The sequence below is a fragment of the Chenopodium quinoa genome, unplaced genomic scaffold (assembly GCF_001683475.1).
Source record: "Chenopodium quinoa cultivar QQ74 unplaced genomic scaffold, ASM168347v1, whole genome shotgun sequence".
NCBI lineage: Eukaryota > Viridiplantae > Streptophyta > Magnoliopsida > Caryophyllales > Amaranthaceae > Chenopodium > Chenopodium quinoa.
Window position 1 is genome coordinate 1141810 of NW_018743204.1, and position 64786 is coordinate 1206595.

A 64786-nucleotide genomic window follows, 5' to 3' on the forward strand; every position below is an offset into this window, starting at 1 on the left:
GATTAATGCAGAACAAGTGGTTCAGTCAAATTAGCCCTACAACCACGGGTGGGGGTTTCGAGAGTTTCTTCACTAGAATGGAGAAAGAACGAGATAATAATACAAGGAGTCCTAAATCTAATGGCTCAAAGGGTATGATCTAATTGATCAATTAAAGGTCCTTTTATAACACAAGAAAACCCTAATAAAACCCTAAATTGTTTCCCAAGTATACTCAAATAGCCGTTATAAAAAATATATAATTTTAGAAAATATCTCATAAATTATCCTAGAAGAACTGAACTACCGAGCTATAACTCGGCAGCTAGCTCAAGCCTGCCACAAGTCTTCATTGGGCCGAGCTATAATTCACTCGCATAGAGCTATAGCTCGCATGCTCGTCGCAATTTTTCAACTTTGTCAGGTTTTCGTAAAACGACCATAACTTTCTCGTTTCTTATCGAAATTGGGCATATGACCTAACGTTGGAAAGCTCTTGAAACAAACTATCACCTCCAACTTGAATCACTTCAAAATTAGTTTGAGAGATCTCTTCATTCAAAATCAGCCCTACTAGATTTTGAGTCACACTTTAACATGGTTCATGTCCAAAAAATGGATAAAGATAAAAAAAATAAAAGCTAGGTGTAATACATTTATAACTCCAACGTGCTGCTTGCGTTGATTCCTTTTGGAAGGAAACATGACAGAAATGTACAAATTGCGGCCGTGTAGTAGATTTCATTGAGTCGTATGGCCACCATTTTTACAAAATTTGGCCGTTTTAGGATAACAACGTATCAATTAAGTACATGCATGATGCATGCATGTGCCCCGTCATTACTAAACATCACGCCACTAAAGTCTAATCTGTCAAAGATTTTACATGTTTATGGGTGGTGGAGCCAGAAATTATAATTCGGGATAAATTTTTTAGGGTTTTTATATATAGTAACCCTATTAATTTCACTTTTCTACGTTGTGTCCTAACTTATATCATTTTCTACACTGTAATCCTAATATACATTTTGTTTTCATACGGTAACCTTGCCGTTATCCCGTCGTTAAAAATTTTCGTTAATAGGGCCCACTCTCCATTTATTAATATTTTTTGTCGATTTGCGCGTTGGAAAACCTTCCGTTAAAGGTTTTGGGGGCTATTTTAGTCATTAAGGGTCTAAATTGAGCTTAGATTTCACAAAAAAAAGTAACGTAAATGCCTCTTGTTGCTTATTAAAAAATGCTCACAAAGTTTTCATACAATTCTTTACAAATATTAATGCTCACAGTTTTATAATTTGTATACCACTACACGTATAGAACTATATAGATTATGATTCTTTCCTCAAAAATAAAAAATATAGATTATGATTCTTATGCCATATGATTAATAATAATAAGAATACATTACATGTTTATAAGATGAATTATGACTAACATTTATCTTTGATTCATATGAAAATTATCGATCAATATCAATATCTAAATATTCATGCATTAAATGTTATCGGTATATTTAATTGTATGACTATATGTGTAATAGTTCATGCTTAAAAGATACCGAGAGTAGAATAAAAAATTTGTAATTGGAGGTAAATAAATTGGTTAGTGCGACATAAAACATATACTATTATTAATTAAAAATTATACCTACTTGAACAACTAGTTGTATGAAAAACATAATTTAGATTTTATACTCATTAGATCGCTATTGTGGTTACGGTGAACACTACAAGAAAAATACCTTTTCATAGCAATTATTTTAACATTTCATATCGATTGTAATTGCTACAAAAAAAAAATCCTAACGAATGGTTATTCGATACAATATTCGATACATTTCATATCGTCCTTATTAATCGATACGGAAAACAACATTCAATCATGGTGATTATTGTAACGATTATAATCGCTACAAATGTGGAACTCATTTTCTACAATAAAAAAAAATCCCAACATATGATCTATACAAGATTCGAACATGCAACCTCAAGCTTTAATATTAAATGTTTATCTAAGAAGCTACGACATATTTTATGTTCTCTTTGTCAAACAAAATTTTAAAATCTAGTGTAAAAAAGGCTTTCGTATCGATTTTTGGATTTTAGTGGCGATTGTAAACGATACACTTTTCCATAATTTTATAAATGTGCATAAAAATGGTGAATAATATTATTATGTTTTTTCGTATTGATTTTATATGGGTTTACTATGTCGATTGTAAAATGATACGGATTCCACTACTATTTCTCAAACATATGTGCATATTGTAGCGAATGTAAAATCGCTACGAAAAGACAATTTTCTTGTAGTGGAAATGTTTGAGTATACTACAGTTATATAAAATGTTATTTTTATATATCTATTGAAACTATAAGGTTTTTTTTTTAATTTTTTTTTTTATTTCAAAATTGAAAATTTATTTATAAATGATTTGTAAACAGTGCATGGCACAGACACTAGTTTATGACAAATTGTTGCTCCACTTTCCCTCTTTATATCATTGCCCACATGTATAATGTTTATGAATGTCGATTTGAACTCTCTCTCTCTCTCTCTCTCTCTCTCTCTTCTTTGGGATAATTTGGATTCGAGGCTCAATTCTTGGTGGTTAGGTTCCAGTCCCCTCACAATTGTTGTTGCGAGGGATCGAACGTAGTCCTCCCTATCAAGTGCAGTCTTAATCACCCTGCACCAACAACCAATTGGTCGTCGATTTGAATAGTTGAAATGTTGTTTCAACTGATAAGATTTGGATTAAATAATGCCTATAATATAGTAGTTGTTATGCGGTAATAACAGTGTCAAATTGGGGAAGTCTTAATACATACCTGGTATGTATGAGCATCATACATGTTGATTATTTTATGTGAAAATTATAAATTTCAATTCAAAAGTTTATTTTATGTATCATTAAATCGCTAAAAACATATATAATACATCAGTACCATTGAAATTTACATTAAGATTCTACAAATAGAGTTTTATAGACTTGATTAATATCAATGATACTAATGCGGTATCTAATAGTACCATTAAGACTCCAATGGTCTATATATATTTCTATTGGTACACAAAGTAAGCCATTGAAATTTAAAATTTCACAATAAATGACCAAAACACCCTATGCTATATGATGCTCATACAACACGGATATGTATCCAGAATCCCCAAATTGTCAATGGTAATAAAGCTAGTCATTTTGTCATTTCTTAATTTTAAATGAAGGAAAAAGCTATACGCAGCCCTTAGGGCTGCATATAAGAAGCTAAAAGTGGAATGAAAAGACATTAAATTAGTGAAACGCTAAACATCGCCCGCAATTTACCATATAAAGCCCACAAATATGATTTGGTGTGACCATTATGCCCATTTTCTAAAATTGAAATAATCTCGGTTTAAAAAATGTGGAGCCGTACTGGCTCGCCGGGGGAGACCGGAGGGCAGGCCGGAGATGCGGGGGACGCCGGAGGTACGTCGTCGTCGACGGAAAACGAGGTAAGTCACCGTTAAAATTCACGGTTTACCGTCGGAGTGGCTCCGGCGCCTAGGACTAAATTACATTTATTACACCGATTTACTCGTGAATTGTCGATAAATTTTTAACTCGTGAATTGTCGATAAATTTCTAACTTAATACTAAAAAAAGAAATATATTGAATGCTTATATGCTTATATTAAGGGCTGCATATATGTTAGAGATATGAGATATCGAAAATATATGTGTACAATATTGCATTACCCTTAGCTGAAATTGTTTCAATTTTTACACTTTCAAAGCGCATCTTTAATTGATTATTAATATCTTTAGTTAATAAGTAAATAATTTAATATTTGGATAACATTCTCTATTTTATTTTATGTTCTACGGAATACTAAGTTACTTAGTGTACAATCTAAGAAAATACTTAAGAAATTAAAGTGAATGGGTGTAAGATAAGTAAAATAATGTAATAGAGAGTGTATAGAAATATGAGTGGATTTAAAAAAGAAAAAATTGGTAAAAAGAATCACAAATTTCGTTGATTTGCTCAAAATAATTCCAATTATTTTTAAATAATCCGCACTTTGGGGGTTATTCGCTATAAATGTCCCAATGCAAGTGACTGATAACCTGTGAAAGAGGTAATTTTTTTTGTTTTATATTTATGTGACACATGTCACCACGTTATTGGTTGAAAATTTTAAAAAAATAATTAAAAAAAAAACAGTCGTAAACCCTCACCACCAACCCCGATTTCTGCAGCCACCGCCCACTCACTTCCCAGGCCCGCCGCTCCCACACCCCCCTCCCCGCGTCGGCGCTTTCCCCTCCCCCTAACCCCTGAACCACCAAAACTCTCACCACAAAAACCTCCTCACCTACACCCGAAATCTTTTAAAAAAAACCTAGCCCCACCGCGTGTGGGGAAGGGCCGATTGGGGGTTTGTGCAGTGGGGTTGGTTTTTATTTAAGGGTTTCGGGATGGAGGTATGGTGGTTTTGGACTTATGGGGTCGGAGTTAGGTGATTTAGGGGATAGGGGAGGGGAGCACCGACGTCGGCGTGCCGGAGGGAAGATCTAGCTGCGGCGGTTAAGCGATCTGGCCGCAAGAAAAAGGTCGGTGGGTGGTGGTGGGAAGGGTGGTTGTGGGTAGGGGTGTTCAAAAAAACCTGACCCAGTTGCCACGTCCAGATTACCCGATGACCCGCAAAAAACCCGATGGGAACTTGACAAATTTTCTGTTTTTTTCGGGTCGGATACCCGTCCCGCTAAAATAGCAGTGTCGTGGGCCGGGACATGGGACAAACCTTGCTATTCTCGGGTACCCGAATACCTGTTAAAAAAAAAAACAAAAAAAAAACCTCAAAAAAAGTTACGGATACCCACCAAGACCAAGCCACCCTATCTTCTTCTCTTTCTTTTTCAGCCTCATCCTCCTCTTTCTCTCTCCTCTTCCCCATGTTACTCTCTTTCTCTCTCCTTCTCACGCTATCCTCTTCTTTCCTTCTTTCTTTTTCTATTCTTTCTTTCTCCTTTTCTCCTCTCCTCCCTTCTTTCTCTTTCATATGTTCTTTCTCACGCTTCTCTCTTTCTCCTCTTTTTTTCTCTTTCTTTCGGTTTTCATGGTAAAAAACGAAGGTTTTCGTCACAAAATCGAAATTTGGCCAAAACGAAGATTTTAATGGTTAAATTCGATCTAGAGTTTTCATGGTCGAATTTAACCGTTTTAAACCAAATTCGAGGTGAAATTCAAAGCCATTTTCGGTATAAAAGGTATGCTTTCTTGTTTTTAATTTTCTTTTCTGGTTTTTTTGAATTTTTAATAAATTCTTTTTATATGATATGATTTCTGGTAATTATTGTGCTTGTTTTGGTAAATTTCATTATTTTTGGTTAAATTCTGGTGGTGGTGGTTTCGGTTTGCTATCGGTGGTGTTGGGTTGTCGGTTCGTTGTGGGTTTGGGGTGTCGGTGGTGGATCTGGGTTGGTGGGAGGTTTTGGTGGTGGTGGAGTGAATTTAGGTGGTGGTGGGTGGTGAATTGCGGTGGTGGGGGGGTATTTTTTATGGTGGCTTAGGAGGAGAGGAGGTACGTTTTGGGTTTCTCGATTCACTCCTTTCTTCGATAAATAAAATCCGGGTACCTGTGTCCCGTCTCGGATAATTCGGGTACCCGAATTATCCGAGACGGGACACGGGACGACTTATCAACTACCCGAAGATTCGGGTATCCGTATTTTCTTTGGGTACCCGGATCTGAACACCCCTAGTTGTGGGTAGGGGCTGTGGAATTTAATTTTTTTTTAGTTTTTCTTTTTTAAAAAAACAAAGAAAATGGTCAACCAACCACGTGGTGCCACGTGTCCCCGTAACTTGATATAACAGCATGGGTGACCGATTGGGACCTTTTATAGCGAATAACCCCCAAAATTTGGATTATTTAATAATAAAACTTGGGATTATTTTAAGCGAACAAGCGAAAGTTGGGATATTTTTACCAATTTTTCCTTTTAAAAAAAATTGATACAATAATTGAGTGAACGTGTACAAATTGGATCGTAGTTTTGGAGGAAGAAGTTGTTAACTATTGCGTTTAAAAAAAAATATCTATCTCCGTTTCTTAATATTTGCATGTTTGGAAGGTTGCACGGACTCATATGTAGAATTTGTTTGTGACTATAAAATGGAGAGACAACGATGAAGATGCATGCATGTGAAAAGGATCAAAGAGAGATATAGATAAATAACAAATTAAAAAGAAAGAAAACATTTGCTGCTAATAATATGAAATGGAGGTAATATAAAATTCTGTGTTTTTATTTTAAGTGTTACACTTTGACCAAATGCACATGTCGAGACACGACTTTGACCATTAATTTATCCAATTAAATGTTAGTAAAATTATAAGAAAATTGATATTATGAAAATATATATTTTGTTGAATCCAACAATGTGTTATATAATAATATTTTTATATCAAGTCAAAACCATTATGTGAATAGTGAAAATAAGTCAAAGTATAACACTTAAAATAATAGGGAAATTTTTTATTTTTTTATTTATTTTTTATTTTAGAAAGCCACAAGGGCAAGTGATGAAAATCGATCCAAACATAACCTAGAATCGAGAAGAAAACTTTAACCACTTAAGCTATTCTTCACTCTCACGAAAACACTTGTTTTATTGTTTAATTTGAAAAGAGATATAATGAAGTGTCACTCTCACGGAGACATACTTTCTTTATCACAAAATTAAAGTATGCATGAATCAAATACATGTTTGGGCCTACCTCTCTCTTTACATTCTCACTCAAAAAAGTACATTTGACATATGCGTTAGAGGGGTGAACGTTCTCGTGATTAACCCTACAACACGTGACGTGTTGTAGAGGATAACTTTCAGCTACTCAGTATCCCAAAAATACCTCTTCTACCATTAGTGGATTTATGTTCGGACACAATACCATGCATTTTCACGTTTTATTATTTATATACAAGTACTTCGTATACTTGGTGAGTAACTATTTAGAAGCATATAGTTGCGTCAAAGGATTCTTGTAAAAACATTTTGATAGGTTCGGAGGGAGTCTCATGCAACTAGGTAGGTTCGTATAATAAAAAACAAACATTAGCATACAAACAAAAACATGACTATCAATTTTACTAGTTTCACTAGAAGTTTAGGTAGGAATATTATTATTAATTCTATTTATTTACAACGACAAAAGAGTTGTAGACGGAGTATCATGTATTCCTATTTTATCCATCCACATGAGACAATGCAAGTAGATAGCATTCCAAAATAGCTCCATTCGTTGCTCTCCAAATTCAGATCGGCGCGCAGCTATTATTGTAGATAATTGTCCCAAGTAGACTAATTAAGATCTTGAATGCATCTATATCTACCCTTTCCCCGTTACTTAGCTATTTCATTCCCACCTACCATATGGATGTGCTGGTCTAATACTTCTTCCGTTTCTATTTAGTTGACGCATTTAATTTAGGCACACATATTAAGGAGAGGAGAAAGTGAGAGAGAATGATAAAGCAAGTAGAGTATACCAGTACATGCAAGGGAAATTCTCTATCACTACAAGAAAACAGCTGGATTCCGGCAGAAAAAATCCGTTGGAAACATAGCAAAATTCGTCGGAATAACGCCTTCCGACGGAATTCCGTCAGAATAAGTATGTCGCAGTGGCCCTTGTCGGAAATTCGACCTTTTCCGGCAGAAATTCCGTCGGAAGGCGTTATTCTGACAGATTTTCCGACGGATCTATTTCTGTCGGCGCTGTTTTTGACTTTAATTGAAAGTCCGTCGCAATTTTCCGACGGAAATTTCTGTCGGAGGTGGATAGGTTTCCGACGGAATTTTCCGTCGAAAGTGGAATATTCCGACGGAAAATTTCATCGGAAAAGTCAGTAAAAAAAACAAATAAAAAAAACACAGCCCCCCACCACCACCCACCCACACCTACCCCAGAGCACACCCACCCAGCCCCACACCACCTACCACCACCAACTCGGACCACCACCCACCCCCCCACACAGACCCCCCCAGCAGCCCCCCTACCACCATAACCCGCCTCTCCACCTCCCCACCACCACCCACCCCCACCCAGCCCCACACCACCCACCACCACCAACACGGACCACCACCCACCCCCCTCACACAGACCCCCCAGCAGCCCCCCTACCACCATACCCACCTCCCCGAAACCACCACATCCAAAACCACCTCCCCGAATCCTCCCCGCAACCCAGAAACCACCACCTCCACGAAACCCTGAAACCACCACCTCGAAACCCACCGAAACCACCCAAAAAACAAAAAAAAAATCCATAATTCAACAAGACCATATATTTTAAAAAAAAACAGAAAAATAAACAAGTTAATTAAGAAGAAGAAAAAACAAATACCTTAATTTTGACCAAAAAAAACCCATCAAAATTGGGTTTTCAAGGTCAAATTCGACCATGAAAACTCTAATATAGAGTTTTCATGGTCGAATTTGACATGAAAACCTTGATTTTCATTGAAAGTCTTGAATTTACTTTGAATTGCAACCCCAAAAAACCCAAATCGAAAATGAAAAGAAAGAGGGGAAGAGGAAAGGAAGGAGGTGGTTGTTGCGGTGGTGGCGTTGTAGGCAGTGGTGATGTTGGTGGTTTTGTTGTTGGTGTGAGAAGGAGAAGGAGAAGGAGAAGAGAGGAGAAGTGAGAAGGAGAAGAGGAAAATGGCGAAGGAAGGAGGAAAGAGGAAAGAGGAGAGGAGAGAGAAAGAAGAGGAAAATGGTGGAGGAAAGAGGAAAATGGGGTGTTAGGGTTCCGTTTTTTTTAAAAAAAAAAATCATAATTCCGTCGGAAATAAATAAACTCCATCGGAAATTTACCTTTCCGACGAATATATTTTCCGCCGGAAATTGAATGTTCCAACGGAATATTCCGTCGGAAAGCCCATATATTCCGACGGACTTATATTCCGTCGGAAGATTCCGACGGACTTATGTTCCGTCTGAAGATTCCGACGGATTTCCTATGGAATAAAATTCCGTCGGAATTTCTGACTTTTCCGACGGAAATTCTTATCCGTCAGAATTCGGCTTAATTCTAGTAGTGTATGTTGCTCATCAGTTTTTTAATTTTCTCTTTGGTGAACATCAAAAATTTCAAATTATCTTAGTTTGATACTCATGTATTATTGCTATTGATTCAATGGTGACATTAGTTAATCAATCTAATAAATAACCATGGTTATTTTTTTTATACTTCCCTCGTTTCTTTTTAATTGACACATTTCTTTAGCCACATTTACCAATGCACAAATTAAACCATTAATATCTTTAACTACCGATAAGCAAAAATTATTGTTTTTCTGAAAATATATATCATGACGAATCTAATAATAACTCACATGTCTATACTTTCCATTACGTATAAAGCATAAAATACGGTCAAAAGGAAGTATGTGAATAATGTTAAAGTCAAAACGCGTCAACTAAAAAAACGGAGGTAGTATTTTTTAATAATTAAATAAAGGAATAAAAAAATAAAAAATCCCCTTTCCTCTCCTGCCGGAGCCCCCCTCCCCCGCCAGACTACCGGCGTCCTAGCCACTAGGTTGTTAGCCCATCATCAGCGACCGGTCAGTGCCCTCCCATCGCCGATCTGCATGCACCAACGACGATCTCCGACTGCTTCTGACAATGTACGTCCACCAACGACGATATCCGACCATCTTTTGTCATGTTCTTGTTCTTTTTTATTCATGTTTTATACCTTAATCTAGTCTTTTTGTTTTCCTTTTTTCATGAATTGTTGAGGAAACTACACTTTATTCCTATTTTTGTTGAATTATGGTGTGTAATTGATACTAGTGATGTACGTTTGTCAAGGGTTTGTTTTTCTTTTTCTTTTTTTTTTTTTTAATTTTTTTTTTTATTTCTTTTTTTTGGCAATGACGAATAATGGCTCCATGAATTTACCTTTTTTTTTTCTCCTTTAATGTTGGATGATCTCTTGTTTAAATATACCAATCTTCAATTTTTTGTCATGAATTATACCTTTTTTCATGAATTTACTTTTTGTTTTTGTTTTTTTTTTTTTTTTTTTTTTTTTTTTTTTTTTTTTTTGTTTGGCAATGACGAACAGTGGTCCATGAATTTACCTTTTTTTATTTTTATTTAATGTTGGATGATTTCTTGTTTAAATTTACCGATCTTCAATTTTTTTTCATGAATTATCATACTCCTTTCAAGAAGAAAAGGTAAATTCATGAAGAAACAAGTTTATCATATAATAACAGGTTACTGTTGGAAAAAATTAAAAAAAATTTAAATACTCATAATTTGATTCCCCGGCTTGAACCAAACAGTTACAAAGGGAATCAATGAGCAGTTCATTCCGTTTCCTGGACACAACCAAACTACCTGGCTAAATTAAGGTCAATCCATTCCTTTCTCCTTCATTCCCTTTGTTTATTTCATTCCGATTTCCCTGTGCGAACCAAACGACCCCTTAATCTATAATGAATGGTCAATGCATGTAATGTGTCATCATAAGATCAGCCATTACCCTTATGTCACCTTTAGCAATATAACAAGGATTTTTTTTGTGAAAAACTACCTAATAAAACCCTAATTTTGTGAGAAACTACTAAATAAAAAAAAGTATTACTCTTATAAGAAACTACCTTATACAAGGTAAAATGTTATAAAATACTATCTTTAGCCAAATTTCCATCATTAACCTAATTTTTCAGCGTTGACCCACCTCAAAAAATACCCCAAATTTTATAATGATTATTTTAATACGTTCTCCGATCTGTATCTTTTTAACAATTAAGTCAGCTAGTTTCATTAAAAGGACTCTCAATCACAATTAAATAAAAGTTTATTACTTCGTATATTAGAAGCATCATGGTACGATGGTAGAGCCAACTCCCACCTTCTAGGAACGTAGGAAGAGTTGATACTATAGTAGATAACTAGATACTGCAAGATCTTTTGCTAAGGCCAAACAAAGAAGGTGTCGGACCACACCTTATTTAAAATAATAATTACTACGGCATGTACTCTAGACAAAAAATGCAAAGTATTGTTTAAGAAAGATAATTGTATGTAATTAAGTTAAGAGAGAAAGTGAGATATTAATAAACAACCACCAGGTCCACTACCAACACCCCCGCCACCACCACCCCACCACCAACACCACTCTCATCAGCACCAACCACTGGTACACGCACCACCACAACCCCAACCTAACCACCCGAAACTCACCACTGGCCAACCTGAAACCCCACCACCCCTCTACTCGACCCCAACCACCGCTGCTCTACCACCCTTCTACCCCACCTAAAACACCCGAAAACCACCTCTAATCGTAAACCATAAACACCCAAAACCCACCCCACACCCATCTACCACATACACAGCCATCCAAAATCCACACCCACTCACCCCGAGACACATGAGAAACCCAACCAAGAGCAACCTACTTGTGTCCCGAAACGGCGAAATCATCCCATCTAGCTTGAAACCCACTAGATCTAAAAAAATTCAATTTTTTTTAATTAAAATTAAGACAGAGATCAAGAAAGGGAACTTGAAACCGTTGGTAGATTGAATGAGATTGACGCCAGCCTTCACTTGGTTTTAAGCGGATGAAAAGGCGTGGTGGAGGGTGTTGTAAAAACTGGTGTCTAAAACAATAGTCAACAAAATTAAACAAGAACAAAAGCAAAAGAGGAAATTCGGTGTGGCGTGAAAAATCACTGAAAACGAATTCCGGCGTAAGTGGGGTGCACAATTGTAATCGCCTGATCGTCCCCTAAGGTTACATACCACTCTCACACTAAGGCACTTTAGAGTGAGAGGGGGAGTCTATGAAAACTTATGCCCAAGGAAGAATGTGTTTAGCTTGTGTTTATAATTTTCAGTGTACTAATCAGAAAAATCAGCCTTCAAAATATATAGAAGAATGAAGGAAGATGGAAGATCAAGGAGAAGTCAATGGAGCAAAAATCAGAAATAACCATGGTGATTTAATCACCATAAACCCTCTTAAATGGGGGTTACAAGGAATAAAACAAGAAAAGAATCCAAGAAAGCTATTAGAGTCCAACAGTCGAGTTCGCGCCCGGTCGGGCGAGCACCCAGACAAATTCTGGGTTGCTCTCGCGCTCGATCGGGTGACGGAACTCCAGTTTTTTACGATTCCTCTCGTGCCCAATCAGGCGGTGCTCGCCCGGTCGGGTGACGGAACTCTAGTTTTTTACGATTCCTCTCGAGCCCGGTCGGGCAGTGCTTGCCTGATCGGGTGCCCGGGTCAAACTACTTTGATTTCCTTTCTTTATTCCAACAGAGGGTGGCTCTCGCAATGGCTGAGGCGTGGGCGGAAGATGGGGTTAACATGGTCGGTCGAGGACATGGCTCTCGTTGCAGGTGTTTGAGGCATGGGCGGTAGTTAGGGTTAACAAGTGGGCGGAGGACATGGCCCTTGACGACAGTGGAGGCGGAGGCGTGGCCAGCGGTGGTGGCCGGATGTGGTGGTCGAAGGTGATCTGAAAAGATGAACGAAGAAAGAGGAGATGAGATTTGAGGGATGTTGGGAGGTGTTGATGAATTTAGTGGAGTGAATCAAAAATAGTTTGAGGTTTGGATTAAATTAGGGATAAACAATTAGATTAATTAAGTTGGATTAATTACTTAATGAGTTTTGATTTAAAGAGTTAATTGTACTTGAAATGTTTAAAATAAGGGTACTTTAGTAATTTCATTAAAATTTTTACTAAAAATGAAATTTTTTGGAAAGTTGCACATAATATGTAACGGAGGTAGTATAAGACACTACCAACAATGCAATAAATAAAGCCACTTGATGACTTGATCAAAGAGATGAAAAAAATTACACAAAATAACTTACCTATCTTATGCTACTCGGACATATATGATAATGGTAATGGTAATGGTAAATGATAATGGTTTTATTTTTATCCCCACTTCTTATACGAATTGAAAAAGTGTAAGCTTATTGGTTGAAATTCAAGATCGATTTATATACTCTATTACACCCCCCTCACATGAGAGCGCGTGAATGATATTTGAACTCGTGACCTTTGTGTCACACTAACTCTAATGCCATGTTAAAAAACTAACTCTAGCAAATTTTTAAGTTTATGGTTAGGATTAATTTATATACTCTATCAAAAACATTCAATTAAAAGATATGGAGTACTTTTCTTCACAAAAATTGCATATCGAGCATAACCGCCATCACAATCTATTAACCCTTTCCAAACAATGCAAGAAGATCGATCATGCACCGTCACCTCCAATTACTCTAATCCTTTATAAACCTCCAGTCAAATCAAACCCTTAGTAAACTATAAGCAATAATACATTTAAAATTATAAACTAATCTTACATTGGCATACATAGTCATCAATCTTTATTTTATTATTAAATTATATTGACAATGAGATACACATACAAAGAATCATCCAAAATTAATAAGTTTGAAAAGTCGCCCTCTAGTTGGTATCTTAGTAATGTGTATCATTCATTACTTGTATTTTCCGTGTTTTGACTTCATCTCTCCTTTCAATCCCTATATATATAAACCACAACTTACCATTTCTAAAACCATCAACAAAAACTCTTCTACTTCAAAAACCTTCAAACTCTTCTACTTCAAAAACCTTCAAACTCTTCAAACCAAACGCCCCCACCCCCCCCCCCCCCCCCTAAACAAACAAAAAAAAAAAAAAAAAAAAAAAAAGTCAACCATAAAATTACCCAAAAAAAAAATGGATCACAATGAAGAAATAGATGTTCCACCATTTTTCATTTGTCCAATTTCATTACAAATAATGAAAGATCCAGTTACAGTTTCAACAGGAATTACTTATGATCGTGAAAGTATTGAAAAATGGGTGTTTACTAACAATAATACAACTTGTCCTGTTACTAAACAATCTCTCAATATTGATTCTTCTGAATTTTTTCTTACACCTAATCATACTCTTAGGAGGCTTGCTCAATCTTGGTGTACTCTCAATGCTTCCTATGGTGTTGAACGCTTTCCTACGCCGAAGCCCCCGGTTACGAAAAAACAAGTGTTGAAGCTTATTGATGATGCCTCCAACTCGTCGGCTCACCACCTTGTTAAGAATCTTGAGAAGCTCAAGTCTATTGCTTATGGGAGCAGTGCTAACAAGCGTTGCTTGGAGACTACCCCGGGTGTTGCCGAGTTCTTGGTGCGTCTGATTGTAGTTAGTGAGTCGGATGAAGATAATAAGCATTGTACTTACAATAGTGTGAGCGATGAAGCTTTGAGGATACTATCTCATCTTCAGATATCGGATGAGATGGTGTTAAAGAAAGTGTTGAAGGAGAATGAAGGATTGTTGGTTGATTCATTGGTGAGGATCATGCAGAAGAATAGCTACGAGTCGAGAGCGAATGCTGCAGGGCTAATGAAGCAGCTTGTGCAAGTAGCCGAGCCTACACAGTTAGTTGCATTTAGTCGCGAACATTTTGTAGAAGTAGTCGAAATGATAAAAGATGATGTATCCCCTAAGGCTACCAAGGCCGCGCTTAAAGTGTTGGCCTTGGCGTGTCCCTGGGGGAGGAACAGGATTAGGGTTGTCGAGGCAGGGGCGGTCCCAGTAATGATCGAGCTTCTATTGTTGTGTAATGAGAGGAGGAATATTGAAATGGTACTAGCAGTGTTGGACCAGCTCAGCGGGTGTGCTGAGGGAAGGGCCGAGTTGCTAGGCCATGCCGCGGGTTTGGCTGTGGTGTCAAAGAAAATCCTTAGAGTGTCTCATTTTGCTACGGAGAGGGGGATAAAGATATTGTACGCAATTTCGAAATATTCGGGAAGTCCGAGTGTGGTGCAGGAGATGGTGCAGTTAGGGGTGGTGACGAAATTGTGCTTGGTATTACAAGTTGATTGTGAGGCAAAGACAAAGGAGAAGGCTAGAGAGATCTTGAAGATGCATGCTAAGGCTTGGAAGAACTCTCCTTGTGCTCCTGCTCATGTCTTTGGCTTTGATTAATTAGTTAGCTGCATCAAATTGATGTAGTCCACAATTTCATTTCATTTAGAAAATTGTCATCATTTAATTCATTTTTTGGTGTACATAAAAGGATCCATTATTGAAATTTAAAAAAAAAAAAAAAAAACAGCGCGGCACCCCTAACCTCAAAACTAATTCCGTTAACGAAGTTTGTTTGACAGCCCTAATTGGCACCCCTAACCGGTGCTAACTACATAAATCCCCAGGAGCTAACTACATAAATCCCCATAAACAGCGCGGCCAGGAAGTTTGTTTGTGATAATTCCGTTCCTATTGAGTTTGACTAGGACCTACATACGAGGACGGTTCTAGCGAGGTGTAATAGTGTGGGGGACCTTTATCCTTTCTCTTTGTCTACTGCTGCAAGAGAACATGAACATCTCTCACTTGCTGCTATCTCTCCTTCAATTTGGCATAGTAGACTTGGACATCTGGGAGCACCTGTTTTTAATTTTCTTAGAAACAATGGTTTAATTAATTGTAATAAAGGGAACAATTCCCATTTTTTCTATTCTCGTCCTTTGGGAAAGCATACTAGAGTTCCTTTTTATTTTTCAATGAGTGTTACTTTTTCTCCCTTTGATATCATTCATACGGATTTATGGACATCTTCTATTAAAAGCAAATTGGGTCACAAATATTATTTACTAGCTTCTTGATGATTTTTCTCATTTTCTTTGGGTTTTTCCAATTAAATACAAATCCCAAGTCTACTCCATTTTTCTTCAATTAGAGCATATGTCAACACTTTATTTGAAAAACAAGTTAAAACTTTTCAATCCGATAATGGCCGTGAGTTTGATAACACTCCTTTAAAACCTTTTGTGCGAATACTGGTATGAGTTTCTGTCTCTCTTGCCCTCACATGTCTTCCCAAAATGGTAAGGCCGAGAGAATAATTCGAACCATTAACAACATGGCCCGTACTATGCTATTACATGCCTCTCTTCCACCCTCTTTTTTGTATATGTCGTCCATATGGCTACCTATGTCTTGACCATTCTTCCAACCTCTACTCTTGGGAACAAAACACCAACTGACATTTGTTACCATAGAACTCCTACTTATGATTATCTACGAACCTTCGGTTGTCTTTGTTACCCAAATTTATCCTCAACGGCACCCCATAAGTTGGCACCCCGCACCAATCAACTCCTTCTGTGTTTTTGGGATACCCTAGCAATCATCGAGGTTACCTTTGCTTTGACTTATCCTCAAATAAAATTATTATTTCAAGACATGTCATATTCCAAGAATAATTAATCTTTCCATTCACTAACATCCAAAAGTTTAAGACTTCGGACTATGATTTCTTGAATGATGACTCTCCTAGTATCACTCCCTTCCTTCTAGCTGACCCAGCACACACGACCCAACCTCAACAGGCCCAGCCCCATTCCCAACCGACCTCACTTGCTGCAACTGGGCAGAATAGTTCACAGGCTGATCGTGGGACTATTTAATCTGCCACGGCCAACTTGCAGGCTACCCATGTAGCAGGCCCACCTAACTCGCCCAAATCTTCTTCCCCTAGCCCATTATTCGCCAGCCCATCGAACTCTCCTAGCTCTCCTATGATTCGTTTTGGATCATTCCCTCCAAGCCTAATTCCCACCACACCCTCCTCACCAATACCGCAGTCCAATCTTGTTTCTACACACCGTATGGAAACTAGAGCTCAACATGACCATTTTAAAACTAAGGTCCAATTTAATCTTGCGACCCAGTCCATCTTTCCTCTTCCTAAAGGACCAAAGCCATGTTAGACCCGAATTGGAATCCGGCCATGAATGAGGAATATAATGCTCTTACTAAATAACATACGTAGTATCTAGTTCCTAGACCCTCTAGTGTGAACATTATTCGTTGTATGTGGTTGTTTAAACACAAATACAAGGAAAATCGTGACTTGGAGCGGGATAAAGCTAGACTTGTTGTTAATGGCAATTCACAACAAGTGGGAGTTGACTGTGATGAGACTTTCAGTCCGGTTGTCAGACCGGCTACCATTCGCACTGTTTTGAGCATAGCTGTGGGTCGATTCATCAGTTGGATGTCAAAAATGCTTTCTTGCAAGGTGATCTAAAAGAGACAGTGTACATGCACCAGCCCCCGGGATTTGTCCATCCAAATGCTCCGACACATGTATGTCGTCTTCGCAAGTCTCTTTATGGCTTGAAACAGGCTCCAAGGGCGTGGCATCGGCGTTTTGCTAATTTTCTTTTACAGATTGGTTTCGTGTGTAGCAAGAGTGATAACTCCTTATTTATTTTTCACCGAGGCACTACTACGACATATCTCTTGCTTTATGTTAATGATATTGTTTTGACAGCATCAATGGAAGCTCTGAAATCCGAAATCATCACTTTACTCAAATCAAAATTTGCTATGTTCGACTTGGGGAATTTGAGATATTTTTTGGGTATCTCAGTCACATGAACACCACAAAGTATGTTCCTATGCTTTAGGAAATATGCAGAAGAAATCATTTACAGAGCTAAATGTTAAATTGCAAACCGGTTGCCACGCCGGTTGACACCAAATTGAAGCTAAGTGCTTCGGATGGCTCCTTTGTTGTTGACCCGTCACTATACAAGAGCTTGGTCGGGGCTCTCCAATACCTCACATTCTCTAGACCTGACATCCTCTATGCCGTACAACAGGTTTGCTTGTTCATGCATGCTATGAGAGAACCTCACTATAACACCTTGAAGCGCATTATTCGTTACCTCTAGGGGTCTCTTGATCATGGTCTTCATTTGTATCGCTCTGCACCTTATAGATTGATCTCCTACAAGGACGCCGATTGGGGCGGAAGTCCGGATACTCGCAAGTCTACTTCAGGAAACTGCGTATTTTGGGAGATAATCTTATTTCATGGTATGCCAAACGACAAGCTACCTTGGCAAGATCTAGTGCAGAGGCAGAATGTCGAGGCGTCGCTAATGTAGTAGCCGAAACCTGCTGGCTTCGAAACCTACTTCTAGAGCTACATTGTCCGTTGAGGTGGGCAACCCTAGTCTATTGTGATAATGTGTCAACCGTGCACTTATCTAGGAATCCCGTTTAGCACCAACGCACTAAGCACGTCGAAATGAATATCCATTTCATCCGAGAGTAGGTAGTTATGGGTCATATTCGGGTATTGCATATTCCGTCTTCTTATCAGTATGCGGACATTTTCACTAAGAGTTTACCTCAACAACTTTTCCTTGACTTAAGATCCAGTCTCAGCATATGGCCTCCTCCCGTTTCGACTGCGGGGGTGTGATTGAATTTGAAATATTCTAGGATATTGATAGGTCTTATTTTGCACATGTTTTAGGTGGGTATCTAAGCTTATTTGATTACAAAATTAAAGATCTTTGGTGCATATTTGCATTATTTGCTTAAGTTGTGCTAACTACTCTTCGTTTGTGTGTTTTGATGAATTTCAGGTGATTTATAAGCAAATGGAGTATGGTTGGCTAATCTTGAGTATAATAACCATGGAGTATGAAAACATATTGCTTAAGAATATCAAAACATGTGTTCGAGACGAACTTGAGTGAAAATGAAGCAAAACGTTGATGAAATACTTGACAAATATGACACCTATTCACTATTATGCTCATAACTTTTGATATACAAATGATAATGGAGTGATTAAAATTGCATTGGAAAGTAGACTTGAAGAACTTTCCAACGATATATTACACGCCTCAAACGGAGCTCCGGATATGAAGTTATGACTGATTTAAGATAAGTGATACGCGCAGCAGAGCAGGCACGTCCGTGCCTGGAAGTCAGTAGCCACAGCAGTTTATGCACGCATAGAGGCACGTCTGTGCCTATGGAGAGGCACGTCCGTGCCTCATGGAGTCCTTGTGCGCCAAGAAAAGATGTTTATCTTTTTATCTTCCTAGGCCTATATATACATTAAGTAGTGTTTTATTATTAATTAAGTTTTATTTTATTCTCTAATTCACATTATTAAGAACTAGTTCTCTCTATTTTATTTTCTTTACTTTTGTAATTCAAGATTCAAGATTTATACTTTTCACCTTCAATTTAATTCAAGATTCGGTATTTTCTTTTAATCTCTTGTTTCTTAATTATGTTTTCTTCAATTATTATTATTTTTGTTTATTTAATTATGAGTGAGTAGATTCCCTATTCCAAGATCTAGGGTAGCCCAATTATAATTGATGCAAGAATTAAATCTTTAAATTCTCTAATAACTTTTGCAATTGCTTATGCTAAATTGATTGTGATTATGCCAATGCTAGATTAGACGTAATTTTAGTATTGCGATTATTCCATTGTTTCTATCACAACGAGAGTTGGGTTTAAACGGATTTGAGTAAATCAATTTAGGGTTTGATTCTCAACACGAGAGTAGTTGGGTTTGATAATTGGGAAGTTAGAGTAATGTGTTTAATGTCTCTAATATGCATGATACCATGAGAATAGGCTTGATTGTATGTTAGGGAAGCCATTGATACTCGAGAGAGGTCTTTGGTATTTATTAGGGTTTACTTTTCCCCGTTCAATTGGAATTGTATGTTAGGGGTAGAAATATAATTGCATCATTCGTAATTGTGGTGATACTTGATCTTGGATGTTTTAATTATTTGATTTCTTCATATTCTTTAGTTTAATTTTGATTTTTCCACACATTATTTCCTTAGTTAATCGATCATTATTGATTCTTGCTTAGTAGGAATTTGAGTCTATTTAATTATTTTCGAACCTTAGTCTCTTGGGATTCGACCCTTGCTTGCCAGTCTACATAGTAGTGGTTAGTTAGGTTATATTTTGTTAGGTACGCGACACGCCTACCAGATATTATGTAAATGATGTACTTTGTGCAAATATGTTAATATTATGTTTCTCTTAGAATTAGGGTTGTGTACCTATATATATCAATCTAATGAGAACACTCCAATTAAGGAGATTTACACAATTCTACAATACCCAATATAATATTTCTCCATATTCTCCTTGAAATCTTGCATTCTGTAAAGAGGTGAGTAGAAGATTCTTCCTTGTTGGTACAAAGTCTACAATCAGTCCTTATCTCTATCTTCCATTTTTAAAATTGTCTATTATTGGCGGGGCAATATTGGTGATCTTCCATATGAAGAATTAGTATGTCATTCCCCAACTTAAGATCGTATTAATGCAAAACACATAGGAATAGGGGCATGGAGAAAGTTACAAGAATTTTAGAAGTAATTTATCATATGGATGAAGAGTTTTTCCAAGGCAAGTAATCTATTTTCACATGGAAATTCTTTGGTCCAAGATTGTAACCAATTTAAGTAATTAGCATCATGTTAAATACGGGCTTGGGCCCCACCTGCCATCAGAATAGAGAATCCACTTTACAAGTCGAAGGAGGTTCCATCTCTAAACCATATGATAATAGAAAGTGTAGCAGCCCCTAAGACCTCAACCATGTACTCCGTAAAGTGTTTAAGTCTATTTTTATTATCAATACAAGACACTCACATCAGTCATATGTGTTGTTTGAGAAGACTATAGTTTAACACATTCACATGCCAAAATTACCAAGTATTCTATTTATTTTGTAAGTGGCACACTAGCTTTTGCATGGAGTTTTAAGAGAATTGTATAGGGTGTTTACTGTATCGATAGTGTGGTTTGTTGGTGAACTAAATATTAGGATTTGAGATGTGAAAAATAACAAAAATGTGAGAATGGGGATCATGAGAAGAGATATACGAAGTATAATTCAAAACTAGTTTTTAGGTCCGGACGATGCCCCGAGTTATTGCATTAATTCCATGATTATTTACATTTAATTTTGGTAAATGACATATAATATGGTGATTGTTTAGTGGTTAACACTTTAGTTTTTAAGCTGATGGTCGTGGGTTCAAATCTTGTAGAATCCTTATTTTTAGGAAGACGTCACGTACTCACGTGGTACGTAGGCTTGTTTAGGAAGCCCTTTTAATACATAGTATAGATAGTATTGATGTAGTAATGAGGAGTATTGTGGACCAAGGAAGAAAAAGTTATTATATACACACCGCGATTCATATAAATTTTTTTTTGCTTATTTTGGTGATTAAATGGTTATTTTCGGCATTTCAAGCCTAATTAACTAAACGTTAAAAAATGTTTGCCTAAATCCAATAAATATTTTCGGGCCGAGAAAATATAATCCGGCCCAATATGTGACAATGCCATAAAACTAACTGTTAAACTCCACGTGCTCATCTCATATTATCACTCTTCTTTCCAACAAATTAGACACTTTCAACTCTCAACTCATACTGTGAAAGTCGAAGAGAGAGAGAAAGTAGTTTGCTCAAATCAATTGCTTTACCAATTTCAAACCTTGGAATTATGTGCAAATATATTAATCTAATCATGCAATGCAAGATTGCAACTCTTAAATTCAAGGTATTTAACTAATTTTTCTACTTTTTTTTTTTTTTTTTTTTTATAATTTTTTATTATACTTTGATTTTTATTCTTGTGCTTATTTTTCATCATCATTTGGTGTATCTGTATGCATTATTTTTTTTGCTATTACTCTTTTAGATTGTTAATTCGAGTGTTAGAATTTGGGTAATGATTTGAATTATACAATTAATTGAAAACAAACTACGAGTACAATTTTTATGCTTTATTGTGCTTTAATTAGAATAATCACTGATTCTGACAAACCAAGTTGTTATTATAAGCTCATATTTGGAATAGCCGAATGCAAAGGATAAAGGTGTATAAATGTGTTTGTTATAGAGTTGAATCAAGTTAGCGGAGGCGCAAGGCGACCCGCCTGCGCTTTATGGTGTTTGATGCGCGTCTGTATAATTTTTTGAGGGACCAACCAATTTTATTTTATTTAAACATCTAATTGAATACATAGAAGGGAAAAAAAAAAAAAAAAAACTCCTTTGGATCTCAATTCTCTGTCCTTCGAAGGCCGGAAAACCCTAGCTGTGCCCTGCTGCAGTATACCATACCAGCGTTGTTCGGTAGTGATCTCCGAGTTCGCCGGCTCGACTGTGCTGACTCTCCTTGATGCTCATTTGAGGTATATGATATTTTTATCTTTCTTTTTTGTTCAATTGGTAGTATGGTAGGTCTTTTGTTTATTTTGGGTATTTTTTGTGTTTTCAGCTTGTTGTTTAGTTGTTTGAGAATTAAGATGATGAATTCTGGTAATTTGGATTTGGCGATTTCCTCTCTGTGTTCATTGGACCCTAAGGATCCGGCAGGGAAATATGGAAGGCCGGAACCTAATAATAGGAACAATTTTACTTGCAACTTTTGTGGTAAAGTAACTAAGGGAGGGGCTTACCGTTTAAAGCAACATTTGGTCGGAGGATTTAGAAATGTGACTAAATACTTTAGTTTTCCGGAGCATGTAGAGGAGGAAGTGAAGTCTTTTATGATAAAGAAGCAACTAGCAAAGAGTGGTGGTCAAATATTACCAAGGGTAACTCAATATGATGTTGATGATTATAGTGATGAGGAAGAAGATTGTGAAACATTGAACTCGAAGGGAGGTGGCTCGGGTAAACTGGCTAAAAGACCAAGAAAAATGGGTCAGGTGGACATGTACTTCACTCCTAGTCGTGAAGACGCAATCAAGCGTAGAAAGAATGGGAATGAAGGGATGCAACGAGGTAATTGTGATGAGGAGTCTAGGGATAAAGTATGTAGAGATATAGCTAGGTGGTTTTATGATGCGGGAATACCATTTAGTGCTGCTAATTATGAAAGTTTTGGAGAGATGATTGAATCAGTTGGACAATATGGTCCTGGCTTGAAACCATCAAGCGTGCATGAGCTAGAAGCTCCCCTCCTTCAGAAGGAAGTAGATGACATTCTTAAGCAAATGAAGGAGCATAAAAAAGAGTGGGCTCAAAAAGGTTGTTCAATTGTAGTTGATGGATGGCATGATTCAGTTGCTGAAAAGGATTTTGTGAACTTTCTAGTCAACTCTTTGAAGGGCTCCGTGTTCACAAAATCAATAGATGTGTCTGAAATTGTGGAAGATGTTAACTCGCTATTTCAAATGTTGGATAACATGGTGGAGGAAGTTGGAGAGAAGAATGTGGTTCAAGTGGTGACCAGTTATACACCTACTTATGTTAAAGCAGGTAAGAATATGAGCTTCTTTCTTTTCATTTTTCAATTCATGGCATGATAGTAATTTGAATCTGATTATTTTTTTTTTTTTTTTTCCTATTTTTATAAAAATTTAGGAAGATTACTAGAGGCCAATAGGCCATGTCTTTATTGGACTCCATGCGCGACACATTGTATTGATCTCATGCTGGAGGATATTGGAAAAATTACAAAAGTTAAGGATGCCTTGAAGAAGTGCAATTTCATCAATGACTATAAATAGCCATGTGTCTCTAGTGAACATGATGAGAAGGTTCACAAATCAAGGGATTCTTTGTCGGCCAACAATCGCTAGATTCGCATCATCTTTCATTACTCTTGCACAATTTCACAAGCAAAGAAACAACTTAAAGAAGATGGTTAAATCTCAGGAATGAAATGTCTCCAACTGGCCAAAAGAAGTGGGGGCAAAGAAAGTTGCATCCTTTATTTTGCAAGACACCTTTTGGGAGAATGTTGTTTATGCTCTCAAGTTGTCGGGACCACTAATTAAGATTTTAAGAATGCTTGATCAAGAGAAAAAGCCATCCATGGGATACATATATGAAGCTATGGACAGAGCCAATGAAGCTATCGCTAATAGTTTTACTACGGAGGAGCACTACAAGAAAGCCTTTGAGTATATTGATGAAAGATGGAATTGTCAACTTCATCGACCTTTGCATGCGGTGGGCTATTTGCTAAATCCAGAACCTCATTACGATAACCCTGATGTATCAGGCTGTGAGGAAGTTATGAAGGGTTTTCTTGATTGCCTTACACGGCTGGTCCCAGAATTGGATCTACAAGACAAGATTAGTTTTGAATTAGATGCATATCGAAATGCTTCCAGTCTCTTTGGCCTACCCATAGCTGTTAGGCAAAGGAAGACAAAACCGCCAGGTAAAAAAAAAAAAAAAAAAAAAAGAAAAATTGAATTTAGGAATGCCAATCATTGACATCTTTGTTGTCTTACGCTACTTATTGAATTTTTCAATGTTTGGTTGTTTATAGCGGAGTGTTGGTGGATGTTCAACACCCAACCTCCAAAAGTTTGCGATGAGAGTTCTTAGCCTCACATGTAGTGCTATTGGTTGTGAAAGGAATTGGGATGGTTTTCAACTTGTAAGTGGATATTTTCTTTTTATTTTTATTTTTATTGAACTAAGTTTTGATTACATAAACTTATACATTTAACTTCTAACAGCTCCATACTAATAAGAAAAACAAATTGGCACAAGGTAGATTGAATGATCTGGTCTTTGTTAAATTCAATCGTGCATTGCAATGCCGATACAATAGGAAAGACGCTGCCAAATCCAATCTCTTGGAAGAGATTGATGATTGTAATGAGTGGCTACTTGGGAAAATGGATGAGAGCTCTTGTGCCGATGAAGATAATTTTGTGTTTGATGGTGATAATTCAAATTGGGGTGCAGTTGGTGGAGTTGTCCGAACTTGTGATCCTAGCCATGTCACTGCGGCATCAAGGATGGTTAGGCATGGCTCCAAGCCCTCCAGGGTCATGCTAGTAGCTTGTCTCACAAAAAATCTATTAGAATGATGACATCGGATGATGAAGATGAGATGGAAGAAGACATTGGCGTAGATGATGTTTATGTAGATGATAGTGATGAGTACGTTGATCTTAGTTTTGAAGAGCTGACCTCCGATGCGCCTAGGCAAAAGGTGAAGAGCAGTGCAAACCCAATCGCATCAGACACACCCTGTCCCAGTGACTTACAGCTGCAGGGCACCTCTAATCACCTTCGGCGGAGTGCAAGACACAAGGCACAGCGCCTTAACCGCTTCTAGGCTAGAGTCTCGTGAGAGAGAAGAGATCTGATTTTAAACCAAAGGAAAAAAAAAAAAAAACCATCGTGGATGAATCTTGCACAAGTTTTAAGATTAAACTACATCTGTAGAACTTATGCGGATGAATCAAATGAAAGAAATAAGGGAGAGTAGTAAAAATTAGAGTAAAAATTAGAGTACCATGGCCAGTAAGGCAGTCGAGCTACCTGCACATATCTGTTCTGATCTGCCAATTATTAGTGACTCTTTCTTATACGATTATGGGTCTTAAGCATCAATTTCTTCAGCAAGTACCACATTGTAGACAGACTTTGTAGTGGTAAAGATCAGCAAATTTTTGTCAGCACTTTAGGAGACATTTTAGTGGTAAAGATTCTAGTTAACCTTGAGTTATGTCGTCTATTATTGTTGTACTCTGGCTTTGAGTTTTTGGATTATAGCTTTGTTATGCTTTAAGATATAATTCAATTCTGCTTATTTTGAGGATGCTAAAGGAACATGGAGATTTATGTGCTCTTCTTTTTACATGCAGCATTTACTTATCTCTCTTGTTAATTATTTCTTTAATACTATCAATTGATAATGCTTGCAAATATTCCTGGTGCTGACAAAGCAGTAACAAATGAAGCAATCAACCCTTTGACTGACCAATAACAGAGTTCATGTATAACTCAAAATTCAGTTTGATTTCTTAAGCTTCTATTTTACGGAAAAATTCCTTTTATATTGTAGGCAGATGTAGTTATGTCTTAAATTTTCATTTTCTCTCCTGGTCTGGTCTAAGGAATGGTGAATCTTGTGCTGCGATTCCAAGAATCGAGTGGATGTGGATGTGCCCTTATTTGTAGTCGCTGACTTATGAGTTGGTTGTCCAATTCTTGACTTGAATATGTTTATTTGTCCTTTACACTTAACTTATGAATAGTTTGACTGGAAATTGTTTTACTAGGTCATGTTAGTTTATTAAGCTACTGGTGATCTGTTTGTTAATAGATGTCAAATTCTACTCCCTGTATTATATTTCTTTTTACTATTTTTCTGTGATTGGGTTGGTTATATACTTATATTTGTTTTACTCATTTCGTTTATGATAATGTTACTTTTCAATCCCTTATATAGGAAATGAATTTTAAATAGGAAGATTGGGGGGGGGGGGATTCTATGCACTTGACTGTACATGGTTTGGGAAACTGATAATCTTACTGTTGTAGCTGAAAAGAAATAGTGACACACTTTTATAAGAAAGCAAGTGCATTATTTCAATTGATGTCTTTCTGAAGAAGTTGAGCTTGTGCTTAATGGCAAGAGCATGGCTGTTAGAGAAATCTATTAAAATGAATAACTAGAATAATAGTTTATGAATTGACATTTTGGGAAACTGACTTTTCTAGTTTTACCTGATGAGAGGGTGAATACATAATTTCATTCCTTTTTTTTTTATTTATTTATTTATTTTTTTTTTTTTAATGGGAGTTGAGTTTGCCAAAGTGACGAAGAGGAGATATGATTAGAACATTTAAGTGCGAAGGGGGAATATGAAGTTAGTGCATTTGAGTAAAATGAATTCAACTAGAATTAGATATATAAGACTTTTTTGCAGTTTGACGAAAGACATTGTTTTGTTGCTCAATGTACAACATGTTGATGTAGTGATCGATGTGTTATCTTTATAAGCTGACTAGCTTCATTGGGATCTTACTGATTGGTCTCATTCAGCATGTACTCATTTAAGTTATTGATGGTGCCTACTGACTTTGATAGCCACCGTAGAGTAATATCATTCGCCTTATATTATTTCATGCTAATCTATATCGGCTCAAGGTGTTGTAAATTCTGCTAATCACTATAACTTGCTCTTCATTGTTTTGTGAATCTGTAGTTGTGATGATTGGTTGCTTCACGCCCAGAGCTTCCTGTCAGTTGAATGGAGAAGCCTGTAAGTATTTAGACCAGTTGGCTCTTTCATTGAAAACTAATGATGCAGTTCTTATTTCTTTTATCCTTTCCCGAATTTGCTGCTATGTTGTCTCTCAGCAACTGACTATGGATAGAATAGGGTGATAGAATGTTTGTAAAAACTTTAAACCCGGATGCATTTTGTACCCTGTTGAAAACTTTGAGCTGCAAGAATAATTTTAGTACCATGGATGATAATGGGCTGAGGGAGCTTCAGTCTGAATTAACTCAGTTTTGCTCAAATTAGCTTGGACCTGAGCTTGACTCAAGCTTGAAATGCACAATTGGCGACTTACCTCTGAGTGCACTCACAGCCTGAGTTGAGCTCAAGTAAGAAGGTGTGGCTAAGTTTAATGTATTTTGAAAAAGTTGGCCAATGAGTAAAAATATACATTTGTGTATATATGTGCTGGTTGCACACCATATTTTCTATACTAACTCTTTCAATTTGGGTCCTCAATGTCCTTTGAGCAGGAGAATGGTTTAGCTTCTTCATTCAAATTTAATGACCGGCCAACTAGTGATGTTGTTGTTAGGCTGCGGACTCCTGAAGGTCGTGACGAATGGCTATATTGCCATTCCTCCATCCTTGTCAAGAAAAGTAAGTATTTTGCTGATCGTCTCTCTGACACTTGGCCAACATGTCAGATCCTTGATGCACGCACCTGTGTTGAGGTTCATTGCCAAGAATCTGACTTTGACTACAATATCACTCTCCTACGTCTCCTCTATGTTTCTGACAGCTTGATTTCTGAAAGTTGGCATGGGGTTCGAAACACCCTTGGCATCCTTCGAGTGGCTGTTGAACTGGGATGCCCTCAAATTATTACTTCTTCTGTAGAGTATCTGGAAGCTGTCCCTTGGGAAGAGGCTGAGGAGGAAGAAATTCTACATACCATACCGGCCATTGGACCCACAGCTAACTCAATTCTAGCCCGCCTTCAACCAGTAGATCATGGTGCCATTTGGAGGATATTTACGTCAGCCATTCGATTTGCCACTTCATCACCACCTCCATCATTGAAGGATCTCAAATCTTCGGCTCAAGAGCAGCTAGAGTACATGCTTGCTGAGGATGATGACGCTCCACTTCTCACTTCATGTGATGAGCTGAAGTTAGAGGTGAGAGACTGTATTAAAAGACTCTTATTGAGATTTAGTGCTCTTCTAGAATCTTTATTGAATGAGCTTGAAGAAACAGTTTTTGAGGCTGAAAAGTTTGAGCTGCTACAATCATATTTATCGGATCTATCATGGGCATGTCAAATATCTTCAAAACTTGAAATAATGAGAGATTTAGTGATTTTTTGGCTAGAGGTTTCTGATATGATTGTCAAGCTTATTGAGAAAGCAAGTTCAAAAGTAGAAATACTTGAGATAAAGATGAAGGTGGTCGAGGTAGCAACAAAAGTATTAGAAGCAGTCGGGTATGGAAATGTTGTTTTGCCAACTGCAAAGAGGCTTCACATGGTAAAGTTATGGCTCCCCTTTGCAAGAGTTACAAAGCCTTTGATCGACACTGCTCCATCTGATACTGAGGAGGATAATTTGAAGCCGAAAATAGATTGTGAGGTGTGGCAGACCTTAGAGTCTGCATTTGTTTCGATCATACTTGCGTTGCCATCTGTGGATCAGTCGGAGATTTTAACAGAATGGTTGGATAATCAACATATTCAGTATCCCGACTTAACTGAGGCATTTGAGGTATGGTGCTATAGGTCTAAGGTTGCCAAAAAGAGACTGGCACCGTTTGCTGCATCATTATTGTAGAAATTGCAATGTGTTTCATCAATACTATGCTTATCCAAAATTAGCATGCTATGACTAGTATGATAGGTTGCTCTGACTAGTTCTTCTGACGAATTTATTTATTTATGTCCATGCTTAGTTGCTTACAGTGGCTAAATTTAGGTAGAATTGGATACTTCTGCCTGCAGAAGCTTGGGTTTAGTAACAGTCAGTGTATGTCATGAAAGATAGTGACAGTGATACTACTACTCCGACTGATAGGATGTTAGCAGTGGCATTAGCAGTAGGAAGAAGAGTCGAGGGGGTTTCACCGGTAACGTTGAGGGAAAGGAAGGCCGGAGGAGGTGGTAAGAGTTATTTAATGTGTAATTTGGATCAACTGTATTGCTCTAGTAAGTTATTGTTGAATAAACTTGTGAGTTGAACCATTTTAGTTGAACCATAGCAACTAGTATTTGGGCCCGGACGATGCTCCGGATTGGTATATTGTTTCTTGTAATTAAATTTTTAATACATATTAATATGTTGTATCCAAAGTATAGCATAAAATATCACATATTTTTGTGGTAAGACACTTGGTTTTAAAAATTAGATATTGCATGTTCAAATCTTATGAAGTACTTTTTATTTTATTTTATTTTTTTATTTTTTTTATATTATAAGTGTATGACATGCAATGAGAAACAAATGGAAGGAAAAACCACGTGATATTGAGTGGGTGACGTGGCGTAATAAAAAAGTTGAGTGGGTGACGTAGCGTAATGAGAGGTCTACGTGACATATATGTGTCGTTTGGTTGCTATGGGAAGTAAATTCCCATAGGAATTTGTATTTCATGGGAATTAAATTACTTCATCAAATTCATGGGAATTGCATAAAGTTGTTTGGTTGGAATGAAGGAAGTTGTAAATCATGAGAATTTTGACTTACTTAGGGGGGGTTGGGTAATTAACTTCCATGTTTTGTGGGAAGTCACAATTCCCATAAATTTGCAATTCCCTCGTTTACACTTTTTATTGTCAACCAAACTAGTCCTTCATTTTCAAATTCCCATAATTTTTCACTTTTTCCATTTTCTTTGTGTAACTAAACAACTCCATAGACTTTCTTAGAAATGTCTTTTAATATAGATTAGTACAGATATAATGGTTTACATAATACAGTATGTCACATGAAAAATTCTGCAAATAAAAGTTTTTGTAAAAGTAAAGCAGTACTAAAGTGGTTCATGCAAGAGTAAGGTGTAAACTAGTAGCTGATTTATTGGAGTAAAAGGATCCGTTTAGACAACCATTGTAAATCCCTATCTCTATCCGTATCTTATAAAAAGTATGAAAAAACACTTATGAATAGTGTGAGTAGTTTGAGGACAATAATATTGTGATGTTAATTGCCTCTAAACTTTTTTTTTGTTTGATTTAATGATTTAACTCTTATAAATAGTGCTTGGACAATTATACCTCTAAAATGTTTACTTACTTATTTGCCCTCATTCATGTTATTGCCTTTTTCAAACTCTTATAGTTTGCGGACATTTATACCTTTTAAAATATTTTTTTTAACAACTAAAAGACCTTCTCGTAGATGACTAGTTATGGACTTATGGTGTGTGCATTGCGCGCGATAGCCACATTAGTTATCATTAAAAGATAATGTTGGCTATTTATGAGGTGTCGCTCATTTAAATGTCTGACATATAAGATTTTTTTTCTTTTGCTGTAATTAGAAGTTAAACTAATACGGTTTAAAATCGAACTAAATCGCAAACCAAACCGAATTAGTAATGCGGTTCGATTTTTTTTGTTAATATGATTCAGTGTGATTTGATAAATTAAAAAATTACGGTTTGTAGTTTGGTTTTGGTTTTAAGATTTGAAATAACGAAAAATCGAAAATCAAACCGAAATATAGGTCCATATCTAAATTATAGCCCAAATTTGATGTTCAGCCCTATTATATAAGGCGCCAAAAACAAATTATGTTGAGTCAGGGCCAAAAAAAGTTACAAATCAATATCAATATCAATTCAATATATATATATAAAATTAAAACTCATGGCAAGACATGCAATTTTAATTTGTCATTTGGCATATGATGTTACGCCATGTAATACTAGTCTATTAATGATCATTATTATTCCCTCAAACAAAAATTGTTAGCATTGATATTTAAATCCATGAGCTTATGTTATTTATAATTCAAGTTTTACCACCACTCTACAGACTTGTGTCAACAAATTTTATATTCAAAGAGTTAGTTGTGTTCATAAATTTCAAAATTAATAATACATATAGATTTTATCCATGTATATTTTCAACAATTTATAATAACGAAAATGATATCATCTTTTTCATATGTTCAGACACAGACAACCCTATAATTATTTGAATACGTAACCTAAAAATATGTTGCACTTTTTATGCTAATTTTTTCCACATATATGTCAATTTTAAGGAGTTTTTAATAATTGAAGAACGAAATAAACTAATAATATCTAGGATACTCAATAATAGATGATGAATTTTAATGTTCAATAAAGTTGAAAAAAAATAAATTAATGATACAAGTTCTATTATAAAAATAATTAATCTAAAAAAAAAAATATAACTAATTTATGTTAATATATCACCTAATTATAATAAAAATTAGTTTTAATATATTCATAATGCTCCGGGACATCGCCTGGGTTTAAAACTAGTAAAGCTAAAAACCCAAAGCCCAAATAACGCGCTGCGGTTTGTTTTTTGTTTTGAAAACCGAATTAAAAAACGCCGTGGTTTGGTTTGGACTGAATAATAATATGGTGCGGTGCGGTTTGAATAATCCCAAATCGAATTAATATGATTTGGTATTGGTTTGGGCTATAAATTACACCTCAAACCAAGATTTCACCGATATGCATGGTTAAAAGATTTAGTCTTTTATTTTTATAATTAATTAGGATATAATTGTTAATATAATTTAGTTAGCAACTTTAAAGTGTGGTTGGCCACACCGTGTGGCTAGCTAACACACGAGTAACTCCTGACTGAGAAACCCCTAACCTAGTAACTCATGACTGACCGAGTAACCCTTGATCGAGTAAGTAACCCCTGACTGGTCAAGTAACCTCTGACGAAGTAACCCGAACAATTCTTTCAAAAAAAAAAAATGTGGTTGGCGGTGTAACCAGCCACATATGAAAGTTTGTCGTTCAATAATTATTAGAAGATATATTAGCATTAAAGATCATATTTGCAAAACTTTTTCTTTACAAGTTAGGAGTAGGTTTCCTAGTTGTAGTAGGAGGCTGGGGTGTCGGGGTAGGGTCGGTCGATGAGGGGAAGTCCCATAGGAAGGTATGTTGGGCGCCGACAGGGAAAGGGAGGCCAGGGGAGATGGTGGTTGGCTGGTGGGGGGAGGGGGAGGGGTGGTTTTAATATAAAAAAAAATATTGATTATTAAAAAACTAACTATGGTTAAGTATTTTAATTAAAATAGTTATTATATTTGGTGATAAATTTTTTTTAATGATTTTCAAAAATTTTAATATTTTTTTCCAATTTACCAAAGAGAAAAATAAGTAGTGGGGTGTCACCAAAAAAATTTCCTTTTTTAGCAAAGAAGAATGCCAAGGATTTCACTAGATGAACGCTTACAAAATAGTTGATCACAATGTCTGTTCGAAATGACAACGTAATGATTGATAAGGTATGAAAACTTTCTTAATTTGTTTAAAATATACTAGTATATGAAAAAAATTGATATGAAAAAATTCTTACTTTGTTTAAAAGATATCCACATATTATAGTTTATATCCTAATTTTTATTAGTAAGTTATATCTTCTATATCCTAGTTCAATGGCAAATACTTGAGTTTTCAAGTCGGCAATTTGTTTTAGAGATGATGTACTTAAGTTTTAATTATATTATTTGTTACATTGAAGCTAGTAAAGCTCCTCTAAGTAGTTTGGCATACTTATTTCGTAGTTTAATTTGTAATTCATTTTTCTATTAATTGCTCATGTAAAAAAAAAGTTGTATCTTCTTGCTTTGTAATTCTTAACTAATCTATGTTCCAACCTACAACTTAGTAGGGCAGAGCAACACTATCTTGGAATTCAATAATCTGATCCGCATCCTATTCAGAAATTATGGATATCCGATACAAAATCAATTTCAGATCGGATTTCCAACCCAAAAAATCGGATATCGAATATCCAAATATTGAATTTCGTATATTCGAAATCCGAAAGATCCGATATTAGAAGAAATTCACATACTTCGTACCTTCCTTCATTAAGTGTTTAGACCCCACCAACTCCAAAGAGAATCCCTTTTTTCCTTTATTATTGGGATTTGTTAAACATCGCCTACAATTTTCTATATAAAGCCCACAAATTAGACTTGGTTTGACAATTTTGCTCATTTCTAAAATTGTAGTCAAATTGACCAAATCTCGATTTCAAAAATGTGGAGCCATACTGGGTCGCCGGGGGAGACCGGAGGGCAGGCCGGAGATGCGGGGGACGCCGGAGGTACGTCGTCGTCGACGGAAAACGAGGTAAAGTACCGTTAAAATTCACGTTGTACGGAACGGCGTCTGAAAGAGGTGCCTGTGCATTGGAGCCGACACCTAAATTGGACGCCACTACCGTAGCATGGACGTCCAAGCCAGACGCCACAACCACGGCACCGACGTCAAGCCCAGACGCCAGAACCACCACACAAGCGTCCTGGCCAGGCGCCAGTCCTATGGATGTGGCGGCCCTGCCAGGCGCCATCTCCATGGCTCTAGCGTTTCTGCCAGACGCCGCCCCTGCAATGTATTTTTTTTTTGTGGTTTTTTTTTTTTAAATTTGAAAATTCGAAATTGTATATAAAAAAAAATTCGAAATGGTTTTAAATTTGAAAATTCGAAATGGTTTTTTTTTTTTAAAAATTAAGTTTGAAAATTTGAAATGGTTTTTTTTTTAAATTAAGTTTGAAAATTCGAAATGGTTTTTTTTAAATTAAGTTTGAAAATTCAAAATGGTTTTTTTTTTTAATTCGAAAATTCGAAATGGTTTTTTTTTAAATTCGAAAATTCGAAATTGTATTAAAAAAAATTCGAAATGGTTTTAAATTTGAAAATTCGAAATTGTTTTAAATTTGACAATTCGAAATGGTTTTAAATTTGAAAATTCGAAATGGATTTAAATTTGAAAATTCGAAATGGTTTTAAATTTGAAATGGCGAAATTGTATAAAAAAAAAATTCGAAATGGTTTGAAAATTCGAAATGGTTTTAATTTTTTTTAAAAAATTATATACGGGAGGTGGGGTGCCTGGCCAGGACGCCCACCTACTGGCGGTGGCGCCAGATCCGGCAGCCATAGCCAGTGGGCAGGCGCCTGAACTGGACGCCCACCCATAGGCGAAGGCGCTAGATCTGGCAGCTAGAGCCTATGGCCTGGCGTCTGGTTTGGACGCCTCTCCGTGGCTGGGCTTCCAAGCCACACGCCCCGCCACCGGCTTTGGCTGCCGGAGCTGGCGCCGCCGCCTCTGGGTGGACGTCCAGTTCAGGCGCCCCACCTTCGCCGCTTATTTTTTTTTTAAAAAAAATATATTTAAATAATTACCTTGCCACCAAGTCGCCGCCTTTCCTCCGCCGCCGCCGCCGCCACCTCTTTCCCTTGCCGCCTCGACATTGTCGTAAATAATTTTTTTTAGAGAGGTAGACTTTCTGATTTTTTTTTAGAGATGTAGAGAGTGGTTTTTTTTTAAAACGAAAAGGGCAATAAGGTCACTTCAATACAAATTTGTGGGCTTTATATGGAGTTTAACGGGCGATGTTTAGCGATTCACTTATTTAGACTCCACCAAACTCTAAAATTTAGTTTCTTACATTCAGACCCCCCTACCTACCTCGCCTCTCTTTCTCTTCTTTATCAACCCTAACTTTCTATATCCTTTTCTCATCTCAAACCTCAACCTCTTACTCAGGCTTCTCAAATTCTCAATCAATCTTTGCAGCTTTTTCATTGCACTGTTCGTTCTCAGCTTTAGCGAGTTCTCCTTCAAAAGCCTGGGTTGTTTCAATCAAAATGTTTAATCGAGCGACGTTTTTGGGTTTGATGTCCTCCTTTAAAAAGCCCCATCAAAGATCTCGTCAAATATTTTCCCAATTATTGGGATACTACACCTTATTCTACCTTCAACCTAGACCTAATTCAAAGCCGTCTATTGAATTGAAACTTGGTATTCCTTTCTTCCAACTCTTTCCTCGTTGTCTTGGTAGTAAAATAAACTTGTTGCTATGACCCTGATTTCACCTCTTCTCAATCCTAAATTAAAAACCCCCCAATAATTTTTTTGATTTTTTTTGGTGGGTTTTGTTCAAGTTGATTGTACAACGGGAATTGTTAAATTATGTAGCAAAAAAAGGTTAATTGTTAATTTGAACAATGTTATAGTTGCAATTAATTTTTGTAGAATTTGGATACATATTTGCAATTAATTATGTAGTAAAAAAATTAATTTTTAAATATCCTGCCGTTTAGTATTCCATTTTCTGAAGATATGAATTTTGTTCAAAGTTTTCTTTCTTTTAATTAGTAAAGTAATTTATGTATGACGATGTATAAGTATACATCAATTTTTCTTTAAAAACAAATCAATATTGCAATTAAATTATTATTTTACTATTTTTTTTTGATACCCTTTTATTAAAGATTCGGGTATTGGATATCGGAATTATCCGATCCAAAGAATTTTCGGATATCAAATCACCCAATTTTTGGAGACGGATATTTGGGTGGTAGCCAAGGTTAATGAAGTCATCGACTTCGTCATTTAGAGACATAAGTTGTAGGGGTGAGCAAAAATCGGATATCCGATCCAAAATGCATTTTCAGATCAAATATCCGATTCATGCTCACCCCTACAACTTATGTCTCTAAATGAAGTGGATGACTTCATTCACCTTGGCTACCACCCGAAGAACCTAGAGAAGGAGGCAAAACAAATTGATAATGTAAGCTTATGATTATTTCTACTAAATAAGTTTATACATGCATAATTTCTTTATTTTATGATAGGTATTATTCACAATTATTGTATTTTTCATATGTAGTCTGCAAAAGCGAGCCCTTTAAGGGGGAAACACTTAACTAGAAGGAAGCTGAACTGGAAATTTAGGTTTAAAGGAAAAATCTCTAATGGTAAAAAAATTTCAATGATATCCATTTATTGACCCCGGTTCAAACCAAGATCCAAGCACTGTAAGTGTTTTATTGTAAAATATCAATGTTGCATAATTTGTAGTCTTATTAATACCTACAATGCAAATATGAGGTTAATTTTTGGTTAGTCTAACAAGTGATAGCTAGAAAAATCGTGACATAAAACGTTACAATAGAAGTTGGTAGATAATGAACTGGGTTTTTCCAAAAAAAAAATTAATTTAGTTGATACGTTGATCTATCTCTACAAGAAATTAAAGTTTGAGTGATTTAACGTGCAATAGGAGATGGATATGCCATGCATTACATAAAATACTACGAAAAATGTTGGCAGAAAAATAATTAATTAGATCGATTTGTTGATCTATTACTAGAAGAAATCGAAGTTTAATTGATATAACATGTGATAGATAGCAGATTAATCGTGATGCAAAATGATACAAAATATTTGATAGAAAAATATAGGATTGATTCATTGATCTATTTTCAAAGAAAGTAAATATTGATTCATTGATCTATAACCTTCAATATTCGCATTTTGGTGAACTGTTATGAAATTTTTATTTTCCTTTCAATTACCGATTTGTATTTAACATCTTTGGCTTATTCTTTGTACATGTTTGAAATGAATGATGATTTAATTTGGTGTCATTAATTGTGTATTTATATGGTTTATTGGGTCATTTATTAATTCACTCATATAAAAGTGTGGTACATAATTCAATTATAATAAGACTAGGGTGGCCTACTGGCACGATGCGCTCGGAGGGGCTAGCTCTTGTGCAGAAGTTGTATTGGCATGTGTTTACATCTTTGGTTTGGGTGGTAGTTTTAATATGTACTATTTGGTTTATGTGCGTTTGAAATCTACCAAAATCTTTTATGCCGATTATTTTTTAAAATCCTCTAAAGTTTGACACTATTATTCTAAATTATGATTAATTCATATTTTATTAATTAATATTTTATTAATTATCATAATTTAATTTGTGCGTTTGTATCTTCTTGCTTTGCAATTCTTAATTGATCTATGTTCTGACCTACAACTTAGTAGGGCCGAGAAACACTATCTGGGAATTCAATAACCCGATCCGTATCCAATTCGGAAATTATGGATATCCGATACAAAATCAATTTCAGATCGGATATCCAATCCAAAAAATTGGATATCGAATATCCAAACATTGAATTTCGTATGTCCGATATCCGAAAGATCCGATATTAGTAGAAATCACATACTCCATATCTTCCTTCATTCAGAGTTTAGACCCCACCAATCCCAAAGAGAATCATTTTCTTCCTTTATATAGACTCCACCAAACCCTAAAATTTAGTTTCCTACATTCTCTTCTTTAACAACCCTAACTTTCTCTATCCTTTTCTCATCTCAAACCTCAACCTCCTTGTCAGGCATCTCAAATTCTGAATCAATCTTTGCAGCTTTTTCCTTGCACCGTTCGTTCTCAGCTTTAGCGAGTTCTCCTTCAAAAGCATAGGTGGTTTCAATCAAAAGGTTTAATCGAGCGTCGTTTTTTATTTTAATTTCTTTCTTTAAAAAGCTCCATCAAAGATCTCATAAGAAATTTCACCTCTTCTCAATCCTACATTAAAAAACCCCCCAACTATTTTTTTTTTTCATTTTTTTTGTTGGTTTTGTTCGAGTTGATTGTTAATTGGTAATTTGAATAATGTTATAGTTGCAATTAATTTTTGTAGAATCTTGATACATAATTGCAATTAATTATGTGGTAAAAAAAATTAATTTTTAAATATCCTGCAGTTTAGTATCCCATTTTGTGAAGATATGAATTTTTTTCAAAATTTTCTTTCTTTTAATTTATAAAGTAATTTATGTATGATGATGTATAACTATGCATCAATTTTCCTTTAAAAACAAATCAATATTGCAATTAAATTAATATCATACTATTATTATTATTATTTTTTTTACAATTTTATTAAAGATTAGGGTATTGGATATCGAAATTATCCTATCCAAAATTTTCCGGATATCAAATCACCCAATTTTGGGAGATGGATATTTGGGTGGTAGTCAAGGTGAATGAAGTCATCAACTTCGTCATTTAGAGACATAAGTTGTACGGGTGAGCATGAATCGAATACCCGATCCAAAATCCAATTTCAGATCAGATATCCGATTCATGCTCACTCCTACAACTTATGTCTCTAAATGAAGTGGATGGCTTCATTCACCTTGGCTACCACCCACAGAACCCAGAGAAGGTGGCAAAACCAACTGATATTGTAAGCTTATGATTATTTCTACTAAATAATTTTATACATGCATGGTTTCTTTATTTTATGATTGGTATTACTCACAATTATTGTATTTTTCATATGTAGTCTGCAGAAGCGAGCACTTCAAGGGGGAACCGCTTAGCGAGAAGGAAGTTGAACTGGAAATTAAGGTTTAAAGGAAAAAGCTCTTATGGTGAATTTTTTTCAATGATATCCATTTTCTCAACCCAGTTAAAACCAAGATCCAAGCAGTGTAAGTGTTTTATTGTAAAATATCAGTGTTGCATAATTTGTAGTCTTATTAATATCTACAATGCAAATGGGAGGTTAATTTTTGGTTAGTCTAACAAGTGATAGCTAGAAAAATCGTGACATAAAACGTTACAAATAAGTTGGTAGATAATGAATTGGGTTTTCCAAAAACAAAATTAATTTGGTTGATTCGTTCATCTATCTCTAAAAGAAATTAAAGTTTGATTGATTCATGGTGGAATAGGAGATGGACATGTCATGCATTACATAAAATACTACGAAAAATGTTAGCAGAAAAATAATTAATTAGATCGATTTGTTGATCTATTACTAGAAGAAATCGAAGTTTAATTGATATAACATGTGATAGAAAATTAATCATGACGCAAAACGATACAAAATATTTGATAGAAAAACATAGGATTGATTCATTGATCTATTTTCAAAGAAAGTAAATTTTGATTAATTTACCATGTGACATAAAAAAAAGGACAAAAATATTACAAATGAAGTTGATAGGATAGGAAAAAAAATTAGGAAATTCTCATTGGTACCACTCTAGAATTGATCTGACTTTTCCCATTGGTACAATATTATCTTTTGTCTCCTCTGATTAGGTTTTGGGGTCATATTAGTCACATTTGGGAAAAAAAACTATACTACAGGTGTACCAATGGAAAGACAAAAAGTTAATACTATACCAATAATGAGAAAAGTCAAGTCTAGATTGATACAATAGGAATATCCCAAAATATCCATGAGCTATCACTATAAGTAAGTACTTAAATACTAACATAAATCAAATAAGAGTAATTATTAAGGAAGAAACATACACGAAATAGATAAAACCATAAACACTTTGTGCCCTTCAAATGAACATCACCAATTCACCAACTAGCACAGATTAAATCAAACGTGTTGTTTGGTTGCACAAAAAAATAGAGGAATTGAAAATTCATGTGAATTGAGAAATAAGGGGTTTAGTTGGTTGACCACAAAAAAATTCATGGGAATTTTCAATTCCCATAAAACATGGAATTTATTATATACACTTGGGTGCACCGTACACCCAACTAACCCAAGATTAGTTTTTGCTCTTCATTTCATGATTCAAGGAAAAAACAATCATTAAAATGAGAACAAATACTCATGTGTGTACGGTGCACCCGGGTGTATATATAATAATCTCTCTATAAAATATGGGAAGTAAATTACCAAACCCGTCCTTGGTAACTCACAATTCCCATGATTTGTAAATGTCTTCATAACAACTAAACAACTTTAACCAGTTTTTGGAAAATTTGATGTGGGAATTTAATTCCAGTGAAATACAAATGCCTATTGGAATTTATTAATTTCTGTGTCAACCAAACAACACCAAATTAAAGATGAAATAAAATTTAAAACTAATTGTAGAAAAAAAAAAATTGACCAAAGCATGTAGATATAAAATCAACGATATACACATATAATAATTACACCAAATTAAATCATCATTTGACTCAAACATGTATAAAGAATGAGTCAAAATTGTCATACAAATAGGTAATTGAAAACAAAAATTAAAATTTGATAAGGTTCACCAAGATGCGAATGTTGAAGGTTTTCAAATTTAGAAAGGGAGAATTCAATTGGCGGTGAGTTTTGCATTATTAAGGATTGCCATAAGTTTTAAAGATGTAGAGATGTTGTATAAGAGCGACATGAATGCAAACTTAAATGATGAAAACTTGCCCCCAATTGTATTTACCCTTTCTGTATTGGAAAACCTTTAATATTCTCATTTTCGTGAACCATTATGAAATTTTTATTTTCTTTTTCAATTACCTATTTGTATATAACATTTTTGGCTCATTCTTTATACATGTTTGTATTGAATGATGATTTAATTTGGTGTTATTATTGTGTATATGGTTAATTGGTTCATTTATTAACTCACTCTTATAAAAGTGTGCTACATTATTCAAGTAACCCGAAGCATTCTTTCAAAAACAAAAATGTGGTTCGCCACACAGTGTGACCAACCACATATGAAAATTTATCATTCAGTTATTAGAAGATAGATTAACATTAATGATCATATTTGCAAAACTTTTTCTTTACTAGTTAGGATTAGGTTTTTAGTTGTATTAGGAGGCTGGGATGTCTGGATAGGGTCGGTCGGTGAGGGGAAGTCCTATAGGAAGGTACGCTGGGCGTCAACAGGAAAAGGGAGGCCAGGGGAGATGGTGGTTGGGCTGGTAGGGGGGTGGTTTTAATAAAAAAATATTAATTATTAAAAAATTAACCTTGGTTAAGTATTTTAATTAAAAGTAGTTATTATATTTGGTGATAAAAAATTAATGATTATCAAAAATAAAAATAAAAATTCTAACTTACGAAAGAGAAAATTTAGTAGTTGGCGTCACCAAAAAGAATTTCCTTTTTTAAACAAAGGAGAAGAATGCCAAGATTTTCACTAGATGAACCCTTACAAAATTAGTTGATCACAATATTTGTTCGAAATGACAACATAAGGATTGATAAGAATTTCCTAACTTACCAAAGAGAAAAATAAGTAGTTGGGCGTTACCAAAAAGAATTTCCTTTTTTAAACAAAGGAGAAGAATGCCAAGATTTTCACTAGATGAACCCTTACAAAATTAGTTGATCACAATATTTGTTCGAAACGACAACATAAGGATTGATAAGGTATGAAAACTACTTTGTTTAAAATATATTAGTATATGAAAAAATTGATAAGATATGAAAATATTCTTACTTTGTTCAAAAAATATCCACATACTATAGTTTATACCCTAGTTTATATTAGTAAGTTATATCTTCTATACCCTAGTTCATTTTAAAGATGTTGTACTACTTTAGTTTTTATTGTATTGTTTGTAACATTAAAACTAGTAAAGCTCCTCTAAGTAGTTTGTCGTACTTATATAATAGTTTAATTTGTAATTCATTTTCCTTTTAATTGCTCATGTAAAAAAAAAAAAGTTGTTCTTCTTAGTTTGCAATTCTTAACTAATCTATGTTTCAACGTACAACTCAATAATCCGATCAGCATCCAATCCGAAAATTATGGATATCCGATAAAACATCAATTTCAGATCGGATATCCAATCTAAAAAATTGGATATCGGATATCCAAATATTGATTTTCAAATATCTGATATCCGAAAGATCCGATATTAGAAGAAAATCACATACTCCGAATCTTCCTTCATTCAGAGTTTAGACCCCACCAATCCCAAAGAGAATCACTTTTTTCCTTTATTAGACTCTGCCAAACCCTAAAATTTAGTTTCCTACATTCATACCCCCACCTACCCCGCCTCTCTTTCTCTTCTCTATCAACCCTAACTTTCTCATCTCAACCTCAGCCTCCTAGTAAGGCTTTTCAAATTCTTAATCTATCTTTGCAGCTTTTTCCTTGCATCGTTTGTTCTCAGCTTTAGCAAGTTCCCTTTCAAAATCATGGATTGTTTTAATCAAAATATTTAATCGAGCGTCATTTTTTGGTTCGATTTCCTCCTTTAAAATGCCCCATCAAAGATCTCCCCAAAAATGAAATTATATTACCAAGGTAGTATTAATTTTCATTCATTTTATGTTATATTTTTCTTATGGTAATTACTTAATTAAATTTATTGTATTTATCATTTTACCTAAATTTCAAAGTAGTCAAAACTTTACCTTCTCCCCCACGCGTCTTTTCTATCCACCTTTTCATTCATGTCACTCTTATACAACATCTCTACATCCTTAAAACTTATGGCAAACCCTAATAATGAAAACTTGCCGCCAATTGTATTTACTCTTTTTGAATTGGAAAACCTTCAATATTCGCATTTTGCTGAACTGTTATGAAATTTTTATTTTCCTTTCAATTACCGATTTGTATGTAACATCTTTGGCTCATTCTTTGTACATGTTTGAAATGAATGATGATTTAATTTGGTGTCATTAATTGTGTATTTATATGGTTGATTGGGTCATTTATTAATTTACTCATATAAAAGTGTGGTACATAATTCAATTATAATAAGACTAGGGTGGCCTACTGGCACGATGCGCTCGGAGGGGCTAGCTCTTGTGCAGAAGTTGTATTGGCATGTGTTTACATCTTTGGTTTGGGTGGTAGTTTTAATATGTACTATTTGGTTTATGTGCGTTTGAAATCTACCAAAATCTTTTATGCCGATTATTGTTTAAAATCCTCTAAAGTTTGACACTATTATTCTAAATTATGATTAATTAATATTTCATTAATTTGTGCCCCTTCATATCATATTATTATCCCTTCATCTTATGGGGCAATTGTTAGTTTAGAACTCTTAATTGATTTTCATGTTTCAATAATACTTAGTATAATATTTCTAGTGTGTTTTCAGATGAATTTTTTTGTGAGCTTAGGTCATACGGAGTAGTAATATGTGAAATGTTGCAACTAAAAACTTAATAACGTAAGTTCTTTAATTTCCTCCAAAAAAAAAAAGTGACCATCTAATATCTATATCTAATACTAAAGCAATAACCACTTAGTTATATTTTTCCTTTTAAAATTCCATCGTTTCTCTCCCATAATTAATACCAGTTTTTTTTTTTTTTTTTTTTTTCATCGATTTTCCTTGATTTTAGGATTTTTAAGTTCTTTATACCTTTTGATAGCATCTGCTCAAATATCACTATTTAATATGAATTGCATTCACAATTCCATAACTTTGTTTATGTGCCATCAAATAATTAACAATAGTTGCAGTTAAAAGACGACAAGATTGTTAATAAGAAGAACAACCACGAAGGAGTAAAAATAAACAATCTCTTCTTATCCACAATTTTCTTTTCTTAGTAAATAAGGAAAGGGCTGCATATAATAAGTTAAAAGTGGAAGGAAAAGATATTAAATTAACATTTATTATACCGATTTACTGAAGTGTCGATAAATTCCCAACTTAATACTAACAAAGGGAGTATATTAATTATTAAATGCTTACGCATATAGCATTACCTTTTAAATCTTTGGCCCAAGAGCAGCTAGAGTACATGCTTGCTAAGGATGACGATGCTCCACTTCTCACTTCATGTGATGAGCTGAAATTAGAGGTGACTCTGAATAATCAAGAGTGTATTTTTCTGTTTTGGGTGATACTCTAATTGATTTTAATGTAAAACAGTACCTCGATTTTCATAGTGCCACATGTTGAGATGTTGGGGATATAGGAGTGTGACCTATATATGAGGGTACTAATTATCATTTCATTCAAAAATATTTTCCCTAAAAAAAAATAGTAATTTATGATTAAAGTTTAACTACGTAGTATATAAAAAAATTAACACATATATAAACAAATTTATCAATAACCATGTAATTATCATTTAAATTTTATCTGCAAGAGAAAGATTTAAAAAGAATAAACATAAAATATATATTCAAATTTTTTATAAGAAAATTATTAAATTGAAAATTGTGAAACAAAAACGTTAAAAAAATTAACATGAAAATTTAAATAAATTTATCAATAACTATACAATAATCATTTACCCATTTTTTTTTTTTCAAAACCTATGATCATGGCGTTCTAGTTATCAACCTTTAATTTTTACATTTCGAATACATGGAAATCAAGGATTCGATAGACACATTAGAGCCAAATCCTAATTGATCCGACATTCTATAGATGACCATACCCTTCTCTATATCAGAGTATTCTCATTATATTGGTTCTTGACTGGCTCCTTATAGTTTCTTTGGCTATAAAAGTTGTTGGCACTTTGGATAATAATCTCATACCCTCTTTTATATTGTAAGATAAAAAGCTTATATTGCAAGATAAAAAGAGAGGATATATATATACACACACATATACATATATATATATATATATATATATATATATATATATATATATATATATATATATATATATATATATATATATATATAAGATAAAAAGAGAGGATATATATACACACATATATATATACACATATATATATATACATATATATATACATATATACATACATATATATACATATACATATATATATATACATATATACATATATATATATATACATACACATATATATATATACATATATATATATATATATATATATAGAGGAAGGCTCATATAAGAACCCTCCTCTATATAAGAACCCATTATATATAAGAACTAATCTGGACCGTACAATTAGTTTGATCTGACCGCTGAAAATAAATGATTAGTAATGGCATTTTAGTAATTTTCGCTGTTCTTTTCCCTTTCTTTCTCCTTATTCACGTTTCTTCTTTCCTTTTTTTTTGGGCTTGGAACATTACAGCTCTCTCTCTCCTCTCATACATTACAAATTTACAACTCTTTCTCTCTCCTCTCATACATTACAACTCTCTCTCCTCTCATACTTTTGGATGCAAATTCCTTCAAGAAATTAAGGTTTGTTATTCAATTTTTATAATTTTGATTATCCTTTTAGTTAATTTATTTATTGATATCTATTTTTTGCGAATTTTTGTTGAATTTTTTTATTTTGGCGAATTTGTGAGAAATTTTATTTTTTCTAATTATTTGTGGATATGCAATTCATCAATTCGAAAATCAGCAAAAATCTGTTTTTTTTTCTTTTTGCGATTTCATCATTCAGTTTATGTTGATTTTATCTTCTTCTTTTTTTTTTTTTTTTTTTTTTTTTGCGAATTTTCTTGAGTTTTTTCATTAATTTCATCAATTTCGATTTTTCATTTCCAGAATTTTTCGATGTTATATGTTTTTTTGTTTTTTTTTTTTCCGACTTTCGAGCAATTATTTTCTGTTTTTTTCGATTTTATCTGTTTTTTTTTTTTTTTGCGAATTTTCTTCAGTTTTTTTTCATTAATTTTCTGTTTTTTTTTGTTTTTTTTTTTTTGCGATTTTTCATTTCCAGATTTTCTGTTTTTTCCTTTGCTTGAGTTTTTTTCCAGATTTTTGATTTTTGATTTTTAATGGATTTTAATTTCTAGTTGCTTTTTTGCTACAATATGTGTTTTTTTAAATAGGTTTTTGCATATTGATGGATTTAGATGGTGTTCAACCTAATTATCCTTCTTCTTGTGTTACTTATTCAGGTAATTTTATTGTTTTTAATGTTTTAATTTCAATTTACTTACATGTTCTAAAGTTTCTTTACTACGTTCTAAAGTTTATCGGTAATGTTCTAAAGTTTTCTCTATATGTTCCCATCCGAATGATAAGCGCAAATGCCATGTTCCGTTGCCTGTTGAACTCCTTTTAGAATGCAGAATACATCGGAGTATGAAAGAGTGGTTGATGAAGGATTATAAAAAGTAGTACGTGTTAGATGCTTCATCCAAATATACCATAAATGTACCAATCGCAATTGAAATCTGCTACTGACACTGTATATTTTCACATGGAATTGAATGTGTAGTAGTGAGTCCTAGTGATAAGGGTAAACGACAATACTAATTTAGAATTGTCATGAGTCACATCTTAATGAAATAGCAGAGATATTTTCACAAGCTATGTTAGAGTGTAGAGTCTATAATTTGCAACCCCACACATGCACTTGCAAATCACTGATTTAATATTTCTTCACTAGGCTTTTCAAACTTTTTTGAGATTGTTTGTTCTCTGTTGGAGCACTGTTTAGTACTACAAACTAAAATTAGATGGATTTTATCCACTATTTTTATTTCTTAACATGACTATATTGCTTGGCCAAAACCAAATACGGAGTATAATTCAAGTAGTGCAAAAAATAACATGAGCTAAAATAAAATATTATGGTACTAATCTGAGGAAGTTAAATAATTTGATAAATAAAAAATATCTAATCCATTTTAAATAATTTGTAATGATTCAAAGTAAACTGTGGGTAAACAATATCAATCATTATCGGATAATGCCACAACAACCTCAAGGCTCGTCTTGGAGCTGGGCATTGGGGGCTTGGGAGTTGGGAATGCTACTTTATCCTAGCAATCTGACATAGGGATAGTTGATGCATGTCACTGCTACTGGAATCACCGAACCATGGCCCCACCAATCTGACATAGGGAGTAGGGAATCCTACTTTATCTTTATATTCTAAAACTTTCATTCTATGTTCTAAAGTTTACCTTCTAGTTTTAAATTTTACTTTTTATGTTCTAATGTTTACTTTCATTGTATGTTCTAAAGTTGACCTTCTAGTTTAATTTTTTCACTTTATTCTAAATTTTATTATGTATGTTATAAAGTAATTCACTATGTTCTAAAGCAATATGTTATAAGTATGTCCCTAATTTACTATGTTCTAAAGTTTATCCTTGATGTTCTAAAGTTTTCTCTGTATGTTCTAAAGTTTTCTATGTATCTTTCTCTTTATATTATAGAGTTTTTTTTTTATGTTCTAATGTTTTCTTCATATTCTAGGACTTTCATTGTATGTTCTAATGTTTACTTTCATGTTCTAATGCAGTTGGTGATATTTATCGTACTCCAGAGGTTGTTGGATCATTTAGCCCTGATGGTACCACTAAGGAATGGATTCCAAGTGTTCCCGAGGAGTTAAAACCCAGTTTGGGGATGATATTTAAAGATCCTGAAGAGGGTCTTAGTTTTTATAAAGCATATGCAAATGCCGCTGGGTTTACTTCTAGGAAATCTACTACTAAAAGGAAGAAGAATAACAAAGATATAATTGCTTTTCAATATGGAGTTTGCAATAAGGAAGGTTTTAGGGCAATAAGAAAACCTATTGCTCAACAAACAGTTTATGAAGAAGGAAAAGTTCGTATTACTAGGAAACGTTTAGTCACTCGTGTAGGATGCAATGCTCACATATGTATGAGATATGATGGTGGAAAGTATGTTGTAACTCATTTCAAAGAAGAACATAATCATCCTTTATATACTCCAAGTTGTGCAAAATTTCAGAAGGATAATAGAAAAATGCATATTATGCATAAAAAATTGATTGTTGATAATTCAAAGGTGATTTATTTTTATGTACTAAATAATGTTTTTTTTGTTTTGATTTACTATGTTCTAAAGTTAATTCTTAATCTTAGTAATATTTTTTTTTTCTAACAGGTAAATGTTGGTCCTGTGAGGTCTTATACTATGATGAAAGAATTAGCTGGATCACATGATAATGTTGGTGCATCTAAACAAGATTTCAAAATTTTTTATAGAGATTTGAAGGCTTTTATTGATGGATCAGATGCCCAAATGTTTGTGGATAATTTTCAAAATAAGAAATTGCTCTGGAGTGCATTTTTTTTTCCTATGATGTTGATGAAGAATATAGACTTTGTAGAGCTTTATGGGCTGATCCTATCTGTCGAAAAAATTATGCACTTTTTGGTGATATGGTTTCTTTTGATACCACATTCAAAACAAACAGGTGATGTTTTAAATATAAATTTCTTTCATAATGTAATTAATATTTTACTTTTACATATTAATTTTTTAAACATATGTTCTTATATTCTAAATATCATGCCTTGTGTTCCTAAACAAATACCCATCATGTTTTGATGTTCTAAACAGATATTCTTTATGTTCTAAACTATGTATGCCTTATGTTCTAAACATATATTGCTAATGTTCTACCTTATGCTTTAAAATATATCCATCATGCTTTTATGCTTTAAACATTATGCTTTTGTGTTTTACACTTTATTCTTTGTGTTCTAAACTAATATCCATCATGTTCTAAACATTATGTCTATATGTTCTAAAGTTTACTTATAAGTTTTTAAAGCTACATTGTATATTTTTAGTTTAGTGTTTATGTTTTAGAGTAATTCATTATGTTTTAAAACAACTATATTACTGCCACGTTTAATAATTAAATTAAATTACTATCCTCTAAAGTTTATCCTTAATGTTCTAAAGTATACCTTTATGTTCTACAATTTACCTCTATGTTCTAAAGTTTACCTCTATTTTGTAACATTTTCTGCATAAATAATTTGTGTATGTTACAGATATAATATGATCTTTGGTCCATTTACTGGAGTTTATCATCATAAAAAATGTGTTACTTTTGCGGCTTCTTTTGTAGCTCATGAGGATATATCATCTTTTGAATGAGTTTTCAAAACTTTTCTTAAATCAATGGGAAATAACGAGCCTGTGTGTTTGATTACCGATCAAGACCCTGCAATGAAAGTTGCTGTTCGTAATGTTTTTCAAACTACAAAACATAGGTTTTGTATGTGGCATATTATGAAAAAGGTGCCTGAAAAAGTAGGTCGGGCGATTGCCCAAGACACTGATTTCTTGAAAAAACTGTGTTCATGTGTTTGGCATTTAGAGATTGAGCCGGCAGAATTTGAAGAAAAGTGGAACAAAGTTATTTCAGAATTCCATTTGAACGATCATGAATGGTTGGCATACATGTACAACATACGTGATATGTGGATTCCAGCGTATTTCAGAGATTTATTTTTGGGTGGCATTATGAGGACCACATTTAGATCAGAAAGTGAAAATAATTTTTTCACTATGTTCACAAATCCCCATCTCACTTTGATTGAGTTCTACATGAGGTAATAAGTAATTGTCTATATATGTTCTAAAGTTACTCTTTATGTTCTAAAGTTTTCCTTGTATGCTCTAAAGTTTTCTTTTTATGCTTTATAGTTTTACTATTTATTTTATAATTCTCTTTTATGTTTTCTTTTTCTCTTTATGTTTTAATAATATTTAGATCATAATAAACATGTCATGTATATTTATATGTTCTAATGTAATTCACTCTATGTTCTACAATTATCTTCTATGTTTTAAAGTTAATTTCTATTTTCTATAGGTTTGAATGTGCATTGGATGCTCAAAGGCACACTCAAAATAAAATGGATAATGATTCGAAGAATAAGCGTCCGGAGTGTAAGACTCCAATTCCTTTAGAGAAAGATGCTTCTGAATTGTTTACAACAACAATTTTCTATGAATTTCAATATGAGCTTGAAATTGGATGTTTTAATTGTGGTGTTGAGGAGATGAAGAAGGACAATGAGCTTTACATTTTCAATTTGAGGGAAGGAACTAGAAGGAGGACTTTTGATGTTGTTTTTGATCCAACTACCTTTGATACAAAGTGTTTTTGTAAAAAATTTGAACGTGATGGTGTGCCTTGTAGGCATATGATTTGGGTGTGGAAGGCAAGGATGTTAGAAAAAATTCCCAAGGCCTACGTTCTAAATAGATGGTGTACAATGGCTTATAAGAAGCCCATTTTTGATTTAGAGGGTAATGTGTTGGAGGAATGTATTAATGCAGTAGATAAGAAAATGTTATTAAATGATTTGTGGTCTGAAATTCATGCTTGTGTGAGTTTAGTGCAAAACAATGAAGATGATCTTAGTGATCTTGTCAAAAAACTTCGAGCCATGAGGGTAGATTTGGAACAGAAGAAAACAAATGGAAGCAACAATCTTTCGAGCAAAGTTAAAGACATTGAAATGCTTATTGGAGCTAGTCTACCTTCTAATGTTTTAATCAAACCTCCTAAAATTTCGAAGAACAAAGGCACGGGGGTTCATGTTCCAAATCAGGTCAATGTTCCAAATGATGTCCATGTTCCAAATCAGGTTCATGTTCCAAATCAGGTAAATGTTCCAAATGATGTCCATGTTCCAAATGAGGTTCATGTTCCAAATAGTGACAAAAGAATGAAGAGTGACAGAGAAACGTCTATTGAACAAAGTCAAAAGAAGAAGAGATTATGTAGAGCATGTGGGGAGCTTGGTTATCATGATAGTCGTAATTGCCCTGGAAAAGTCAAGTGATATAGTAAGTAAACTTTATTTTTAATTTTCTTATGTTCTAATTTTCTTAACTTTAAGTTTTAAGTCAAAATTAATATATAATTTATACTTTGTGTTCTAAATTAATATTCTTATTTTCCAAACATAATCTCTAGTGTTTTAAACTAATATATATGTCATGTAATATTATTTTTTTATGTTCTAATGTAATCCATTTAATGTTCTAAAGTTACTTTCTAAGTTCTAGATTTACTTTATTTCTATGTTTTAAAGTTTATTATTTATGTTTTAAAGTAATTCAATATGCTCTAAAGTAACTATGTTCTAAGCAAGTTTAGAACATAAAGTTATTCATATATGTTCTAAAGTAATTCAATATATTCTAAAGTTACTTTTCTATAATGTTTATTCTTTCTGTTTTAATGTAATTCAATATGCTCTAATGTTAAGAACATAAAGTTATTTATTTTGTTCTAAAGTAATTATGTTCTAAGCAAGTTTAGAACATAAAGTTATTCATATATGTTCTAAAGTAATTCAATATGTTCTAAAGTGTTTTCTCTATGTTCTAAAGTTACTTTTCTATGTTCTAAAGTGTTTTCTCTATGTTCTAATGTTTATTCTTTCTGTTTTAGTGTAATTCAATATGCTCTAATGTTTAGAATATAAAGTTATTCATTTTGTTCTAAAGTTTTCCTTTATATTTTAACTTTTCTCTTTATGTTCAAAATATTTTCTTTATATGTTCTAAAGTTTTCTTTATATGTTTTAAAGGTTTCTTTAAATATTCTAAAGTTTTTACTCTATATAATATCATGTGTTCTAAACTAATAGAAATGGCATGTTATAACATTTTTTAATGCTAAATTATGTGCTTATGTTCTAATATTGTTTTATTTTTTTTCTTTACAGGTTGATGAATATACTATTAATCCAGTTGTATGAGATGTTATATATTTAGAAACAATATCTCATTTACTAGCACGTAAAATATTATTCATGTAATTCTTAAAATATAAGAACTCAATTTTTTTACTTTTAGAAACAATATATTTTTATTTCTTTTTTGTCCAATTATTATTCAGAGTATCTCTACTAGTGTTTTTCTTATCAATTTTTATGTTAATTAAAGTTGATTATAATGTTTTATAACATCTCCTGTCTTTTCATCTTCCCCCCTTTTCGTAATTATAAGTTGTTTTATTAAGTCAATTTGAACTACGAGTAATGATAGCACAAGCATTTTAGATACCTTTATTAAACATCATTTAGTTGAATCTTGCTTTAATCAACTTTTATTTATTCAAGTTTCTTAACATTGATTTACATATGCCTTCTTAGATATGCACTAAAGAGTGTATGCATTGTATTGAAAAGGAAAAATAAAGCAAAAGTAATGGATTAGAAGCAGCCAGTTTAGAACATAAGCAAATACTTTAGAACATAGATAAAAATAATTAGAATATTAGCAAAATCAATAATTTGGACATGTAATAAGAAAAAAGTACAACATAATAAGATATAATTAGAATCAAGTTACCAATTGAATGCTTTGGAATCTTGTTACTTTGGCTGTTGTCATTTCTTGTTACTTTTTTTTTTAATTTTCTTATGTTCTAATGTTCTACACTTTAAGTTTTAAGTCAAAATTAATATATAATAATATATTCTAATATCCTAACTTTATAAGCATATAATTATTAAAACATAATCAAAAATACTTTAGAACATACCCATATAATTTAAAACATGAATATAATTTAGCATATAAGTTTATATGATATATTTTATATTAAAATTTTAGCATTTAATATGATTCAACAATATATTTCTTGTAACAGGTAAATACATAGAACATAAGAAATTACTGTTATATTCTTTGCAAATATCTCTCTACAAATATAAACTTAAGATCTTAACAATCATATATCCATTTTGTTCTCCTTTGACCACTTTTTTGATCTCCTAATCACTTTGCTCCATTCTTCATTTACTTCTGCTGTTATTATCTTCCCACAATGCTCCACTCTTAATTTTTTCATTTGGTCAAAATGCAAAAAAAAAAAAAAAAAGAGTAACTTTTAGAACATAAACAGAAATACTTTAGAACATAAGCATATAATTTAGAACATGAATATAATTTAGCATATAAGTATAAATAAATATAATAAACCATAATATATCTAAACAATAACCAAACCAAACCACAACACTAAAAAAACCATAACACCAAAACCATAAACAAAACTAATTTAAAACATGTATCTTATGTTTTAAACTTACATTGTCTAATTCTAGTCCCGAATTCCATTGTTTTACAGATTCTCCTTCATATGTTTCCATGTGCTTCAACAGGAACACTCCACAATCATGTTTGTTCTTATTGCTCTTCCATGACATACTCAAGTTTCTTGTTTTGAAGGAGGATACAAAGTCACTCTTTATATTTGAGTCAATTGAGTGAACGAAATCACCAAATGCATTCAACTGAAAAATTGGATAAACTTTAGAACATATAAGGTAAACTTTAGAACATAAAGAAAAACTGTAGAACATAAAGGGAAAACTGTAGAACATATAAGGCAAAAGTTAGAACAAAAGTATAATTAAAAAAATGTAAACTTTGATGTCTTACCATTAATCTATGGTAATTTCCATATTTATTTTGAAAAGGAATATTTGGTGGAAGAAATCTGTTGTCAATCAAATCAAATGTTCCTTCCACAAAGTTGACACACAGCAAATAGTAGTGATCTGGTAAAACGACCAGGAAGAAAACCTAATAGATAAACAGAATTAGAACATAGATAAGCAAAATTAGAACATAAGCATGCATTTTAGAACATAAGCATATAGTTTAGAACACAAGCATATAATTTTTATAACATGTATTTTAGAAAATAAGCTTGTAGCTAAGAACATGTAGTTTAGAACATAAGTAAGTAGTTTAGAAGATAAATAAGTAGTTTAGAACATAAGTAGATACTTTAAAACATAGATAAAAATAATTAGAACATAAACAAAACCAATAATTAGAACATATATTAAGAAAAAAGTACAACATAATAAGATACCAAGTTACCAATTGAATGCTTTTGAAGCTTGTTACTTCGGCCGTTGTCATTTCTTGTTGCATTCTATCAAACAAAGCCTTCATTCTATCATCTTGCCTTTCATTTGATTTGAAGTATTTTTTTTGTACAACGTATGAGCTGAAAAAGAAAAAGAAATTAAAACATAAGTAATTAGAACATAGGTGCATAGTATAATCTATATGAGAAACAAAAAGAATCTACTCTTAGAACACAGTTATAATTTTAAGTTCGAAAACATACATAGCATTCAGTAGTGAAAAAGAATCTACTCTTCTTGTCTACACCACGTCTTTTATTTTCAAAATTCAATAGGCAAACATAAGCATCCACAACATTGTTCAACATGTGCTTATCTTCTATGAGACTATGAATCTCATCTCTCGTAATCGTTGTCCCCATGTTATCAGCATACAAAAGCTCCCTAAAATCAGAAAAATAAAATCAGAACATAAGCATGTAGTTAGAACATAAGCATGTAGTTTAGAACATAAACACATAATTTAGAACATAAGAATATAGTTTAGAACATAAGTACCTATTTTAGAACATAAGCATATAGTTTTAAACATGTACTTTATAGCATAATCTCGTAGCTTAGAACACGCAGTTTAGAACATAAGAATGAAGTTTAGAACATAATTTATAGCTTAGATCATATAGTTTAGAACATAAGCATATAGCTTAGAACATAAGCATATAGCTTAGAACATAAGCATATAGCTTAGAACATAAGCATATAATTTTAAAGTTTTAAAGTCTTACTTATTATCTCCTTGAGCAAACGCATACTCAGCTACCTTTCTATTGTCCACATTCTTGAAAAGTTTTTCATGTTCAACCATGAAAGGTGAACGCAAGTACATTGGAAGCTTATCCTTTCCTTTTTTTTTCCGTGTCTTTTCTTCTCCTTTTTCTTCTCCTTGTTTCCTACTTAATTCAATTTAAAAATATCACATAGATAACAAAAACCATAACTAAATCAAACCAAAATTTATTGATAACAAAAACCATAACCAAATCAAACCAAAATTTATTATTACCAAGTTCTAAATTAAAATTTAACTAAACCATAACCAACATTTGTTTTAAAGTTTAACCTAACTTTTCTAAATATTTCTAACCTAAAGATCTAATGTTTACAAAATGATTACCCTTTCTTGTTCTCATTTTTTTCTTCTTTGTTCTTCTCTTCATTCTTGCTTCCTTCATTTTCTTTCTTCTCCTCTTGATTCTCCTCTTTTTCCTCCTTTTTCTTCTTCCCCTTTTCTTCTCTCTTCTCCTCTTGGATCTCCTCTTTTTCCTCCTTTTTCTTCTTCCCCTTTTCTTCTCTCTTCTCCTCTTGGATCTCCTTTTTTTCCTCCTCTTTCTTCTTCCCCTTTTCTTCTTTCTTCTCCTCTTGCTTCTCTTCTTTTTCTTCTTCTTTCTTCTTCTCCTTTTCTTCTTTCTTCTCCTCTTTCTTCTCCTCTTTTTCCTCTTCTTTCTTCTCCTCTTTTTCCTCTTCTTGCTTCTCCTCTTCATCCAATGTAGGTGGATGATCTGGATTCAGAAAAGCACAATTTAGAACATTTGCTGTCACTTCTTCGTAAGTGAGTTCTGCTTCATTATCTTCTTGATTTTCTGGGACATCTAACCATAAGTAGAAACAATAAGGACACAACATAGAAATAGTTGGAAAAAATTTAGAACATTAGAAATAACTAGAATATAACCAGAAAAATTTAGAACACAAGAAGTAACTTTAGAACATAACTAATTTACAACATAATTATATTATTTAGAACATATGCACATAATTTAGAACAAAATCATACAATTTAGAACATATGCACATAATTTAGAGCATAACTAATTTCGAACATAATCATATTATTTAGAAAATATGCACATAATTTAGAGCATAACTAATTTAGAACATAATCATATTATTTAGAACATATGCACATAATTTAGAACATAATCATATAATTTAGAGCATATGCACATAATTTAGCACATAATCATATAATTTAGAGCATATGCACATAATTTAGAACATAAGAAAGTAGTTTAAAACATAAGCATCTGATTTAGAAAAAATTTAGAACATCAGAAATAACTTTAGAACATAACAGAAAAAATTTATAACATAAGAAGTAATTTTAGAACAAATCTAGTAATATTAGTTCAAAAGAAAAGAGTTTGAAAATAATGTAAAACTACCAACTGCTGGTGAGGGGGTCAATAAGTTGAAACTTGGAGGAGTTATATCAAAAGGTTGCTTCTTTTTTGGAGGAATTGGGGTTTTTGGTGACTCCTCATTCCTTTTCTCTTTCTTCTCAATTTTTTCCTCCTCGTTTCTCTCTTTTCTGTCCTGCTCTTTTTCTTCTTCTTTTGATCCCAAATCTTCATAGCAATTACACCATAAAAATTAAGTATTATAGCAAATAGCAAAAAATAATTAGAAAATAAAAAGTAACTTTAGAACATAAGAAATATATACAATTAGGAGACAACCTAGAAATAGTTAGAATATAAAAAATTAAGAATTAACTTTAAAGCATAACCAGAAAAAATTTAGAGCATAAGAAGTAATATTAGAACATATCTAGTAAATATTAGTACATAAAAAATGAATTTGAAAATAATGTGAAATTACCAACTACTGGTGAGGGAATCAACAAGTTTTTGTCTTTGTTCTCTTCATTTCTCTCTTCTTTGTTCTTATCTTTTTCCTCTTCCTTTGATCTCAAATCTGCTTAACAATTAGAACATAACTAATTTAGAACATAACTAATTTAGAACATAATCATATAATTTAGAACATAAGCATGTGATTTAAGCGCATGTTTTAGAACATAAAAAAGTACTTTAAAAACATAAGCATCTGATTTAGAACATAAGTATAATTTGGAAATTAAGCATGTACATGTGAAATTACCAACTGTCGGTGACTTTGGTGACCTTGTTTCCTCGAATTTCTTCCATGCCTTATCCATAACCATATCCAATTCTTCAATAAACGCCGGTTCATCGAAGACATGTTGATCTTGGCTGAGTATAGAAGGGCTTTTCTTTTCTTCTTGGTTCACGAATGTCTATAAAATAAGAAATTATAATTTAGAACATAATATGCATAATATTTATATAAATTTATTATACTTTAGAACATAAGCTGAAAACACTTTAGAACACAACCAGAAAATACTTTAGAACATAATTATAATACCTTTGTTGTGTACTTGCACCATATGTTGTCTATGAGATGTTGCATTTTTCCTGTTGTTTCTTCCTCAACAAAAAGATCTTTTGCTTGTTCTAACATGCCATACATCTCTTTAACATTCGAGGCAAGTGTTTTTGCCAAATCTCCAAATTTGCTCAAAAAGCCCTTCATTAGAACACAAAAATATTTTAGAACATAAAGGACATAACATGGATAATTTAACAGAAAAGGATTAAATGGAGCATAAAATATAATTTAGAACATAAACTAAATCATACCATCATGTCATTTCGAGAAGTTGTAGAACTAGAACCTATTGATGATTTTTCCATTCTCTTCTCTTTTTCCTTTTGTTTTGGTTGTTTCTTTTTTCCTTTTGGTGCCTTCTAGTATATAAATTATAAAATTTAGAAAACAACAACATAAATTTTAAAGATTAGAATATAAAGGTTAGAATAAAGTGTTTTCAATTTTTACAAGATAAGCATCTGTAGTAATAATTTAAAAGGTATAATTACCATTGATGACTCTTCCTTTCTCTTTTCCTTGTCCTCTTGTCTTGATTGTTTCTTGTTTTCTTCCTACACATTAATATATGAATTACAAAATTTAGAATATAAAGGATAAACTTTAGAGCATAAAGAGAGAACTTTAGAACATAGGCAAAAGTAAGTTGAGTGATTAGAACATAAAGGATAAACTTTAGAACATAATGGGTAAACTTTAGAACATAAAGTGTAAACTTTAGAACATAGGCAAAAGTAAGTTGAATATAAAGTTTAGAATATTTAGGGGTAAATGTTAAAATAGTTTATCACATAAAGTATATAGTTTAGAATATTTAGGGGTAAATATTAAAACAGTTATCACATAAAATATATAGTTTAGAGCATAAAGGGTAAACTTTAGAACGTAAGCAAATATAGATAGAATATAAAGTGTAGTGTTTAAACATAAGCATATACAAATATCATACCACAATTGATTCCATTCTTTCCAAGAGTTTTCCATATCCAAATCCATGATCTTTTTCAAACTTATATCTCACTTGAATCCTTTCCTTTGTCCACACCGAAATTAGTGGACATTTTCTTGGTTTTTCTATCCCTCCTCTTTGTAGACGATCAAAATAGAATACCTATTTAGTACATGTTAAAATTAATTAGAATATTTTTCACACATTTTCAACATAACAAGAATAATATATATACATAATGGTAAGAATTTAAAACTTACCATTAGAAAAGGTAAAGGACCTGTAAAGTAAGAATTTCCCTTCTTCCATACACTTATAGAATCTTTCAAGTGCTCAATCACAAATGTGCACCAATCCAATTCAGCAATTTTCTTTACATCCATACAACTATACAAGAATTTAATGTATAGTTGTGGGTTGTTTGTTGATCGAATGCAACAATTGACAACACATACCACAAAGTTCCAAAGAAATTCATCAGAAACTGATTTTTCCTTCTTCAATTCTTGAATTCTGTCAATCAATCTCTTGTTGGTTGGACTTCCCTTTTAGAGGTAAAAAAAAAACATATAAATTAAAACCTATGGAGATAATAGATCTATTTTAAAGCAGAAAACACTTTAGAACATAAGCAAAGCACTTTAGAACATACAATTTATAACACAACCATCTTATACCAATATAATATCATAAAAATAGCTAAATATAATTTTGAACATTACAAGTCAAATAACTACATAAATGATCTACGTTTTAGAACATAAAATTCATACTTTAGAACATAAAATTTAAAACATAACCACATTATATCATCATACTTTTTTGAGGCCAAACTTGCTTCTCCAAGCTTTTAGAAACTTGCTCCATTTCAGATTTGACTCATCATTTCGTTGCTCAATCCTTTTGCCTCCCAATGGAAACCCATAAGCCAAATGAACATCAATTGCCTCCAAAAATATTTCTTGTTTTCTCTTTGGTAACATCAAACAACATCTCTCCGTGTCAAAATTCGTAACCAAGTTTTCTGTCAACCTAGAATTATAATGAAAAATGTAAGATTTAAAGCACAATACAACTATATTTAGAATATAATAGTCAATCTTTAGAACATAGAAGTTTAAAACATTTAGTATAATATTTAAACTTTTGAACATAATTTAGAACATTATATAATAAAAAAAGTCTATTTTAGAACATAATAAACATACATTAGAACATAACAAAAAATTAATTTAGAACATTAGTGTATAGCAATTCAAACATGAGAGATCATAATTTTAGAATACAAGAAGTAACTTTAAAACATAAGTAATTTACAACATAATCATATTATTTAGAACATATGCACATAATTTAGAACATAATCATACAATTTAGAACATATGCACATAATTTAGAACATAGCTAATTTCGAACATAATCATATTATTTAGAACATATGCACAAAATTTAGAGCATAACTAATTTAGAACATAATCTTATAATTTAGAACATTAGTGTATAGCAATTCAAACATGACAAATCATAATTTTGAACATAACATTGATAATACTTATGATTTTAGAATATGATTTTAGAACATAACATTCTACTACTTACATAGAATTAATATGGATTGGTAAATCCAATTCCAAAAAGCCTCCAAAACCAATGTTCCGAATAGCTTGCTTTTGTTTTTCCGAAAGATTTATCAACACATCCTTCATGAATTGAGTAGGAGGTACTCTTTGATAAGGTTGCCTCTTAACTAGTTTATCTTGCTCATTAGCTTCTACTACTTGGACATCCTCACCATCTTCTTCTTTTTCAATCTTTCTTTTCTTCTTCTTCACATCCTCACCATGAATAGATAAACATAATTAGAACATAGATAAGCAAAATTAGAACATAAGCGTGCACTTTAGAACATAAAAATAAAGATTGTAAAGATTAAAGAGTATTATTACCTGAGTTTGATTTTTTTTATTGATTTTTTGTTCCTCCTCACTATCATCTTCCATCTCCTCTTTTTCATCTTTCTCTTTCATCTTTACATCACCCTTATTATCATCCTCACCATCATCTTCACTATCATTATTCTCGTCATCATCCTCAACATTATTACCCTCTTCTTCTTTTTGATCTTTTCCTTCTTCTTGATCTTTTTCTCTTCCTTCCTTTTTTTTGCAATTTTCGAGGTGGTTGAAGCCTTTTTGGAAGTTTTCTATGTCTTTTAGCAACACTTTTACTTTCAATATGCTTCTCAAATTCCGATCTATCAATTACTTCCGCTTCAACGTTTTCAACTTTCCTTTAAAAACAATAAAAAATAATTAGAATACAACTAACATTAAATAGAGTGCAAATATAAAGGGATAAGATGAACATAAACTATAATGGATACATATTAGAACATAATACAAATCTTCAGAACATAAGAGAAAATTTTAGAACATAATGGAAAACTTTAGAACATAATGGAAAACTTTAGAACATAATACAAATCTTTAGAACTTAAGGGAAAACTTTAGAACATATTGGAAAACTTTAGAACAAAATTTAAAACATAATAGGTAAAGTTTAGAACATTAGTTTAGTTACCTTTTTCTTACATAAGTAATTTCTTCTTCTTGTATATTAGTAAATCCTCCTTCTGATTTTTCTTCATTTTGGCCTTGCATTTTACTGCAACATAAAGAAATCAAAAACATTAGTAACATTCCAACATTATTATTATATTTTTGAACATAGGAATAATTTAGAATATGCTGAAAAATAGTTTAGAACATGCTTATAAAGAGTTTAGAACATGCTGGAGAGTGAAAAACCCAAAATAGAATGAGTAAACTAGAAATTTAAAAGACAAATGAAACAGAAACATGATAAGGTTTGATTGAGTTTATTTTCAGCCCATGTTCTAAATTATTTCAACCTATGTTCTAATTTTTTCCTATGTTCCAAATTTTTTCTACCTATGTTCTAAAGTTTATTTTCAGCCCTGCAATCACAAGTTCACTACCAACAACCCCTAACCAATTAGCTGCTGCTGCATAAATCAACCACCACACCACAACCCCTACAAACAGGGGCAATCGCACCAACATCACCAATTTCGAAATCAAAATTCGAAAAAATCACTAATTTTTCCAATTTTCCTTAGCTTGGTTTGTAAGTGGATGAAAATAACTTTCCAGGTTGGAATAGTTTTTCTAAGGGGGGGAAAAGCATTCATGTTCTAAGTAAGGAGAGCTACATGTGCTTCCCCAACTTAACTTCCTCCCCCCTTCCATTTCTAACCCTTCATCTCCCCTTCTTCCTTTCCTCTCCAAATTTTCAAGCAAAGAACCAACATAGGAAAATTAATCTCCATTGCAATAATATTCCATGGATTAAAGTTAGTTTGAATTGTTTCTTTTAAATCAACACAACTTAAGCGATAAACTACTTAGGAATTTTCAGCCTAAGAGATTCCTTCTAGAAATCAATTTTCATTGGGAGTAACTCCTATGACTAAAAATTCTGTTCACTGTTTCTGATCCTCACTAATCTGGCACAATTCATTTCGATGCTACAGATCAAAGCACAAAATAAAAATCAAGCATCTCCTCCAAGTTCTACAAATATCAAGTGTTTACTTGACATTGCAAATTTTTTTTTTTTCAACTCCCGGTCTCGCTACACAATTAGATCGTCTATAAACTACTCAAGGCATTTTGAAGCCATATTTGATTCAAGCTATATTCAATCACATGATACTCCTAAATATGATCAACTAATTGTAAAATATCCAAAAATAAATAAAAAGAGCAAGTGGAAAATTTCATAAGCAATTTATGTCAAATTACAAATCTGGTAATCAAGATTCATTTAAAATGCAAGGTTCTAATATATCAACTGAAACTCAGGACCAATTTCAGTTGCAAAGCACAAAACTGACAATCAAAATTCATTTAAAACGCAAAACTCTAATTACCAGCAGAAACTTACCACCAATTTCAGTTACAAAGCACAAAATTGACAATCAAAATTCAATTAAAAACCTAAAATCAAATCAAAAAATCGGAAAACATAAAATCGCAAAAATCAAAACAAAAAATCGCAAAATCTACTTGAACAACATGCTAAGTTCATGGAAATTTGAACAAAATCAAAAAAAAAAAAAAAACGCAAAATCAAATCAAAAAATCGGAAAACATAAAATCGCAAAAATCAAAACAAAAAATCGCAAAATCTACTTGAACAACATGCTAAGTTCATGGAAATTTGAACAAAATCAAAAAAAAAAAAAATGCAAAATCAAATCAAAAAATCGGAAAACATAAAATCGCAAAAATCAAAACAAAAAATCGCAAAATCTACTTGAACAACATGCTAAGTTCATGGAAATTTGAACAAAATCAAAAAAAAAAAAAAAAACGCAAAATCAAATCAAAAAATCGGAAAACATAAAATCGCAAAAATCAAAACAAAAAATCGCAAAATCTACTTGAACAACATGCTAAGTTCATGGAAATTTGAACAAAATCGAAAAAAAAAACATACCTGAGTCGAAAATCCTTCAAATTGCAATTTCTATGGAGATTTTTGGGGGTTTGCAGAGAGAGAATGTGATGAGCACGAAGAGAGAGAAAGTTAGAGGAGAGAGAAAATTTTGATCGGGTGGTAGGGCCGTAGGGGGTATGAGGAAAAATACGTGTTTTAATCTTAACCGTCTAAATTACCTTAATCCTACGGCTGAGATTGGTTCTTATATAACTAGGGTTCTTATATAAGGAGGGGTTCTTACCGGATCCCTCCCCTATATATATATATAGGGGAGGGATCCGGTAAGAACCCCTCCTTATATAAGAACCCTAGTTATATAAGAACCAATCTCAGCCGTAGGATTAAGGTAATTTAGACGGTTAAGATTAAAACACGTATTTTTCCTTATACCCTCTACCAACCGATCAAAATTTTCTCTCTCCTCTAACTTTCTCTCTCTTCGTGTTCATCACATTCTCTCTCTGCAAACCCCCAAAAATTTCCATAGAAATTGCAATTTGAAGGATTTTCGACTCAGGTATGTTTTTTTTTCGATTTTGTTCAAATTTCCATGAACTTAGCATGATGTTCATAGATTTTGCGATTTTTTGATTTGATTTTTGCGATTTTATGTTTCCGATTTTTTGATTTGATTTTGCGATTTTGTGATTTGATATTTGCGTTTTTCTGTTTTGATTTTAATGAATTTCGCATGGAGTTTGATTTTTTTGAGTTCGATTTTTTCAAATTTCGCGTTCGAATTTAGGGTTCTTTTTTTGCGGATTTAGGATTCTAATTTAGGGTATTCGAATTTAGGATTTAGGATTCAACACACAACAAACCGCTTGTTTTCTCTCTTTTTTGTGCAATAGTGTGTATAGCACAATGATTATATTAGTGGCTTTGCAGCCATTTTTCCCTGCTTATATTCATTGCTGTAATGTTCTGTATCAATTTTGATTCATTGATTAAATATATCAGGTTTTGGGTAATTAAACTCGTGTTATTAAAATTGAAAAGCATTTATTTTTTTCCTTTTTTTGTTGGTCATTAGTTCAGTTCATAGCATTAGTCATCCAAATTATGGTGTAACAACTACTTGTGTATAATGCCTACCCCGATACACTCAAGAATAAGAATAAGTTCTGTTAAAAATTGTTTGTTAAGTAAACAATTCAGGCTAAACAAAACTTTTAAACTCGATTAATGAGCAAGCATAGCTTGAACAACTTGGCATTACTTGTTCTGCTTGCATCAATTCGTCATGTCTAAAAACAAATCTGGCTTATTCTCTATGTTCTATTTTTTCTTATTTTTGCGGATCTATAGTTCGAATTTAGGGTTCAATTTTTGCTGATTTTTTCGAATTTTGATTTCGAAATTGGTGATGTTGGTGCGATTGCCCCTGCTTGTAGGGGTTGTGGTGTGGTGGTTGATTTATGCAACAGCAGCTAATTGGTTAGGGGTTGTTGGTTGTGAACTTGTGATTGCAGGGCTGAAAATAAACTTTAGAACATAGGTAGAAAAAATTTGGAACATAGAAAAAAATTAGAACATAGGTTGAAATAATTTAGAACATGGTGTTGATCTTTCCACGTTGTTCCTGTCGATATGTTTATAGAATGTCAATGTTATGATCTAAAATACACTTTTAAGATATGCAAGCAACTGACATAGCTTAGCATGTTCTAAACTCTTTTTAAGCATGTTCTAAACTCTTTTAGAACATGGTGTTGATCATAGTGGAAATATATGAAGTAACCAGCATTATTCGTTCAACACTTCTGGTTATTCTCCATTTTGTTTTATGGGAAGTTTTGAAGCTACATGTGGTGCTCTTCCATTCTGGTCTAGACTGGTCCTCTTCTCTTTTGTGAACTATAATGATTTGGTGTTGACTGTTGTTGCCTAGCTGGGTTTGCTCTTTTCTGTTTCTTGCTCCTATCTGTGTCCTGCTCCAGCTTTCCTGCTTTGTGCTGTTATGTGCAGCTGTTGCTTGGTGTGCAGGCTGGCTTTCTCTGTTTCAGGCTGCTGTTTGTGGTGAACCTGTGATGCCTGCCTTGCTGTGTGTTGCTAGCTGTTTCCTGGTGCTGCTGGTGCTGTTCTTGGTGTTAGCAGCCTAGTCTCCTGCTAGCTGCTGTTTCTTTGTGCTGTGTTGCTGTCTGGTGCTGCAGCTGGCCTTCTGGGCTCGGGCTGTTGCTGTTTTCCGTTTGGTGGTGCAGCTGGTATGCTGAGGTCTGTTTCTGGTTGCTGCTGCTGTTTTAGGTTGGTGCTGCTGGTTCCACTTGCTGCCGCTGTTTCTGCTTGCTGTTATTGCTGTTTCCTGTTTTTGTTCGGGTTTTTTTTGGCAGTTTCTAGGCGTTGGTGTTTTGGTTTCTATTTGTTATTTTATCTTTGGCCTTTTCTTTTGTTCCCCATTTCTGGCAATAATAAAGAGTATAGTTCATTCTATATTATGGGACTGCTTTAGCCTTCATTTTTGTGTTGTCGATATTCTTCGCATTCAACTGTCTTGTTTTGGTAGGACAATAAGCTGGTGCATTCGAAAGTCTGAGCCTCTTATTGGAATTCCAATGGTTAAGGTGATGACTTCCCGTCTTGGGTCAGTAAACACAATGAACTGTCAATTAAACTTTCAGTTGTGTGTTGCAGGGATTATGCTCATTCAGGAGCGGCATGTTTAATTATGCTTAACTAAACCTAGATTATGTAACGGTAATGACACGATTGGAGCATTGTCTCATATTAGGGAAAGGTTAACTCACGGCTAACCTTTGATTCAAATACACCTAATTCCTACATTGAGTGCCGTTACTTACTCGTTACATTCTACTATCCCAAATTTTGCACAA

General features: G+C 33.3%; 5 protein-coding genes, 1 long non-coding RNA gene and 1 pseudogene across 12 annotated transcripts; 5 read left to right on the forward strand and 2 right to left on the reverse strand.

Moving 5' to 3' along the window:
- Positions 1-13420: 13420 nt before the first annotated feature.
- LOC110733843 (E3 ubiquitin-protein ligase PUB23-like) lies at positions 13421-15597 on the forward strand. The gene has a single exon (XM_021913913.1). The coding sequence runs from the start codon at positions 13509-13511 to the stop codon at positions 15018-15020; it is 1512 nt and encodes a 503-aa protein (XP_021769605.1). The 5' UTR covers positions 13421-13508; the 3' UTR covers positions 15021-15597.
- Positions 15598-21221: 5624 nt separating this feature from the next.
- On the forward strand, positions 21222-29221 carry LOC110733844 (BTB/POZ domain-containing protein At3g05675-like). 7 transcript variants are annotated; one of them, XM_021913920.1, is made up of 3 exons: positions 21224-21455; positions 26866-26922; positions 27417-29221. In XM_021913920.1, the coding sequence occupies exons 2-3, from the start codon at positions 26911-26913 to the stop codon at positions 28710-28712; spliced, it is 1308 nt and encodes a 435-aa protein (XP_021769612.1). In that variant the 5' UTR covers positions 21224-21455; positions 26866-26910; the 3' UTR covers positions 28713-29221. The 7 variants fall into 7 exon arrangements, with proteins under 7 accessions (XP_021769609.1, XP_021769612.1, XP_021769611.1 ...); XM_021913919.1 differs by lacking the exon at positions 21224-21455 and adding an exon at positions 24220-24296; XM_021913918.1 differs by lacking the exon at positions 21224-21455 and adding an exon at positions 25268-25352.
- LOC110733958 lies at positions 22207-23415 on the forward strand. The gene is made up of 2 exons (XM_021914025.1): positions 22207-23164; positions 23270-23415. Exons 1-2 carry the CDS (start codon positions 22207-22209, stop codon positions 23413-23415), a joined length of 1104 nt encoding a protein of 367 aa, XP_021769717.1.
- Positions 23421-25520, forward strand: LOC110733845 (annotated as a pseudogene).
- Positions 29222-48871: 19650 nt separating the features above from the next.
- LOC110733783 (protein FAR1-RELATED SEQUENCE 12-like) lies at positions 48872-50205 on the forward strand. Its single transcript, XM_021913842.1, has 2 exons — positions 48872-48937; positions 49201-50205. The coding sequence occupies exons 1-2, from the start codon at positions 48894-48896 to the stop codon at positions 50177-50179; spliced, it is 1023 nt and encodes a 340-aa protein (XP_021769534.1). The 5' UTR covers positions 48872-48893; the 3' UTR covers positions 50180-50205.
- Positions 50206-53075: 2870 nt separating this feature from the next.
- On the reverse strand, positions 53076-54160 carry LOC110733784. The gene is made up of 2 exons (XR_002513665.1): positions 54016-54160; positions 53076-53674 (listed from the first exon to the last, which is right to left on the reverse strand). It is a non-coding gene; the product is annotated as an uncharacterized LOC110733784 (long non-coding RNA).
- A 1818-nt stretch (positions 54161-55978) lies between these two features.
- On the reverse strand, positions 55979-60051 carry LOC110733959. Its single transcript, XM_021914026.1, has 10 exons — positions 60012-60051; positions 59378-59721; positions 59031-59257; positions 58250-58463; positions 57692-57976; positions 57432-57593; positions 56974-57036; positions 56459-56620; positions 56175-56327; positions 55979-55984 (listed from the first exon to the last, which is right to left on the reverse strand). The coding sequence occupies exons 2-10, from the start codon at positions 59456-59458 to the stop codon at positions 55979-55981; spliced, it is 1353 nt and encodes a 450-aa protein (XP_021769718.1). The 5' UTR covers positions 59459-59721; positions 60012-60051.
- Positions 60052-64786: the final 4735 nt, after the last annotated feature.

Excerpts from the sequence above, each read along its gene's own strand:
- LOC110733843 (XM_021913913.1), top strand. The coding sequence starts at position 13,509 with ATGTGTATCATTCATTACTTGTATTTTCCGTGTTTTGACTTCATCTCT.
- LOC110733958 (XM_021914025.1), top strand. The coding sequence starts at position 22,207 with ATGATGAATTCTGGTAATTTGGATTTGGCGATTTCCTCTCTGTGTTCA. Across the intron at positions 23,165-23,269 it reads ACCTACTTATGTTAAAGCAG|GAAGATTACTAGAGGCCAAT; the intron begins GTAAGAATATGA and ends ATAAAAATTTAG.
- LOC110733959 (XM_021914026.1), bottom strand. The coding sequence starts at position 59,458 with ATGAAAGAGAAAGATGAAAAAGAGGAGATGGAAGATGATAGTGAGGAG. Across the intron at positions 59,258-59,377 it reads ATAAAAAAAATCAAACTCAG|AAGAAGAAAAGAAAGATTGA; the intron begins GTAATAATACTC and ends GAGGATGTGAAG. Across the intron at positions 58,464-59,030 it reads CCAATCCATATTAATTCTAT|GTTGACAGAAAACTTGGTTA; the intron begins GTAAGTAGTAGA and ends TTATAATTCTAG.
- LOC110733783 (XM_021913842.1), top strand. The coding sequence starts at position 48,894 with ATGTTCACAAATCCCCATCTCACTTTGATTGAGTTCTACATGAG. Across the intron at positions 48,938-49,200 it reads TTGATTGAGTTCTACATGAG|GTTTGAATGTGCATTGGATG; the intron begins GTAATAAGTAAT and ends TATTTTCTATAG.
- LOC110733844 (XM_021913917.1), top strand. The coding sequence starts at position 27,402 with ATGTCCTTTGAGCAGGAGAATGGTTTAGCTTCTTCATTCAAATTTAAT.